Source organism: Silene latifolia, chromosome 11, assembly GCF_048544455.1.
Source record: "Silene latifolia isolate original U9 population chromosome 11, ASM4854445v1, whole genome shotgun sequence".
Classification (NCBI taxonomy): Eukaryota; Viridiplantae; Streptophyta; class Magnoliopsida; order Caryophyllales; family Caryophyllaceae; genus Silene; species Silene latifolia.
The window spans coordinates 158,099,298-158,150,561 of record NC_133536.1 but is presented as its reverse complement, the minus strand read 5'-3'; the positions used below and the strand labels follow the sequence as shown (position 1 = coordinate 158,150,561).

The following is a 51,264-nucleotide window of genomic DNA, read 5'->3' as shown; positions in this document are numbered from 1 at the left end:
CTTCACAGGCTTATACGTACTCAACTTAGCCTTCTTAAAACGAGGCATAGAAGCCTGCCCCAGACAGGCAGGCCAAGCCCTCTCCTCTTCAGGCAACGCCATAAACGCTGCTATCCGGTCAGCCGACCCCTCAGCATCAGGATCATTCATCCAATCATTTACTAAAAGAAAGCACGAGCAAAGTAAGTAAAATCTCCAAAACATATTATTACCAAACCAAAAATAATGCAGGAAAGAAAGTTACCTCCTTCAACAGCTGGGTAATTGAGATAGTCCAGGTCAGGGGCAATTGAATCAGCCTTGATAAACATATAGGTTTGAGCCCATCCTTTATCATACCCTGAATCAAAGTTGGTAATCAGGTGAGCCATCTTTGACCTGACTCGAAAATTGAACCTCCCAGTAGAATGACTCTTCAGGTGATAGACATTCTTGAAATCATCCAGGGTAATAACCAATTTATGCTTAGAACATAAATGCTCAATAGAATGGACAATTTTCCAGACCATTGGCATGAGTTGAAACGGAGAAACCCTGATAGCCCTAATCACCTCAGTCATGAAAGGAGAAAGGGGAAGCCGACCGCCACCCCGAACGCCCACTCAAAAAATAGAACCAACCCGGGCTACTCCAATTAGCCCCGACAGACCGTTCTCGGGAATCCAAACCTCGGCCCATGAGGAATAAGGCCCCTGCCCTTTATATAATGCTCAAAAGTAGGTTTCAGTTGATTGGCTTCTTGAAAAGAAGCCGCCAAAGCCTTATTAGGAGAATATTCAACCCCCTTATAAGACATGGACATAACCTCTGGAGGAGCAACAATCTCCATCACATCATCCTCAGGGATGATATCAGGGACCATCTCAACCTCAGCAGAAACCATTTCAACTTCAACAGGAACTTCTTCAGCCTCAGCAGGAGCTTTTGAAGCTGTTGTCCTTCTCCTGCCACCAGCCATATCTTATTTTTTCTGGAAGATGAATTTTTCAAAGAGAGAATTTTTTAGAAAGGGAAAGAAGAAATTTGGGGATTGGAATGTGGAAGCAATCACAGCAAAGGAATGATATTTATAACCGCAAATCCTAAACGGCTAGAAAAGCAAGTGGTAGAGACTAATCATGACTCTCCTAGGGTTTTGTGAACTTACCCAATTAATGGCAATTAGCCGTTACTAGAAGCCAAATCAAACACTAATTCTAATTCGATAAGAAGTCCCTACACAAATCACTTGCCTGGCCCAAATTTTTATCTCCTTATTCCTGGCCAGACCCAATAATGGAATAAGCAGATAAGGGGCAATTGTTGGGCCCAAAATTATTCTGCCTGACCTAACGAAGGCCAGGCGACATCCAAAGACAAGTTCCAAGCAAAAGATATATGAAACCAGGCATTTATTCAAACACGGATAGGCACCAAGCAGGAGTTGATGAAAGACAGGCGAAAGATAACCAGCAGCCTGAAAAGGAAAAGCACCAGGCCACCTGCAGCGACAAAAACAGTGCGGTTGATATATGTTCCCTACAAAAAAGGAAGACCAATTCGTAAAGCTATGATATAGGAAGCAGTCAAAGAAACGGCTAATAAAAAGGCAACCACCTCCGGGTAAATAGGGCACATTCCCTATTTACCAGGAAACCCTAAACGGCATAAGAAGGAAGGAGAGATCAGCTATAAATAGAAAAGAAGAGAAGATCAGAAGGATCATCAGATATACCCTTACTTTTACTTATATTTTTATATTCTTAAGCAATCTATTCGCCTGTCACGCCTGATATAACAATACTCTGTCAGGCTATCTAAAACCATAGTAACGATCACTCATGGCTTGGTGCCCGTGGTTTTTTCCCTTATTCCCAGGGTTTTTCCACGTATAAAAATCTTTGTGTCATTATTTATTAGTTCATTTTGCACTTAACTATACCAATCAGGCGAGTTGTTTGAGTTAGATCACCCTACATATAAATCCCTGGCAGGACAATCTAGATCAGTAAAAACCTGCCAAAACAGCACCCGTTGGCCATTAGGACGATTATTGGCTTCGTATGGTTTTGTCTCTTTAAGGGGGTGGCCCCAACGGTGAACCTTTTTCGCCGGCTCCACCATCTTCGGCTGTCTACCCAAGGTGTCATGGGGTGGTACAGCGTGCAGACCGAGCCGGGTTACGTGACCGGCTCTAAGCTGACATCCTGCAAAGACTGGAAGGGGCGGTGGGTATATGTCGAGGTTCCGGAGGACTATCCACTGCCCCGGTCCTTCCAGCGCCGCGTCAATTTGCGCTGTGAGAGTCAGGGGGAGCATGAAAGATATGTCTCCCATAATAAGATTAAGATGGACGCCAAGAAGGTTTATCTTAATGACGACGAAGTGAGGGCAATGAGCATGTTCGAGGCTGAGAAGGATGGCACGCCGAAGGGATGGATGCCTCCGACGCAGATCGTCCTTCAAGATGAGCCGCTTTGTCACGTCGGCCTCATACCGGCCCTCAGCCAGGGTGAGTGGGGTCGGTATGAGGCCCCCCTTTGCTTTTATGCTTCGATATTTGAGCCTCGGTTTACTTCTTTCGCTTAACTCCTGCTTTGTTTCTTGCAGATCGATTTGGCCGGGATCTCTCTGTCTCCATCCTAAGCAAGTTGGGACTTGACCAGGACAGGAGAGTTGTTGAACTGCACCCTAAGGCCGTGTTGCGTGATCGCAAGCAGGCCCCGCACGAACTCATGGAGCAGACGTTGAAATCAATGGACGTGGGGGCGACTCAAGCAGAGATTGGCGGTAACGTGCCGCGCCGGAGACCAAAAGCAACATCTTCGGCGGCTACGACGTCAACTCCAACTCGATCTCCAATCCCCATAGTCCAAAAAGATAAGGAGGTCGTCAATGTTGACGAGGACCTCACCGTTCTGGAGGGTCCTCCTTCACATAAGAGGAAAGAAGCAACGCCTGCTGCTGCTGTTACCAAGGTAGGGAAAGAGAAGGGGTCAACCGACCCTCTATCCAAGAAGGCTAGGACTGGTACAAATCTAACCCATGGCTCGGATTTAGCAGGTTCCTTATGCATTCCTGATGACAGGCTTTCTGATATGTCGATGAATGTTGACATGGACGCTTTGCCTGGGTTTTTTCTAGATCAGCCGTCGCCAGCCGTTTCTTTCACCGAACGGCAATTGGAGAAGCAACCTGTGCAGATGGGCGACAAAAATGTCGCCGTCGACACCTCGTCCAATAAGGCTTCCTTCGTTCAGCTCAGGGCGGACGACATGAGGTTGGCTAAAAGTCTGGTGAAGTGGGCTGACGTTGCCGGCACTCATCTTATCGAGCAAGAAAAGCTGGTGGCTCAAACTGCCCCTACGCTCAAACGGCTTAGGCTTGAGCTTGCCGCTTCTAGGGAGGAGGCCGAGAAGGCGAAGCAGGACTTCCTTGCCGAGCGAAAGCTTAAGGAGGACGCTGAGAAGGTGGTCCTGGCCGAGAGAGCTAAGGTTGAGTCCGCGTTGGCTGATGCCGCTAAGTTGCGGGAGGAGAGAAACAAACTTGAGGGCGATTATAAGGCCATGGTTGAGCAGAGGGAAAGATGGAAGACCCTGCATTTGGCCGAGGCGAAGGAACATAAGGGCACAAAGGCTATCCTTGCTCAGAGGGAGAAGGATATTGAGCTGCTGAAAACCGTCATCATCCCTGAAATGTGTGCCGTGCAGGGACCAAGTCAAGATGCTACAAGGGATGCGATTAAGGAGCTCCTTCCGAAGGCACTTTTCCGTGGCAAGATTTTGACAAAACGGATGAGAAGGCGGCGCTAAAGAGGCCAAGGCCGCGGCCGAGGCGAAGGCGGCGAAGGCCGCTCAGAAGCGCGCCAAGGCGGCCCATGATGCTAAGGTGAAGGAGGCTAGAGAGGAGGCTGAGAAGGCAAAGGCACGTGAAGCTGCCAAGTCGTCCTCTGGGCCGTCCACCGACGGTGATGCTGCTGCTGCCGGTGGCGAGTGGCAACAAGCATAGGCAGACGGGCGGTCGTCACCAGACTCACCTGGCCCTTCGGACAGCTTCAGCTGTTCGGGGGCCAACTTTTGAGCCTTCCACCCTGCCATCCTTTTGGCGCTTTATGTCTTAATGTTGTAATTTTTGTTGTTCTTTCTTTTTTGTTAAACTTTAGTAGATTGAGCTTAGGCTATCCCTATGGGGACGGCCGTCGAATTTATCTTGTCTCACTTGTAAACATTTTCAATGAAGTTTTTTTATTTGCCTTCGGCTTGGCCGAGGCTTTAATCTCATCCTCCATTCAGTTGTCTTCTTACGTTTTTAAACATATTGAGCGCTTTTTTCGTTTTACCTTCGGCTTGGCCGAGGCAATTAGATTGCGTATCTCAATCAGATTTAAAAACGTTTTTAGCATATTGGTCGTGCCCTCCGCCGCACCCGAACAGCCGAGGTAGCAAGATTCACGTTTCCCAATTTGCTCAACAACATGTTGGCATGTCGGTCGCTTCCTCCTCCGCTCTCGGGCCTGGCCGAGGCGGTCGATTTGCGCTTCCCAACTCTTTGTTGTAAACATGTTAGCATATCGGTCGTTTTCCCCGTCACTCCCGGCTTTGGCCGAGGCAATCGAGGTTACGGCTCGACTGCATTCGTATCTATAGACATATTGATCGCTTCTCCGCCACTCCGGATTGGCCGAGGCGATCGATTTACGTTTCTCAATCGTACTTATACGTTCTTAAGCATGTTGGTCGCTTTCGCGAGTATCAACTGCATTTGTAGTGACTGCCCGGCTTTGGCCGTGGCGTCTACTTTGGTACGACTACGGAGGGGACAAGCATTTCGATGGAAAACTTGGATCACTCTTCATAAGATATAATCACGCGTTGGGGTGCCCACAACAGTCTCGGACACCTCCGCCGCTATACGAAATATTTCCTAAGGTTGTCTGTGTTCCAATGGCTCATTAGAGGCACACCCTCCATGTCTCGTCGGCCCGGTATGTCCCGGCCCCATTTCTTCAACCACCCTGTAGAGTCCCTCCCAGTTGGCCGTCATCTTACCATGGATGTTTCCTTTGTTGGTCGCGGCCGACTTTCTCAGGACTAGATCTCCTACTCTCAAGTCCCTTTTATAGACCCTACAGTTGTAGGCTCTTCTCATTCGGTTTTGATATACTGCCAAGTTGAGCCGTGCCGTATCTCGACTTTCTTCGACCAGGTCTAGGGAGGCTCTCAGGCCTTCTTCATTTTCGATCGGGTTAAAGGTTTATGTTCGAATGTCGGACCACCGCCGCTTCAATTGGCGGGACGGCCTCGGACCCATAGACTAGGTGGAATGGACTGTACCCTGTTGCTTCTTTCTCCGTGGTTCGAAGGGACCACAGGACGCCGGGTAGTTCATCAGCCCATCTTCCCTTTAGATCTTCAACCTTCTTCTTCAACCCGTTCAATATTGTTTTATTAGCCGCCTCCGCTTTGCCCGTTGCTCCGAGGGTGGCGGACGGAGGAGTATGCAAATTTGATACCGAGCTCTTCCAACCAATTCATCACCATGTCGCTCCAAAACTCTCGGCCGTGGTCAAATACAATGACTTGGGGTAACCCAAAACGAGTTATGATGTTCTCCCAAATCACCTTTCTTACGGCCGCCGTGGTTTTGGCAGTACCGCGACGACCTCGACCCATTTGGTGAAGTAGTCAACGGCGACAATCAGGTACTTCCTTCCTCCGGAGGCCGTCGGAAATGGTCCTAATAAATCCATCCCCCACTGTGCAAATGGTAGGGGATTAAGTACCGATTTGCGAGGTCTCGGGAAGGTGCATGTATTACACGGAGCATGCATCCGACAATTCTTGCACTTCTTGGTTTTTGCCCTGGAATCTTTCAGCATGGTAGGCCAGAAGTAGCCGGCTCGGAGAGCTTTGTGGGCTAGCGTTCTCGCCCCCATGTGATGTCCGCAGATGTCTTCGTAAATCTCTGTCAGTATAAGCTCTGCGTCGGCTGGGCCGACACATTTCAACAGTGGTCTTATTACGGACCTTCTGTACAATTCTCCTTCGAACACTAAGTACCTTGCAGCGATCCTTCTTATCTTCTCGAGACAGATGCGGTCCTCCGGCAACTCTTTTGTCGGCTTGTATTTCATTATCGGAGTCATCCACGTCGTCTCGGCTTCGATGTCGCCCACCATGCCGACGGTCTCGGTGATGCTTTTAGCATTTCGATATCCACCAAAGCACGGTTCGACCGACATTTTTGATGCTTGAGCGGCAAGTTTTGAGAGAGCGTCGGCTCGATTGTTCTCGACACTGGGATGCACTTTGTATTTGGAAAGATTTCAATTTTGAGGTGTCGCTTTTACCCTCTCCGGTACCTTACCATCCCATCGTCTCGAGTCTCATACTCTCCTCGGATTTGATTAGTCACTAAGAGCGAGTCTGTTTTCAACACAATATGCTCCGCCCCGGCAGCTCTAGCTAACTCGACTCCAGTTATCACCGCCTCATATTCGGATTCGTTATTTGAGGCCGAGAAGGTAAATTTCAAGGCGTACTCAAACTCGTTTCCGTTAGGGCTGATGATAAGGATGCCGGCTCCTGAGCTGTTCGCCGTAGAGGACCCGTCGGTATACACTTCCCACACGCCGGGATGTGATTCTTCTTGATACGTGCACTCGGCCAGGAAGTCTGCAAGCGCTTGCCCCTTTATCGAAGGCCTCGGCTTGTACTGAATGCCAAAGCCGGAGAGCTCCACTGCCCATTTGATAAGTCTGCCGGATTTTTTGAATTTTTCTAATGCTTTCTCCAATGGCTGGTCGGTTAAGACCGTCACGGGATGTGCGTCGAAGTAAGGTTTCAGCTTCCTTGCGGCAACGACGACGGCGAGGGCTGCCTTTTCGATTAGTGGGTAATTTCTTTCGGCGGCCAGCAGTGTATGGTCGATAAAGTAAATTGGGTATTCTTTGCTTATTTTCTTCCTCGACGATTACGGACCGACCGTGGCCGAGGTAACTACTAAGTATAGATATAGCGTCTCCCCCGGCGTCGGCTGGACATGGTCGGCAGGTGTCAGAAGGTGGGCTTTCAGTTGCCTGAAAGCCGTGCTCTGTTCCTCCCCCCAGCTAAAGTTTTTATTCCCCTTCAGCACTTTAAAGAACGGAGTGCTCTTGTCGGCCGACCGAGAGATGAAGTGGGCGAGAGCCGCCATCCTTCCGGTCAGCGTCATAACCTCTTTTCGATTTCTCGGCTCCGGTAGGTCTAGTATTGCTTTGACTTTCTCCGGATTGGCATCAATTCCCCTGGCGCTGACAAGCACGCCGAGGAACTTGCCGGCCCGGACACCGAAGTTACATTTCTTTGGGTTAAGCTTCATTTTATATTTCCTCAGTGAACAAAATGTCTCGCCTAAATCGGCTAAGTGCTCGCTGTCAGACTTGCTTTTTACAATAGCATCGTCGACGTGAGCCTCGATGTTTCGCCCTTTTTGATTTTGGAACACTTTGTCCACCAACCTAGTGTAAGTTTCGCCAGCGTTCTTCAAACCGAACGGCATCATTTTATACATGAATGTGCCGTGACTGGTGATGAATGCGCATTTAGGCATATCTTCCTCGGCCATAAATACCTGATGATACCATGAGAAGGCGTCTAGCAGGCTTAGCATAGTGTAGCCTGTCGTGGCGTCAATTAAACCATCTATTCAAGGCAAGGGATAGAAATCTTTAGGGCACGCTTTATTAAGATTGGTAAAATCAACACACATCCTCCACGCCCCTGACGATTTCCTCACCATTACCACATTTGCTAGCCACTCAGGGTAAGTACAAGGCATGATAAAGCCCGCCGCTAATAATTTGTCTATTTCAGCTTTGATGGGCTCATCCTTCTCGGCCGAGGAGTTCCTCATCTTTCGCTTGACTTGGCCGAGCGGTGGAGAGTACGTTCACTTGTGAACGATCACCTCCCGGCTCATGCCGGCATCTCGGAAAGCCGAGTATGCGAAGACATCTTTGTTCTTCCTCGCAGGTCTAGGAGATCGGCTCTGAATTTTGGCTCCAGTGTCGACACCGACGATTACGGTGCGCCCGGTCAATTTCCACTTCCTCGGTCTCGGCTCCTTCGACCATGCCGACATTAGTATTCATCGGTTCGCCCTCCCGCCGCAAGGATGGGCTCTTCCTTTCTCCGATTTCTTCGCCACTTTGAGGGATTGCATGTTGCACCCCGGCGCGCAGACACTTGGATATTGACTATTTCATCTTTTCGTCCTTTGAGACGAGCTTTTATGCTTCCCCCGGTCCGAGACGTACATCAATGTCGGGCCCGGATGGACATCACTGCATCGGCCTCGCTCAAAGTGACCCGGCCTATGAGAACATTGTAGGCAGAGGAACTATCGATAACCACGAACTCAGATAAAACATTTTTAGCCGCATCCGCTTGGCCGAACATCACCGGCGATCTGATTGACCCTGGGGTACAGGTGCGCCGGAGCAGAAGTCAGTATAGCGGGTTAATGCGGGGGCTCGGTCTCCAATCTTCAGACCGAGATTAAGAAAGCACTCCCGGAACATGATGTTCGTGTAGGCGCTGTGTCAATCGGCACCTTTTGACCAAGTGGTTGGCTATATCCGGGTGGACTACAAGCGGGTCATTTGTGCGGGGCGACGACTCCTCGTAGTCCTTCTTTCCAATGGTTATATCGGGGATGGTGGAAATGGGGATCATTGTTTTAGGCACAAAGTTGATGGCTTGGTATAACTCATTTAGGTGCCGTTTGTGCCCATTAGCTGACCCACCGTTCTCGTTTCCCCCGATGACAACCTGGATTACTCCCATCCGTTGGAAAACTGATTTTCTATTTGCCCCGTCGGCGCTTGTTCCTGGGCCTCCAGCTACATACTTGCTGAGGCCCCCCTTTCGGATTAGCTCTTCGATGGCGTTCCTTAGATGTCGACAGTTGTCAGTTTTATGGCCGGTGTGGCCGTGGTACTCGCAAAACTGGCTTGTGTCACCGTCCCCTCGCCTTGGGGGGCCTTGCCCCACTTCGTCCATCATTCTTGCTTAGGGTAAAGACCTCGGTGGAGAGGCGACCGGGGGGTGAGACTACGCACCGCTTCTCGGTAGTATGGTCCCGAACTCCCCGGCGCCCGCCGAGTGTCAATTTCCTATTAGATCTCTCAAAGCCGTGACCTATTCCCGTCACGGCGATCTTCATCTAAGTTGTCCCGGCGGCTCTTCCTCTCTCGGGTGCCCACTTCACCGTGGCCTACCCAGGTTTTGTGATAGTCTTCCACCTTTACGGCTCGGTCGGCCATCTTTCTGGCGGAGTCTAAGTTTAGGTCTTCGCACTTGATCAGCTCGTTTTTGAACTCGCCTTTCGGGAGGCCTTTCATCGCCGCGAAGGCCGCCGGTTCGGTGTTCGGCTCACGGATCCGCCGAACCTTAGCGTCGAATCTTTTCACGTAGCTTCGGAGGGACTCGTCCTCCCCCGGTCGGATAGTTAGGAGATCTGATGTTTCCACGGCCCTTCTCTTGTTGCAAGCATCTTTGGGCTATGAAATTGTCTCTCGGTCGGCATAACAAGATACCGAGCCATTAGGTAGCCCCTTGTACCAACTCTGAGCCATCCCATGGAGGGTCGTTGGGAAGACTCGGCACCACACCTCATCAGGCTGCTCCCATACCGACATGTACGACTCGAAAGCCTCGACATGGTCGGTCGGGTCGCTATCCCCTTTGTATGATAAGGGGCGGCGGCTTCACTTTGTCGGCACGGGGATCTCGAGGACATAGGTACCGAGGGGTGTCGACCACGTGTCGAATGACACGCGGCGATCGGCTCCTCGCAACCTTAGTCCGGCTTATCTCCCTCTGGCGGGAAGGGCTTCTTGTCCGACTTTGGTGAGTCGGACTTCTTTCATTCCTTCGGGGTTGGCCTCGTTGTTGCCGCGGCGACGCTGTCCTCCCGCGAGTGGGGAAGGACTCGGGTCCGCCACCGGCACCACGGGCTCGCCGGGCGTTCTAGCACGCCCAGCTCCTTGTATCGCTCCGGACAAGTTGTTCGGAGTCACTCTATGGGCCCCGGTCACTGTGGATGCGCTGCCGTCCCCGTCGTCGTGATGGGGGTAATCGGCGTACTACCCATCGAGTCCAGGAATAGCTTTAATTTGGCCGCATCGACCGCATATCCCATGACAGTGACTTGGCCGGTAGGCGCGGTGTTTTCGGCTCTTTCGGCATCCCGGCGCCGTGTCGTGACTCGGCCGGTGGGGGCGCCCGATCTCGAATTACGGAACGTGTCATCCCGGAAGAATCTTTGTTCCTTCACTCACGATTTCTTGTTGCTTTGACATCTTCTTAGCTCATTTGAATGGTTTTTTTTTTTTTTCTTTTTTTTTTTTTGGTAATGTAGGTGACTAGCTTTTAGTACGTATCCCCACAGACGGCGCCAATTGTTCTGGGTGTAATTCCGGAGCAGGATTGTGACCACTTGAGCTTGTAGAACGATGTCGTTGCTCGTCTGTTCCTTTCACTCTTTCCTGTAAAGATGAACAAACTGAGGGCTCGGCTTGGGACCGAGCGTACTCACTCCGACGCTCAAGTCAGTAAACTTAGAGAGATAAGTTGTATGTTTAACTTGGCAAAGTATATTGTAGAGAGATAAGGGAGTTTTATACCAGATTTTCCAGTTTATTTCTCAATGAGAGTTGTGGAGTATTTATAGACTTTCGCCTTTTGTCACGTAGTGGCCAAGTGGCGTAGCAGGTGGAAAGACTGTCTTACCCTCGGCCGAGGGACCCATGACAGGCCGGCAGGCCTGGTTGACTCCATGCCGAGGGGACTGGATGTGAGTATACGGATATGCCTCTCGGCCGGCTAGTTGCCGAGCCGAGACCCAAGTGACAGGCCGACAGGCTTTGTCGGTTAGGCCGTTTTTCTTTTGACTTGTTTTCTTTTAGCTTTGACCTTGGTCAATATGTTGACTTGGTCAGCGGGTGCAGAATATGCCTCATCATTATGTTTTTAGGAAATACAATAACTCTTCCAAATATATTTTTCTTAGGATTTAATGGTCTAAGTTTTATAACTTTCTCAAAATGTTTTTTTACGTAAACATAAAACATTATAGGACACTCAATTTAATCATCTCTACTAATCAAAAATATTTCAATAAATATAATGAAAATTATACTCAACTTGAAGCATTTTTCGCAATAAACGTAATTATTTACATTTTAGAATTTTTATCAAAATAATTTTTTAATAAATTTTGAATCAAATCATCGTCATTATTTAATGTAATTTTATAATAAAACTTATTAAACTATAATTAATATTTTTCTGAGATTTATACAGCATTTATTATGTTTATATTTAATGTTCATCTGTAATTAATATTTGTATTTAAGGCTGGATTGACACGTGACGCATCCACAGCGCTTCAACTCAGTTATATATATATATATATATATAAGATAAGTTTTTCACTAACTTTTATTACTCCCTCCAATCCCCTATTTTCTTCCCTTTGTTTTGAGGGCAAAAATTAAGAAAGATAGCAATTTTACCTATTTGCCCTTATATTACCCCACTCTCTCACCCATCACCAAACATCATGTCATCGGACATCACCCCTAAATGTCTGAAATACAACCCCAACAACCACCAATAAACCCTTAATTCACCACCACCCATCCCCAACCACCACTTAAACAGCCCAAATACTAACGCTAACAACACCAACGTAGCCGCATACGCCACAAATCCAGCCCATCGCCCCAGAATACGACAAAAGAAGACATCGTCTTTCTATAACGGCTTCGTCATCTAGGACAATGAAGAGCATACAGTCTCCTTGCCTCTTTGTTAGATGTTTGTTGCCTAGAGGTGACGTTCGAAGGTGTTGGGGGGGGAATATAGTGGTTGTGTGTCTTGGTGGGGGAGTAGCTGGTGGAATCGATGGCAAAAATTTACGATGTGAGTGTTATACTGTTATATAGGAGTATTATTAGGGGAAGGGGAAGGGATATCGATGGTGGTAATGAGTGGGGAATTTGAGATTGGGGTCCGTTTTCCAGTGGAGGGAGGGGTATCCGTGGTTGTGATAGTGTTGGTGGTGGGGTGTAAGTGTGTAACAAAGGTTGCAGCGGGGTAGCGGTGGCAGATGTGAGGTGTAGTTGTTGATGGATGTGAGTTATGTAAATGATAGTGGGTTGAGAACTTGAGATTGGGACGGGGGTATAACAGTCCATTTAGAGATAATTTGTGTTCAAATAAGGAAATAGAGAAGAAAACCTGAATAACCGAATAAGAAAATAGGGAAGATTATAGTGAATTGGAGGGAGTATTATTTTATTGTTTAGATCCATCTCGGACTCACCTCGGAATTTATACATTATCTTTCAAACTCGCCTCAGACTCTACTTTTTCACTACATTTTTTTGTGCGGTTTTAAATAAAAAAGAAAATATTAATACTTTAACACATGTTAACCATTTATTGGTTGTCTTAAGTTGAGTCTTGGATTTTTCAACACTCAACTTAAGACTTTGTTAAGACTTGAGTAGATTATTGTTAGTCTTAAGTGAGCCTTGTTTTAAAACTTACCAAAGTCTTATCTCAAAACTACCAATAATCTTACCCTAATATTTTGCTACTTTGTCTACAAAAGAGACGAGTTCTAAGTAGTTATTGACACCATTTTACGATTTGAAGTAAAGATTATGATGTAAAATTATATGAACAAACGTGATTGAACAGAACGACGGACTGTTCGTACACAGGATAAGATAAGATCGTGTATGTTTGTAGATGTAGTTAGTAATTTTGCAGCCGAATTGTGTTTGTACTGTAGATTTCGTGTAAAGTAACAGGGATAGTATGGTGAATCTCGCTCTCCGCCTCGCAAGGTACGAACTCGAAACACTCACAATCAACCTCGCAAGGAAGATTAAAAGACTAAACTCGCAAGCCTAATCAAACAAAGTTCACAATGGAAACTTCTATTAAAATTCTGAATCTCACCTGTTTAGCTAGATCATACACGCCCCTTATTTATACTCCTCTTTAGCTTGACTAATAAGCCATCTTTCCTAATCCTACTCGATGTCACAAATCTGACTCGAGATCTAATTTCTTAGCTTGCATATTAAGCCATCTACTTCTTTCCTAAACTAACTAGAAAAGTTATTAAACTAATAATAATTAAAATACAATTAGATTTAAAGTACTCTAATTAAACTAGGATTAGGAAACAAGTTTTCCTAACTTGACTAGAATTAGGATATTAGCTAACATTTCCTAATCTTATTCGAAATTAAATAAAATAAGCTAAAACTAACTCCACACGGTTTAGGAAACTGTGTCTCCACAGCTCGGACTCGGAATCCGTGTTACTAGCTTGCAAAGTAATGCAACTCCATTGCTTGCTCACCAAGTAACCCGTGTATCTTGCTCTTTCAGGGTATGCTCATGCATCAGATTATATAAAATCAAAAGTAATAAAAATGTGTATAAATAATATAACGTAATTGCTTACTAACAATTTGAAATGAACATTCATTATTTCATTATCAAACTATGTGTTTTTTTTTGGTAGAATGTGAGCTTTTGTATTATAATAAACATGGTTACACCATAATCATTCTACATGAATCCATCTCAATCTAGGCTAAGTACAAAATGAACATCTAATATTAATTTTACATAGCCAACTACAATCACTTGGCATAGTACAATTACTTAATTTTTCTACGAGTCTTCCATGCACTTGATGTTGAATCCTTTGAGTCAGTTTCTCAGGCCTGCAGATAGCAAATTCCAGGCAAGCAAAATTCCTTTCCATCCAGATAGCATACCAAGCAGCCATCTTGACTACCCTGAAACTCTCTTTTGCAGCTTAGAATAGGAAGTAGAATGGCCAGTAAGCTTCAGCTGCAACCAAAGTTCTAATCCTGCAATAATTTTTGAGGAATAAACACAATCCCAAAAAAGATGATCATGTGTCTCCTCCCCCGTCTCACAAAGAACACAACTAGCAGTAGTACTCAGGCCCAACTTACACAGTTTTGATCTTGTATTCATAGTATTTCTATGAATAAGCCAGCCAATAAAAGCCTGCTTGGGAATAACCCAAGAATCCCAAACATCGTGATACCATAGGACAGGTGGGTGTGGAGCCTGTAGCCAATGGTATCCAGCACTAATAGAGTTCTCACCAGTAGAATCAGACCAGCAATTACCCTGATAACCTCTAGCTAAACGATCCTTAACCCTGCAGATGTTCCTCCAATTCCAGTTTGAATCAGGAGGAGGATGATAAGTTTCCCAATCAGCACCCTTCATATAGATATGATCAATCCATATAACCCATAACCTATCAGCCTTAGTATAGATCCAGTTCACTAGCTTACCCACACTAGCTATATTCCACACCCAGACCACCTTCTTTTTTACTGCAACAAACATTCTGCAATGCCACCAAAGGTACCCTGTTGTAGTCTGAACCCTCACACCATAAGAAGTTCCTGTAAATACTCTCAATTCTTTTTATAACACCCTTAGGAATTAAGAAAATGGAAGCCCAATAGTTGTGTAAGGTAGTTTATAAGGACTAGTCTACCAACATAGATTAGTTTCCTAGCCCCTATACCTCTAAATTTTGAAACAATCTTTTCCAGTAGAACATTACAGTTAGCTCTGGTTAATCTGCCAGGTTGAATAAGGATGCCAAGGTATTTAAAAGGTAGTTTACCTTCTTGAAAACCAGAGACCTGAGCTATATCTTGTTTCAGAGAATCAGGCACCTCATTGAATACCACCTCTGACTTAGAAGCATTGACTTTGAGTCCAGAGGAACCAAAAAAGGTAGCCAGCACCCCAAGGATAAGCATGATGGACTGCACATCCACTTTGCTGAACATTAGAAGGTCATCATCAGTAAAGAGTAAATGAGTCAATCTCAAACTCTTACACATAGGGTGATATCTGAAATACCACTTCTTAGTAGCAAAATCCATAGTTCTAGATAAGTATTCCATGCAGATGCAGAAGACGAGGGGAGAGATAGGATCTCCTTGCCTAAGCCCTCTCCTACTATGAAAATAACCAAACTGAGCACCATTAAGATTAAGTGTATAGGTAAGAGTAGTTATACAAAGCATTATCATCCTTCTAAACTTATCAGGGAAATGAAGGGCCTCTAACATCTGGTTTACAAAAACCCACTCAATTGAATCATAAGCTTTTTAGAGATCAAGCTTAAAGAGACAACGAAGGGAAGCTTTCCCTCTGTGATACTGCCTAATAAGATCTTGGCATATCAAAATATTTTCCAGAATACTTATCCCTTTAACAAAAGCGCCTTGATTCTTGCATATCAAATCAGGAAGAGCAAGAGCCAATCTAGAGCAAAGTAACTTAGAAATAACTTTGTAAAGCACATTACAGCAAGAGATAGGTCTGTAATGCTTCACACTAGCAGGCCTATCAATTTTAGGGATCAATGTGATAACAGTGGCATTAATCTGTGTTAACAACTTGCCAGTGTCAAAAAAATTAATCACAGCCTCACAAATATCAGTACCCACAATGTCCCATGCATCCCTGTAAAATTGACTGGAGTAACCATCAGGCCCAGGGGATTTACTAGAAGGAATACTGAATAGAAATTTCTTGACCTCCTCAGCTGTGACAGGACTACTCAGAAGGAGCCAATGTGCTTCAGTACAGCAATTCCCTTGCCTGACCACATTTATAATAACAACATCAGTTTTTTTGTGAGAGCCCAGGAGTTCCTGGTAGTAAGCCAAAAAAACATTCTGTATTGCATCCCCTTCAGTACACAATCTACTATCTTTATCTTCTATTTGGAAGACCTTGTTCATCATCACCCTTTTTTTTGATAGAATGATGAAAATAAGAAGTATTTAGATCTCCCTCCAGAGACCATTGCACCTTTGCCTTTTGAATCAGAAAACTGTCTCTGGCAGTAATAAGATCCTTAAAATCATGAGCCAAATCCAGTTCCTGCTGCAGGAGATCAGCATCACTAAGATTTTCAATAAGTGCTTTCTGAATAGTCTCCAGGGCAAGACTAGCTATGTTAGTATTGTTCTCAATATCAGAGAAGCATTCCTTATTGAGAGCTTTAAGAATAGGTTTCAAAGCTTTAAGTTTTTTGATAATCCCAAACATCTTAGTACCCTCATAGTGTGTGGACCAAGTAGCAGACACAAGAGTCTTAAAAGTTGGGGCAGTCCCCCACATGTTAAAATACTTGAAGCTTTTCCTTCCAATAATCTCAGTATTCCTATCCATAATTGTACAAGGACAGTGATCAAAGAGGCCCTCAGGATGGAAATGAGCAACACTATCCCCAAATTGTTCAAACTATTCCTGATTACCCATAGCACGGTCAAGTCTACTATATACCCTATCCATAGGAGCCTGCTTATTTGACCATGTAAAGAGAGCACCAATAGCAGCAATATCCTCCGTACAACAAATAAACACACAGTCCTGAAAATGTTCCATCTCAGCATCAGAGGTGCTCCCACCCAATCTCTCAACTGGACTGAGTACAGTATTAAAATCACCTAGCCAAAGCCAGGGTGCATTACACTCCTCAGAAAACTTCTTCAAAAAATCTCAAAGTTCAAGTTTGTCATTTAGACCATTATAGGCATAAATAAAAGTGAGATAAAACCTCTTATTATCAATTTGGGAATGAACCGGCATATGAATGTGTTGTGCACTATAGGATAAAAAATGAATATCAAAGAGACTAGGCTTCCATAACACCCATATCCTACCACCCTTATGCCAACTGCAGTTAGTGGAGACACTCCATCCATCACAAATAGAGGTATATTTCTTCAAGAGATTCCCAGGTTTCAGTTTTGTTTCAAGCAAACGAAATAAACCCACCCTATTATTGTGCATAAACCATTTCACCACTTTCTGCTTATTCAGGTCATTAAGACCCCTAATATTCCAAAACCCCAAACTATACATTAATATCAGGGTTAGGGGGGTCCTTTCCACTCTCTACCACTCCCCCCCTAAGCAGCAGAGGTACTCTTCAAAGCATCCATGAAAGTATAAGGACTGAATTTCCCAGATAATCTTATTCCAACAATCCCATCCTGCCTATTCATACGCATTATCTGCTTAGCTGGCGTGGAATTGATTGCAGGAGTAGCTCTAACAGTAGCCAAAGGAGGGAAATTTGCAGGTAAAAGAGAGGGAGGGGTTACAATATCTTCTGGTTCTTTTTGTGTCCTTTGCAGAGGTCTCCATACTTTCTGCGGTTGTGGAGGAGCCTTAACAGAGGGAACCTTAGTCTTCCTCTTAACAGGCTTCCTGCATTGAGCAGAATTATGCCCAATTCCATTACAACTTGAGCAGGAGATGGGTCTCCATTCATGTTCAACCTTGACAGTCACCAAGTTACCAAACTCATCTAAAAATTTGACCCTCTCAGCCAACTCCTGATCCATAGGCAGTTCAACCATTACCCTGGCATAGCTCAGTCGAACTTTATCATGAGTTTCAACATCCATTTTAACAAAATTTCCAACAAGACCAGCAATTTTAGGTAAGTAGTTGCCCCAAAATTTTAAAGGAATACCATATAACTTGATCCAAACAGGGACAATTGCAAACTTCTCCTTAACTAAGTCCATATCCGGTTCCCATGGCTTAACAATTACAGGTTTATTATCAAACATATAATAACCAGAACGAAGTAATGCTTCTTTACCTGATTTCTTAGTTTATCTTACAATGAAAACACCATTGTCAAGAAAAGAACCCCTATCTATACCAAACTGATCCCAGACATTATAAACATAATTCTCAACAATATTCCAAGGTGGGTTTACACCCAAAATGTAACATATGACAGAGTGGCTCCAGAATTCTACCTCAGGTTTGACATCCTCTGCTGTAAACTGAATCAGTTCAGATGCGTCCTCCTCTTCTAATATCGGCTCCATAATTGGGACGTCCTTTCCACCATGCCTAACATACCAGCTATCAGTCTGAACTGTCTCTCCTTCAGTCAAATTCAGGACAGGAACACCCTGAATATCATTTATAGCTCTTATTCTACCAGTATCTGATGATGAAGGCCGAGGAAAGGTACCACCTTTAGGACCGCCATTAGTTGAACAATGCACTATCGAAGCTTTAGCTGAATTTAAGGAAGATTTAGTGATTGAATTTAATGGAGTAAAACGATTTTGTGAATTTTTGAGCGCCGTCATGGTTGTTGCAGATAGTAGAATCTCTAGGTCATGAAATTTGGAGCTTTTCTCTCTCTAACTTTCCCTCTCATTGTTTTTTTTTACTTGGTTGTTTATTTCATTATCAAACTATATGTTAAATGAAGGAGTTATTTTGAACCACGATTGATCATAAATTTTTTACCAAAAATACTTAATGAATGACGAAAAAAAGTGTTCTCCTAATAATCTGGGGAGAGACCATTTCACACAGGTTTTTGTTAATTTACTTATCTACAAATCTGGTAACTAATACTCTGTATATTTTATTTACCCATGTAGCTTTGCAATTTAATATTCTTTGTCCTAAAGTATTAGCTAACATTTTTGGTTAAGAAAATTAACCACTCAATTGGATTTAACAAGAAAAGCATGTCCTAATTAACCTATTACTCCTCTTCGCCGTAGCTTAAAGCAATCATTTTCACTTCTTCATGACCACGTCATTCCATCTCTTCCTCTACGATCATCTTCTCTACTTCCTTCCTCCAGCAGCCTCGTACATTTTTATCCTCCTTACTCCACCCAGAAAACCTTCTCTCTTCCATGAACTCATACTGTAATACCTCATCTACCAAATTGCCTTACCAAGGTTTAACTTAGCACATGGGAGCGTTACCATCTCAGTTTCCCGAGGTAAAGTATAACAAATAGACCATAAAAAAACGTTTATTGAAAAGAAATAAAGTTTAAGCAATACAAAATCAAAACTCACAATCAAAAACTGAAATACATCTCCAAAACAAAGTGATTAACTAAATTCTAAACATGATAGCAGAAGCTAGTTAAATGAATCGTCGGTGTCCCATCCATGCCCGCAACTAAACTCAACATATCACACCTGCTCAATCCACTGCTCCATATTTGCCGGAAATATCAAATGATTCACCAAAGTTTTGAAAACATTACAAGGTCAATCAACTATACAATCAATCAAAAGTTCACAATAAATAACTAATCCAAAACAAACCAATCCTGTAACAATCACAATCCCCAGCTCCAAGAACTAGTGTCCGGACCGCAGCCTGAACACGACTACACCTCGCAGTGAGTAATCCTGCCAGGTTACCCATCACAACAGGTAACCCACTCCGCCAATGGTAGACTGAAGTCATGCCACCTAAAGCCCCGCTTATCATAATGAGCAAACCCATATCATTAATGTGGACATCCCTCTTATGACGGGAGCCACAAGGGGCGAACATGGGGGTGAAGACCATCTCCCGACAATGACTTCACAATAAATACTAGCAATACCAACAATACCACAATATCACAATGATACTATATCAATGATAATCATAGAAACACTACACCAACTCGCAATTAACCATATAGAAGAACTGAGTAGGGAAAGCCTATCTGACTAGCAATCCACGAATCAACAATCAATACTCTAGTAAGACTCCTCTACGAAATCATCACCTAAACAACGATAATCAATAAATACCAAAACAAGATCTAACACCAATTACCCGTTTCCCCCAGTTAATCCGAATTAGGGTTTGCAATCAAACTCTAATCAACAATAATAAACTGATTAACGGCACTAGAGACATACTAATGCGATTGACACGGAATTTAAGACCCTGAATGCTTCAACAATCGATCACGCCTTGCTTGGAGATGATTAGAATGATTAGAGAGGTAAATAGGAAATGTTTTGGTCTATAAAAATGATTTAGAAACTGAATGACACGAAACTTATATTCCTCTAATCATTTTAATCAAACCGCGCGATTAACTCACGTCAGACCGGGCACTCGGCCGAGTACCAACGACACTAGACCGAGTACACCCCACTTGACCGAGTGTTCATTAAACTCGGTCGAGTGCTACCAAGTCAGAAGCTTGGTTTAAAACACCCAACGACGTACTCGGTCGAGTACAACCTTGTACTCGACCGAGTATCCTATACTCATAAATGAGTAGTACTATAATCCTCCCTCCTTAAAAACGAACATCGTCCTTGAAGTTCACACTCATACCTGCATAAGATAAGGACAACCCAAACCACTATTCAACACAACTCGAAATGTCCCCCATTAAGACCCAAACAACAACCCGAAACACTACCAAAACGGATCTCAAAATGTCCCAATAACACATGCGATCATATCCTACCCCCTTAAAAGAATAAGGTTACGTCCCCGTAACCAAACATACCTAATCGAAGAGGTGTGGATTACACTCCTTCATTACTTCTTTTGGTTCCCATGTAGCTTCTTTGACATTATGGTTAGACCATAACAACTTGAGCAATGTAGTCTCATCATTCCTTGTCTTTTGCATCTTATGATCCTCTCCTTTGGCATTTACACATAAGTAAGAGCTTCATCCAGCTCAATATTCTCAACCTCTAGCATATGAGATGGGTCACTCACAAACTTCCGGAGTTGTGACACATGAAATACATTACGAATGCGATCCAAGGCTGGTGGGAAAGCTAGCTTATAAGCTACTTCACCCACTCTATCCAAAATCTCATAAGGGCCTATAAAATTTTGGCTCAACTTACCTTGCTTGCCAAATCGCATTACACCACACATAGGTGACACTTTCAACATAACCTTGTCACCTACCTGAAACTCAATATCCCGACGATGTAAATCTGCATAGCTCTTTTGTCGGTCCTGCGCTGCTTTCATATTCAGTCGAATTAAGTGAACTTGTTCAATCATGTCTGATACCATCTGCAGTCCTAAAACAACAGCTTCAGAGCTATCATCCCAATACACCACACTCCTATACTTCCTCCCATACAAGGCCTCAAAAGGTGTCATCCCAAGCTGTTATTATATGAAAATTCGATGAAATCAAGTCGATCTTCCCAACTCCCACCAAACTCCATTACACAAGCTCGCAACATATCCTCTAGGGTCTTGATGGTCCTCTCAGTTTGACCATATGCCGTAGGGTTAAATGATGTCCACATCTTCAAAGTAGTTCTCATCAGTTCCAGCAACTCTTGCCAAAACCGTGAGTTAAACCTCGCATCTCTATCTGACACAATATCCCTTGGTACCCCATGTAGTAGTACCACATTCTTCCTGTATCGATTAGCTAGCTGAATCTTACTCCAAGTATCTTTCATTGGAATAAAATGAGATGACTTCGTCAAACGATCGACAATCACCCAAATAGATACCGTCGTCAGGTACCAAAAATAAATACCTTGTTACACTAACAGAAGCTAGCATTAAGTAGGGTCGTTCTCCATAGGGAGGCGGTCACTATCTACTTGTCTATTCGGTCTGTCTACATCACAGTTGGGAGTTTTGAATTGAATAAACTAAACTAAACAAGATTAAGGGGAGAGAATTAATGATAAGAGAAATTAATAAGAAAGAGAGAAAACTAGGATGTCGGGTTATCAACGAACGTCAGTTAATTACAGCTAAGGTCACAGATTAGTCGATGTGTCGGTCTAAGGGGCAACGAATATCTCCTTCCGGTCTCAATTCGCCCTAAAATACTATTAGCTTAGCTTTTGCCCTCACTAAAGCATTCTATTGTTCACTGCGGGTCTCACCCCTTCCAACCTTCCAGTCTAGGTCAAGGCTTACCAAGGTTAAAAAGGCTAATTGCATTGATTCAATCAGCAAGAAACAATTAAAGCAGCGATTAACAACATAGACATAACAACAACGATAAATCTATGAACTAATTAGCAATTAACATCGGTTCATCGAATCCCCTAATCCTAGTAGAGGAAATTAGCTAGACATAATAAAGGGAAGAACAGAAATAAAGAGAGAAATAAACATAAATATAAATAAAGGAGAAAAGGGAAAGAGAGAAAGTTACAGTAGATCCGGGAAAAGAGAGAACGGAAAGTTTACAGAGAAAGAGTAAAGTAAAAGTATCAAGGAACGCAGTCCAAGAACTGTTTCGGCCCCCTAAATGTGTTTGTCGTCCTCCTATTTATAGAGGAGACGATTCTTATTAAACCTAATAGCGAAATAAAACAAAAAGCCCAATCCCAATAGCAATTCCACTCGATCGAGTGATTTGAAACCACTCGATTGAGCAAAACTGAGCTCAAACCACTCGATCGACCAGTAATAGTACTCGATCATGTAAACCTCTCAAAGCAACTATTAAATCGACGACATATTATACTCGATCGAGGTCTTCAACCATCCAAAGGCATTCGATCGACCAGAAATGCATTCGATCGAATGACTTTGACTTTAGAAGCTCATAACTTCGTTAGTTTCAGCTTTGACTTGTCTTTTTAGCTCCCGAAATGGCTTCACGCATCCCGAGACCGCTACATTTCCGCTCCAAAATCACTCTTCCTCTAAATGCATGCAAAACGGATGGTAAAAGGCTTGATTTCACTACTTACTGGTCCATTCCTGCAAATAGAACAAAACAAACCAAAGTAGCATATTCGGGGCGTTTCGTAGCATAAAACTACGATAATAGCATAGAAATACGTGCATAAAGAGGCCTAAAAGGACTATATAAAATGCACGTATCAAATCTCCCCAAACCGAACCTTTACTCGTCCTCGAGTAAACTAAATGCAACTAATGGAACGAAAAAGATAACTCAGAGCTAGCTACAAATGCTCACTTAAACCAATTTAATGCAAGCAAACTAACACTTATAGCAAAACAGTCAAATGCAAACGAGTTATAGGATGTTTATAAAATAGCTGAACCATCGACCTTGCAATACCTTTAATAATGGACTCTCACGGGTCACTCTTCTCTCATGAAGCAAAGGATGAACATATATATGTAAGAGAGAAAGAAAAATAGTCGCTCACCTAAACTACGACCCACATAAACATGCATGCAACTAATATGATAGACAATTCTAGCTACCGTACATACATTCCAACCAAACGAGGTCCGTCACAGCCGAGGGCTTACAAAAATATGGTAAAGTGAGGCAATGGCTAAGAAAAGGCAAAACATTTATGGGAATGTGGAGGTATAGGCGGCTAAGCTAGTACCTAAACGATACCATATAACAACATCCGTTTCCAACTCAATTATAGAATTAAGCACAATGCCCTTCATTTGGCACAAAACTCACCTAACCAGACTGAACATACTCCTCAATAAATGTAAATAAAGCATAGGAGCGAAACCGTCAACCAATCTTCTTTTTTTTCGGTTTCCTTTTCTTTTTCGAATTTGATCTTTTTTTTTTCATTTTTCATTTCTTTTTTTCCTTCTTTTTCACATCTTTTTTCATCATCCTCCTTTTCTTCATAAATTACCAACTCCGAATCAATATAAAACAAGCCAAACTTGGCAAAATGAAACATGTACCGCAAAAATATACACTAAACTAGCTTGACAAGGCAGTCTAAATTTGGAATGTAGCTAAGGATCAACAAGCAAATTTGGCTAAATGTAGAGTTAAATGGGTAAAAATGAAAGAAAGGGGAATGTAAGCACCTCCCTGCATGTGACACCAACCACTAACCCGAATGTATGTAGGCAAAAAGCAATTGAATTTCATATACGTGCAAATTGATGATACATGTTATGCAAGGAGTAACTACTCACAATCCTACATGAAACCGGTCATAAACGACACCAGTTATTAAGCTCTAATCCTTAGAAATTATAAGTAGCTTGCCAAAATTTTCAGGTCAAGTCTATTCGTTCAGCTAGATTTAACATTAACTCGTAGATATGCAAAATGACAAAGCTAAAAAGATATTAAATTTTGAAAGGCTTAAGCAAAAAGACAATCACAGTGCAATTTCATCATTGAAATCTACCGTTCCGACTCAACCTATATGCTAAAGTAAACGTGAAAATTTTGAATTTTTTTTGAAAATTTTCTATTTTTATGAGATTTTTGAATTTTATAAAAAAAAATAACCAACAATGCATACAGAAATTAAACATGACAACATAAATGCAGTAAAAACATAAATGCAGACACAGATATGGATGCATAACCTCCCCAAACCAAACCGTACAATGCCCTCATTGTACCAAAACATGGAAAGGAAACGCAAACTAAAAGAGAAAGAGAGTGAAATGTGGAAAGCTCACAAGATTGTGCGAATAAGGGACCTCCCCAAACCAGCCAGCAATATGGGAGGTCGCAAACAGCTGCCAAAACATCATCACAGGAAGCTAATCCAAGCAATGGGCATCTTAAATAGCTCGATCGATGAAGATAGGGTACTTGAACGAGGGATCATCTTTGGCAGGTACTCGATCGAGAAGAATGGATACTCGATCGAGTGAAATTAGCAGCAAAAATGTTCGATCGAGTACAAAAAGTACTCGATCGAGCCATCAATATATTCCTGCAAAGACGCAACATAGACAGCCCGCGAAACTAACAAAACAAGCGTAGCTGAAATAGTCTATGGTATGAAAACCAATTATTACACACACAAAAATAAAATGCAATGTTTGAAAAATAACAAAAAATAAAATCTCCGAGTTGCCTCCCGGGTAGCGCTATTTTCAGTCAGGTCCCAGCTCGACCTTCTTTTCTCTTCGAGCCTCTCTAATTAGCCTGGTGAAAACAGCTTAAAGCGCGCTGCAACCGATCAAACAGCTGCGTATGTGCTACACAAAACTGTAAGTAGCACCATAGTATAACAGTAGCATAGGAAAATAAAATGTATAAACGTTTGAGTCTAACAAATTTCCTATGACAGCTCCTAAATTTATCAACAAAATAAAGGAGCTCGGGAGCAATTAATATTAATTTAGGGTACCATTTCAGATTAACAAATTTAAGATGACAAGTACGGCGAAAAATCGTTAAATTACTTGTCCAACTGGAAGGGGGTATAGCATTAAAATGCGAAGTATAAGTCAAATGAGGCAATGTACTACTCAAACAAACAATAATAAAATTATCGTTAACTACCTCGGGTTGGTTGCTCTCAATGAAGGAATCATTGACAAAGAAAGATATTACCTCTTCCGTGCTGGGAGCAATCATTGACTCAACTACCTTCTCGTCACCCTCCTCTGTGGAATCCGTCTCGTAAATCGCAGCCTCAAGCGCATCCAACTCGGCTTTGAAAAGGGGAGATTCACCGTAACCATTATCATCATCAAAATCGTCATCTAGAACGAACCCAGGTGACGTTGCATTGCTCTCTCTGGCCAAATCAGTCGATCGAGTGGAATTATTACTCGATCGAAAGCTTTCCTCATGAATTTCACTCGATCGAGTATATGAAATAGCTCGATCGAGTACTTCCTCTAAGCAGTTGTTCGATCGAGTGATGTATTGTGCTCAATCGAACATTTCTTCAGGCATTTCACTCGATCGACCACTATAATCCATTCGATCGAGTGAATATTATTGTACAGTGCATAAGTCTTCGTCTGAAGCGTCATTATCTGACAGAACTTCGCAATCCGAGTCATCCCAGTCATCAACAGCGCTAGGCAACGCGGGTCCTTTGTGGGAAAGACCACTCTCTGCGTAGGTAACGCAGACTTCCTCTGGTTGCCCAATATTCGACTCAGTAGCTAACTGAGCTATTTCAGACTCGAGCTCATCAATTTGCGCAAAAATTTATCTATCATGTTCTTGCACTTGGAGTGCAAGCGCCTTCACTAAAGACTTCAACTCAGCAATCTCTTCTTTCTGTTTATCAGGAGGAGGAGCTTGTTGTCGCAGTGGCCAGACTAACGGAGGCTTTTGGTAGCCTCATTGAAAAGGTAGATGCGGCGGCACAACTACAGTGGAATGGCTAGCTTGTCTACGGTGCTTAAACGCGTAGACCTCGTCGTTCTTTGCCATGCAAATAGCTGCATTGTGCCCAGCAGCACCACATCTCCCACAGTAAACCACCTGCTGCGCCATATAATGGAAGATAGGTGGAAGGTCAAAGGTACTCAAGCCTTCCCTTTGACGATCTTTTATCTAGAATTGTCTAGGTAGGACCTGTAGGGCCTATCAAAACAGCACTAAAGAAAAAGATTAGAACGGCCTCAAGGGATAAACCCCTTGAGGCTAAAAACAGACAAAATAAAACAAGCAAATAAAGTAGTTGCCTCCCCGGCAACGGCGCCAAAATTTGATACCGTGGTCAGGTACCAAAAATAAATACCTAGTTACACTAACAGAAGCTAGCAGTAAGTAGGGTCAATCTCCACAGGGAGGCGGTCACTATCTACTTGTCCATTCGGTCTGTCTACGTCACAGTTGGGGGTTTTGAATTGAATAAACTAAACTAAACAAGATTAAGGGGAGAGAATTAATGATAAGAGAAATTAATAAGAAAGAGAGAAAACTAGGATGCCGGGTTATCAACGAACGTCAGTTAATTACAGCTAAGGTCACAGATTAGTCGATGTGTTGGTCTAAGGGGCAACGGATATCTCCTTCCGGTCTCAGTTCGCTCTAAAATACTATTAGCTTAGCTTCCGCCCTCACTAAAGCATTCTATTGTTCACTGCGGGTCTCACCCCTTCCAACCTTCCGGTCTAGGTCAAGGCTTACCAAGGTTAAAAAGGCTAATTGCATCGATTCAATCAGCAAGATACAATTAAAGCAGCGATTAACAACATAGACATAACAACAACGACAAATCTATGAACTAATTAGCAATTAACATCGGTTCATCGAATCCCCTAATCCTAGCAGAGGAAATTAGCTAGACATAATAAAGGGAAGAACAGAAATAAAGAGAGAAATAAACATAAATATAAATAAAGGAGAAAAGGGAAAGAGAGAAAGTTACAGTAGATCCGGGAAAAGAGAGAAAGGAATGTTTACAGAGAAAGAGTATAGTAAAAGTATCAAGGAACGCAGTCCAAGAACTGTTTCGGCCCCCTAAATGTGTTTGTCGTCCTCCTATTTATAGAGGAGACGATTCTTATTAAACCTAATAGCAAAATAAAACAAAAAGCCCGAGCCCAATAGCAATTCCACTCGATCGAGTGATTTGAAACCAATCGATCGAGCAAAACTGAGCTCAAACCACTTGATCGATCAGTAATAGTAATCGATCGAGTAAACCTCTAAAAGCAACTATTCGATCGACCACATATTATACTCGATCGAGGTCTTCAACCATCCAAAAATATTCGATCGACCAGAAATGCATTTGATCGAATGACTTTGACTTCAGCAGCTCATAACTTCGATAGTTTCAGCTTTGACTTGTCTTTTTGCCTCCCGAAATGGCTTCACGCATCCCGAGACAGCTACATTTCCGCTCCAAAATCACTCTTTCTCTAAATGCATGCAAAACGGACGGTAAAAGGCTTGATTTCACTACTTACTGGCCCATTCCTGCAAATAGAACAAAACAAACCAAAGTAGCATATTCGGGGCATTTCGTAGCATAAAACTACGATAATAGCATAGAAATACGTGCATAAAGAGGCCTAAAAGCACTATATAAAATGCACGTATCACAAATCATGTTATTACCCTGCTGAGTTGATGTGTCTATTTTATATAAGATTTTACCCCTCATTTTAGCTCAATTTTGATTGAATATCACACTTTTATTAGTGTTTTTATGAGCTAATCTTGTGTTCTAGGTGTGTTGCTTGTATTTGTTGCATTTTATAGGAAATTGAGCATTCGGTAGCTTATTCCTGTCATTTTAGCAAACACCGAAGTTCATTAAGCTAAAGTGGAAGCAAGCATAATGACAAGTAGAATATTGGAGCCCAAAACAAAGGAATGAAAGTCAAGCCCAAAAGGAGGTCCAAAGACCAAGTCAATTGGGAAGCTTAGGAGGCCAAATGAAGCATTTACCCGGGTGAATTAAGGGACATTTATCACAAACATTGGATCCCTTTGAGCATTTAATCAAGAATTGAAGAAGAAAACCGGAAATCACACGGCCCCGATCGGGGTTTGCTTGCGCCAGGATTTTTACGTTATGCCCCTATTTTACTATAAATAGGGGCCTTAATCCGTCATTATAGTATATCTTTCCTTACATCTTTTTGCACTCCTTTACATACTTAGCACACAAATTCTCTTAGTTTTCATATTAGTTTACATTTTGTTAAGCTTTCCTTTGTCAAACAATTTACATTAAGCCTGTGGTTCTTTATAATATAATCTTTCCGTTCAAAGTTATTCGGGTTTGTTATTCGAGTTATTCTTATTCAAGCTCAAAGTTCTCTTGTTACAGTAATTTCGTTTCTTGTTTATTTTGTTAGTTCGTTCTTCATTATCGTTATTTCATAGTTCTTATCATAGTTTTTAGCATTGCAACATTAGTTGGTTAATACATCTTATTAGCAAGTTATCTTCCCCATAGTTTAATTCTAGTATTTCATTTTACATTTCTCATCATAAATAATTTCATTTTCATATGTTATCATTACTTAGTTTATTCATAATTTCTACAATTTCAAACACGAGTGAGTAATTCCATTTTTCTAGGGAATAAGGAAGCCATGTATGATTAATATTTGTAAATGTTAAATTAGGTTGATGTAATATTGTCTAAATTATCTCTATCACATGTTTGCATCGTCATGATTAATCTTTGTTTAGTGGCCATATTCATTGATTAAGTTTTTTAATTCTTTCTATAAGTCGAGAGACACGGAATCGAATTAGACTAAGCATCAACAAGGGTTCTCTAGGACCCGGTCTATGGTTGATAATAAGGCCGAGAGGTGGTTGTCTTTAAGCCTAAACAATTGACAATGTTATTTATTCCGAGTTTGACATGAACATCTATATACAATCGCATGCGTGACTCGACTCCCCTAGACTCCTTTATCATATATATTTACATCATTTAATTTACAAGTTATCAAACCAACAAAATAAATCAATCGTAATCGACCTTGATAGAAGTCTAATCATAGCTTCATAACGTAATTCCCGTCTCCTTGTGTCTGACCGCTCGTACTACATTCATTTGTGTCTAGGGAAATTTATCTTTGATTAGGTGTGCGACAAAGCCTATTAAATTGGTTATTGATGTACTAGGGTTTGTCCCAAGATTTTGATTTTGATATTGAAATCCACCCTAGAAAGTTATAAAAAATCAATTGATGCTAATGGTATACTAATTAGCAATTCTTTTCATATTTTAATTAAAAAATCCGTCTTAAAACCGTCTTCTTGAATTTGAGAAAATTTCTAAAAAATTGTTTTGATATTCATGAAATCGGAAAATCTTTGTTGAAACCATACTTTTGCAGCATGCCGAGAGACCAGAAAGCTACCAACAAGAGGACCCGTGCCGCCATTTTGGCCGAGCAAGGCCAATCAAGCCAAGGAACAACCATTCCTCAAGTTGACGAGTATCCCTCAATCATATTCACTGACTTCGATTAGCGTAAGGCTTTTGTTGCTTTGGTGTCACACACTTTGAAACTTACTTGGTGTGTGGATGTGCGAATTTTGGAGGAGTTGGAGATTGATGTGGATGTCTGACACATGTTTGAAGTGTTGGGGATGGAGGGTTTGAACCAACTTTATAAAAAGTCCCATGCTTTCCTGGCCTTAGAATTTATGAGTTCTTATAAGTAAAATGCTGCTGAGAAAACTGTTAGTTTTTGCCTTTTGAACACCAACTTCGAGTTGACCTTAGATGAGGTGGCTGACCATTTGAGATGGGAAAAGGGTGGGTAGTGTTACTTAGAGGATGTGGAAACGGAGAGTGGGGATGCCCGTTTCTTTCCTTTGTTCAGAGGCCGACCCGTACCTAGTGTGAGTGCTATGCTCATCAATGATGTGCAACATATGTCCCTTTGTATCTTTCTGAGGATGATGACCTGTCTCTTGTACGTGAGGAGTGATATGAGTAAGTTGAACTCATATGAAGTGATGTTATTAGTATCCTACCTAAACCCGACCCGAGGGAAGCATTTCTACTTCAATACCCCTGCTCTAGTATATGCTAGTCTAGCTCATATGGCCCAGTCTAAACACCGTCACCTTAGTTGTGGTGCCATAGTGACCCGCTTGGCTCAGAGGCTAGCCAACTTTGAACCTGCTGCCGATCTTTAGGCCTTGTTTGAGGAAGTCCCTACCATTAACAAGGACTACTTGCTTCACACCAAGTGGCTGAGGGTGTTGGATGATGGGACACTAGCGTGGAGGATGAGGGGAACTAGATGGATGAGGTTACCGGATGCACGCGACAAACCTTCCGGAGACTGATCACTTAAGGGAGTTTGACCCGGAGAGTGGGGATCCCGAGCTTCCATCTCAGACTTACCTCATTCCTGATCACATTCTTAAGGACATGCCCGAGCTAGTGTTGACTCCCCGCCGTAAGAGGGTGACTCAGCCTCCACGAAAGGACAAGGGCGTTAGGGGGACTAGAGAGGTTAAAACCGAGGCACCCTTTGTGCCTGAGTACCAGTATCAGTACCAGTACCCGGCCTACCTGTCGTGAACCCTAGGATACAGGTAAGGGAGGTCACAGAGAGGTTGTCGAGCGCCTTGGTTTTGAGGAATATGCATGAGATGGCGCACCTCCAAAACGCGGGGACTACTTGTGCCGAGCTGGTGTGGTGGAGAGGAGTTGGGGGTGATAGCGGAGTCTTCCATAGCCATGGAGTAGATAGGGTCACGTGAAGTTCTCCGACTAGCTATTAGTATGGTTGCCTAGCAGGTCCTTGGGGTGCTAACTATGGGAGCCACCTTGACTAAGAGGGTAGATGGATATGTGGTGGAGCCTTCGCGGAAGAAGGTGATGGAGCAGGGACGTCTGGTGTAGGTGATGAGGAGCTGATGGATGAAGACGTAGGTGCGGAGCCTCGAGTTGCTGCTTCATCATGTTTATGTTATTTTATTGAACTTAATGAGGATTTATTTGGTTGTTTTCAAACTTGTTACATATTTGATCGGATCTTAATCAGCCATAAGGCCAAAATTTAATTGGTGCTGCATAATTAAGACTTGTATGTGTGTTTGAGATTGTGTGATTTTGATATTAAGGTGTTAAGTAATGCAGGTACATGAGGAATTTGGACACGTAAATTGCCTTAGGTTGCATTCTTCTTGTAGAGTATTCGACCAAGTACTGCAATTCACTCGACCGAGTACCCTCCACTCGGCCAAGCATCGTTGGTACTCGACCGAGTGCTTGGAGGACAGTAGCAAATTTGTCTCTGCCAGTCGTGACACTCGACCGAGTATCGACGTTACTCGACCGAGTAGTGACCATTCGCCCGAGTACCCTTGACACTTGACCGAGTGTATTGCTATGCGACTCATACTCGGGTTACCTTGTTTATGGTGGACTCATTTGGGACTCTTGTGTCCTGATTCGGTGATTGAGATACTTTGTGTTATGTGAGCAGTCATGAGGTGTGGATGAGACAGTGATGGCGCGATGGGTTATCTGGACTCGAGTTATGCGGCTGGGAAGGGTGGTCAAGGGTCGCACTTGACGAGGTATGGGTGTGGTAATGATGGTGGCATATGTACTACTTTAGGTGTTCTGATTTATTATTGTGGACCAAGCCACACGCGTCGCGCGCAACTGCGCTTTGTGAGTTTGACGCGGCGACACTTCTCCCACAGAACTTTGGTGAACAAAGCACGTCATGGGCCGTTACTGATTTGAAAGGCATTGAAACCCGTGAAAGGTTTGAACAAGCCTACATTTGTGGAGTCGCCACCAATGTTTATGGAAAATTGGAACCGTTTGAATACTTCATGGCATGTCAGGATACAAAGTAGTGACATGAACACTAAGAAATTCGTTACCCTTAGCATTCTATGTCTAGAATGACTCTCGCGATACCAATGAACACGGATGCTCACAGATATGTGAGTAAGGGGTGAGGGTACGTATTAAGAAGCTCTTTATTTGAACATCTAATCCCGCCCGCCTCGATAGCGGCCTCTACTAATGATCAGGGAAGCCGTTTATACTTGATATGTTGTTGATTATATGCATGCAATGTAACATCCAAAAGATTAATCCTAACATGTGAATATAGACTAAGTCGGTTGACATGCAATTTAGCATCCAATTAGAGTCGAAGTAGAAGGTTAGATTCATTACATGTGAAAGCCAAGTAAAATAAATCATATAATAAGGATAAATTACATAAGAATTGATAAATTACAAATTATAATAAATTACAACTGATGTTTATTGGATTTACGTCATAGTTATGCCAAAACGGGATTTAGAAAAGAAAAGAAAAGATTAAAGGAAGATGAAAGGATTGAAAGTATTGAAATATGTCGAAATATAGGTGATAATAGGAATAATAGTCGATTAGAAACCTAATTAGAAGCCTTACGTCAAAGCAAGACGAGTTCAGAGGCAGAAACCAACTCAGAATGGGCGCAGCATATGCCGCGTCCTCTGGAAGAGGTGCATCAGATGATGTGTTCTCTAGAAGAGGCGCATCTGCTCGTGCGTCTGTTCTAGGGGCGGCCTCTGACTGTGAAAGTCAGACTCATTGTTCGTTGTTGTTCATCGGTTAATTTATGTTGATTATTAGTATATGACTCCAATAGAAGTGATTTAGACAGATTATATGCATCTAAGATCGCCATAAAGCGAAAAAGAACGAATTAAACAAGGTATTACAGCAGTTTACACATGAACTACGGTTTATATGATGTCGGATTTACAAAGATCGAAGCTAAAACAGGAATTGGGAAGCAAGGATTGAAAACTATTTGGAAACAATATACAAAATACGGATTAAAAAGACTTAATATGGAAGAAATCAAGCCTCTTAACGTCCGGGTTTGATTTAATGACGAAAACCCGCAAATATCGAATTATAAGGGATTTAAGTCGAAAAGAGATTATAAAAAGAATTAAGAAACTGGAAAAGATGAAAGTTCGAAGGAAATAAGAAATAAAACGAGAAAAGACCTTCGAACGAAGCAACGAAAAAATATGAGGAGGAAGAAGAAGAAGAAGAAGAAGAAGAAGAAGAAGAGCAACAACGGCTAAGCAGCCTCTGGAATAGGCGCAGCAAGTGCTGCGATTGTTCCAGAAGGCGCAACAACTATTGTGTTTCTTCTCGACAGTGTCTCTCTGGTGTTTCGTTAGAAAGGGTTTTTAAAAAACAATTTTTGAAAACGGCTTTGAGCGTATTTGTGATATAAATCCGTACATAAATTAAATATAGAAAATAAATACAAAATTAGATGGGATTTACACCCCCAGACTTACATGTTTAACGAAGTGAGATTTAACTAAGTTGTCGTTTAGTGATTGCTCGACTTGATCTAGGATTTAAAGTGTCCTTGAACAAGGATTTTACTAACGAAAACGATTGATTGATTAGGTGAAGTTGGTCAAGTTGGTCGGTTTATGCAAACGAGACTAGTACCCAGAAGGATTTGGGCTTACGTGGTCGAGTAGATCAAGCACGTAGGCGTCAATAGCATAAGCTCGTGGTCTTAGAATGGAAAGGGAGAAGAGAAGGGCGGACACTCGTGTGAAAAATATGCGTGAGACAGAGGCCTCTATTTATACTATTCACGAGGGGGAATTTTAGGAAAAGAGAAAATTTGGAAATCCGAAAATATTCTAGAAATTGATGAAAGACCAGCCCAGGAAGAGGCGCAACAGGCACTGCGAACTTTCCAAGAGGCGCAGCATCTACCGCGTCCTCTCTTGAGGCCTTTCCTCCTCGGGAAGAAATATTTCGGTGTTTTATTTAGGAATTAGGGAAGATGTATGCTTCCTTATTCCGCAAGGCAAGATATTTTCTGAAATTTAAACACTTAAAAAAATATTAGGAATAAAAAACTCTAGAACATTCCGACTCAGTTTTAAGACAACTTTAAAAAATTAAGAAGGTTTTTGACCCGGACTCCAAATGTACTCTATTTACTCTTAAAACAACCGTATCGGCACGTAGATAACGTCTAAGGGGTTGACACGACTATTTGAGCTATCACTTGTCAACGAACTTACAAAATGTCATAAAATCGCTCCGTATGTTAAACATGCGGCCCGATCATCACTGGGTGTTTTTTGGAAGGTGCGGACATGGGTATCTACAATTATATAGCATTTGCATATGAATATAATTGGATTTATATCACATGTCACACTATACTTTCACTTATATACATCAATTGTGGTTTAAACCGGTGGATGTTCAATTCCAGTTATGTTGACTTAATAGGTGTTGTGTTATTAATTACTCCGCGTTCCACTGTTACTAATTGTTCCTTATTGATAATCGACTTTTCCTTGATATTAAAGAAATCACCTTGTTTAATTATGAGCAAATATGTGACTATTTTGGGGTGGTCGACTTGCATAGAACTTTCACCTTTAAATCATTTTATTTGTTGTATTGCTCAATTCCGTTTTAGAGGTGAACTTCGGGGACGAAGTTCCTTTTATGGGAGGTAGATAACATCGCGGAAATAATTTTCTTATAAGTTGATAATTTTGGTTAATGTACTAATTTTTTTAGTAAATGTGACTATTGTCTTGGTTAATGTGACTAAATGTTTTATTTAGCGCTACTAATTGTTGTAGTTAAGAGGTGATTGTAGGTAATGGTGCGAGGTGTTTGGTGATGTAAGTGTGTTCACATGGTGAATAAGAGGTCTTGTGTGTTGCAAATGGTGTCACTCATCTTTTAGAGTTATTCGTTTTCTTTTCCGTTGGACGTGTGGAGCGAACTTCGAGGACAAATTTCCTTTTTAAGGAGGGAAGACTGCAATACCCGCCCTATTAGGGATCCGTTGACCGATCCTTGACCTCATAGGACCTTTGGTAGGGGATAAAGATGGAGTTAGATTGTATTTACGACTGTGAACTCGACCTAGTAAGGGTCACTCGGCCGAGTGTTATTGGCACTCGACAGAGTGCAGTGTACTTAGCTGAGTATGTTCAGTACTCAACTGAGTGGCCTAGCGTCATCACGTTATAATGTTATGCGGTGGATGCGATTTAAATAATTTCATTTCTTTTCTAAAACCTAAAATCAGAACCCCCCCCCCCCTCTCTCTCTCTCTCTCTCTCTCTCTCTCTCTCTCTCTCTCTCTCTCTCTCTCTCTCTCTCTCTCTCCCTCTCCCTCTCCCTCTCTTTTCCTCTCCCCACCTTATCACTTATGAATCCTCCACCTAGAAGACTATCATGGGAGCGGGATGTACGAGTCTGGGCGTAACCCCATCACCAGTTAATCGAGTCAGGTAAGTCGTCATCACTACCTGCAATTTTGGTTGTGATTATAGTGGGTCGTAATAGGGTTATACCGTTGTCTGTAGGCGTCGGTGACGACGTCCCTTATGCGTATGTGATGATTGGTGTTGTGCGAGAATCCCTAAAGATAGGGTTTCTCTACTCAGTCTTCTATATGGTTGATTACGAGATGATGAAGTGTTTCCAGGATTATTGTTGTTATGGTATTATTGTCGCGTTACTAGTATTATTGGTATTTAGTTGTGAAGCCATTGTCAAGTGTGGACATGGGCCACCCGCGGCGCGCGCGAAAGGGCTTGAATGAGCCTATATTTATGGAGTCGCCACCAATTTTTATGGGAAATTGGAACCGTTCGAATACCTCGTGCCATGTCAAGACACAAAGTAGTGACATGAACAGTAAGAACTGGTTACCCTTAGCATTCTATGTCCAGAATGACTCTCGTGAATGCCAACGAACACAGATGTTCACAGAGATCTGGAGTAAGGGGTGAGGGTACGTATTTGGAAGCTCTTTAATCGAACACCTATTTCTGCCCGCCTCGATAGCGGCCGCTACTAATGATTAGGGAAATCGTTCATAGTTGATATGTTATCAAGTATATGCATGCAATGCAACATACAATGGATATTTGATCTACGTCAAAAGCACGGTCAAAACGAGATTTGAAGAAGGAAATAAAAGAAAATAAAATTAGAATTAAAAAATATGAAAATATGTCATATTAGAGGTGATAATACGATTAATAGTCGATTAAATACGTAATTAGGAACTACATCAAGGCGGGAAGGAGTTCAGGGACAAAAACCAACCCAGAGCAGGCGCAACATCTGTTGCGTCCTCTAGAAGAGGCGCAGCATTCCCTGCGTCTGTTCTCCAGTTGGGCTCTATCTGTGAAGTCATAATCGCGAATTGTTAATGTTCGTCGGTAAATTTAAGGTCGATTATTGATTTTAGACTCAAGTAGAAGTGATTTAACTGATTACATGCACACTAATATTGTCATAAAACGAATCAAAGGTAAGAAAATACAATGATTTACATGGTTGTGACGAACTCGTGTCAGATTTAATAAAGGAACAAGCTTTGAACTTTAAAACGAAATAAACGAAATAAATAAGATTATATACAAAAAGCGAATTCCAGAGAATCGATATGAACGAATCGAACCTCTAAAATCCGGGTTTGAAATAAATGACAAAAACCCGCAAATATCAAATTATAAGGGATTTAAGTCGAATAAAACGTTATAGTTTGAAAAAAAATTAATTAGACATAATTATATATCGATACGAGTAAAGGAAAATAAAGAAAAACAAAAGAAATAGGGAAAATAAGAAAGTTGCAGAAGATCGAGGAGGAAGAAGAAGAGCAGGAGCAGCGGCAGCCTCAGGAAGAGGCGATGCATGTACTGCGACTCTTCGAAGATGCGCAGCTGCTGCTGCGTTTCTTCTCGACGTCAGATCTTTGTTGTTTTGTAAATACGGTTTTAAGAGACGATTTTAAAATACGGTCTTGAACGTGCTTTAGATATAAACTCGTACATTAATAATAAAATAAAATACATTAAATAAAATTGGGATTTTACACCCTCATACTTACATGTCAGCGTCACGAGATTTAAATAAATCTATTTTTAGTGGTAACTCGACTCGATCTATGCAAATATGAAAGTGCCCTTGAAAAAGGAATTTAAAGATTGATTTATTGATTGTGTAGTGGTCAAATTTTTCGGTCATACAAACGTGACTAGTACTCAGAATGATCTGAGCTTACGTGGTCGATTGATCAAGCACGTAGGCGTCGGAAGGCAAGAGCGTGGTCTTAGAGTGCAAAGGGAGAAGAGAAAGGCGGACATTCGCGAGAAAAATATGTGAGGAAAAGGCATCTATATATACTAATCACGAGGGGTAGGGTTTAGGAAAGGGATATGAAAGGAAAGATCCGGAAACAACCGACTTAGGTTGAAACACGGAAACTTGGACAAAAAGAAAGCCTTGAGAAAAGGCACAGCAGTTGTTGCAACCCTTAGAAGAGGCGCAACACTTACTGAGTCCTTTCTCGGGTAGTATTCTTCTGTGCGAGAAAACGCATTTGACAGCCCGTCGTATTTTAGGCATAACTTTCTCTACAAGACTCGGATTTAAATGATTTAGGTGGCATTGGAAACCTAAGAGAAAGATCTAGAACTTTCTGTGAAATAGGCCAGACCCAAAAAAGTCGTTATCACCTCGTAAAATGGGCTTAAATGTCGTGTTGTCATTTTAGCTAAATGAAATGCACATTTTGTAATGTAAACATTAAGTTTAGCCCAAAGAAGTGATATGGGCTAAAAATGAGATATACTCATAGCATTTTATGACATCCTAACCTTAGGTAGACAAGCACATTGCTTTTTGACTCGGGTTTTGATGGTTTTAGGAAATAAAGACGGTTTTTGATCCGAACTCCAAATGTACTCTAATTACTGCCAAAACGACCGTAATGACACCTAGGTTACAACCATGAGGTAGACACAAGTGTACAAGTTGCCTTTTATTAACCGATTTACAAAACGTCATAAAATCGCGACATATGCTAAACATGTGGCCCAATCATCACTGGGTGTTTGGTGGGAGGTGCAGAAACGAGGTGTCTACAGAGCCCTCACTTTGACTGAGGCTTGGACAAGGTGAAAGTCAAAGGATAGCCCTCAGGTCAATCGAAGATTACAACCTGATAACTATGGCGACGCGAGGCGGCTCAAGGGGTCTGAACCAAGGACCTATCGTCGGGAACATTTTAGAGTTTGTCGACTATCGGGGAGGGTCGTTTAAAGTCCATTAGACTACGTAAGGAAGCTCGCCAGCCAAAAGAAGAAACCATATCTGAGACACCCCTGGGTGAAACGAGATTGAAGGCGCTTCGGCAAAACTCTTTGGTCTGAAGATAACTTGGTGTCTGAAGGCATTAGGGGTTACAGGGATTCTGAAGAAACTTCTTAACACTTCTGAAGGCTAACTCTGAAGGCTATCTCCAAAGGGAAGGTTGAAGGAAGGATTATCTGAAGGACTATCCTGAAAGGGTTATCTAAAGGTTATCTGAAGGGTTGTCTGAAAGATATCTGAATATATGAAGGTTATCCAAAGGGTTGTCTGAAAGATATCTGAATATATGAAGGTTATCCAAAGGATTGTTTGAAAAATTAAGGCAAGTTTTTGAAAGATCTGAAGGGTTATCCTAAAAGGGTTATCTAAAAGTACAGAAGTCTTCGGGAATTGTTTTCTCAAACTTCGTGGGGAATAATTGTATGTTGAGTTAATCAATGGCACGCCCTTGGCACCGCCGAGGAGAAAACAAAGGATCGATAACGACGCGTCCTTAGCATCGCTGAGGAAAATAAAGGTGTTCGATCGACAATGACGCGCCCTTGGCACCGCTGAGGAGAAAATCTGCTCGAGTCACCGCAAGCGAAATTTCGACAAAAGAGAGAAGCTCATGAACTATATTTAGTGATCATGAATTCTTGCCGGGGAACACATTGACGATTAGGAACATCTTTGATCGCCATGGAAGAAACCTTGAGCATTATTGCGAATACTGCTAGAGAACGTCTTAACCGTCGCTGGGGAGAATGATGACTTGAGCCTAGCCCCCAGTTGGAGCGAGCTATGCTTCTTATACTCACCTACATGGTTAGTAGACACACAAGAACTCAATCTAACAGGCAAATAGCACTGGCACATGAAGGAAACATACAAGTTTTGAAAGTTCTTTCCTTATAAAATTGTTTAAAACTTGAAATAAAGGTGGAATTTGTAATGTGTTATGCATATTCAATGGGCTTTAAACGCACGACTGGCGTGGACGCAGACCTTATACGGACGCGAAATGTAGACTTAGGTTTCACCGACGCGACATGGGGATGAATCTGACACGACACTTTGCTTAAGTATGTGCAACCCCTAGCCAGGTATGGGCGACAACGCGTATCAATTCTAAAGGTAAAAGATCTGCGAGGATGATGGGGACATATAAATGCAACGCATGAGCCATGGATCAGCTGTCTACTTGGATGTGTTTCGCCACCATCTGCTGTAAAAGAGACCCCTCTTGAGGCACGATAACTTGGAGAATCGATCTAAGATCTTTGTCATTGTCTAGACCGAGCACTAGCTTGACTCAAATGAGACTCGAAGAGTAAAAAGGAGGCATAAAGGAAGGGTGACGCCTCGGAAGAGAAGCCCCCTGGATGAGAAGGTGACTCTGGAATTTGGTAAAAAGGAGACTGGGCGACAAGAAGGAGCCCCCAGTAAAGAGGTATAAATGGAAATTGTGGTTAGAAGGTTGAAATTGAGGTTGAAGGTTGATGGTTGAGGTTGAAAATTAATGGTGGGGATGGTTGATAATTGAGGTTGAAAGTTAATGGTTGGTGTGATTGAGGTTGGAAGTTGATGGTTGGGATGGTTGTGTCCATGAGAACTGCCTACATATTCATGTGAAGTGAAATCAAACCAGATCGTAGTTCTGAGGTTTGGTTAATTTTGTTTGGGTGTTGCGGTTGTATCCTTCTTGTTTAAGAAAGGATTGCCTACGTATCTACCTGAAGAGGTGAAATCAAACCATGCTCGTATTTCAGGTGTGTGCCTAAGCTATGCTGTCAGGGCCTTAAATTGTATGGATCACAAGGGTATATTCCTTTGGTGACTCGAAGAATCGATTTGAGATAACTCCCTCTGATCATAGATCAAAAAGGTATAACTAATTTTTTTAAAAAAAATTCCTTGTCGTGTGAGCACACTCAAAAGTGGACCCTAAGGATGATATGGGTTCGTCCCGTCCTAGGTAGCAAAGTATTTGAAGACTCCGTGTCTGGGTCAAGATGAAACTGGATTGGATATTTGGAATGTGAAGCTTGGAAATAAGAGGCTTTGATGAGCAAATCTCTGGAGCTTTGATTTTGTGGAGTTGAGGCTCGATGGGATTATGGCTTGTAATATGGCTTGGAAATAGAGTCTCTTAGCTCGATGTAGCCTGAGCACATAAAGGTAGGTTAATTGATGCGGGATCAAGTTTCCATGTCTTGGCCCTAAAGGATGGGTATACTTGACGAGCTTGAGAGGATTCTCAAAATTCCTAACTGTCTCCACGTAACGGTCTTGAGAAGGACTTAGGGCGTGTGATGGGCTAAGTGAGGGTGCTAGCTGACCATCTTCATCGATGTTTTGATTCTATATAGACTTGATTTTATATAGACTTCAGCTGTATTTCGTTCTTGATTTAGACTCAGATTCTTGGTCCAGAATATATCTCGGCTTTTGCTCAGATTCTTTATTCAGGTTTTTGAAGATAACTTTGACTTTGGATATTGACTTGTTGGATTGAGCCTTGTTTTTTTGACTCTTTTATCTTGGATATTGATCTTGGTCTTTTCTCTTGATTGAGCCTTTGTCTTTGATCGTGGCTCGTACTGCCATGGATTTGCTTGCTACCATGGATTTGGGTCAGCCTAACACCTTTGGTGTGAAACAGGTTGGTCTTTAGTAAACAGGTTGTTATTGTGGGGAATGGGCTTGCCTTTCGTCATGGATCGTCAACAAGGGAGATGGTCTGGATTCGTCCTAGAATCTCTTGAGATATGCTCGTCCTAAACTGGGTTGTAGCGAGGTTTCTATTGCCAGACATGGAATAGGTAAGAAAATGGACATGGAGTGTCGGGTTCTCTACAACTTGGAATGGAACATCATTTAAGTGCACTCACATCGACTGTCATGCGTTGTTCGTTTTAAAATGTCTTAAATAATTTCTTGTTGCCACAGGAAAAAGGGTAAAGGAAGAGATAGGATAGAATATGTGGATTGAAAAGCGTACTTTTATTGAAATGAATAATGAATGTATTTAACACAGACTCGAGAAGACATGTGACTCGTGGGACAGCCCACAAGTTGTCACTAGGAATGGAAATGGACACGAAGAAAGACACCAGAAAAATTATGAGAAAGAAAGCCTAAAACTCGGACTTGAACTCTGACTCGATCTTAGGTTCAGACTCGTAATCATTGACCCATGCTTGAACATTTTCTTTTCCAGCAACTGGCTTCGGCATCTGGCTTTGAGCATTCACCCATTTGAGCATCTTGTCCTCATCATTGGGAACACTGGAAGGATAACAGTCAAGAAGAGTTTCCTGATAAGTGGTATATCCATGAGGATTGCCTAAGCTACCTTGTGAGTTAAAGGTTGAGAGGGACAATTTCCCGCTTTCGATCATATCCTGAACGACATGTTTTAATTTGAAACATTTCTCTGTATCATGCCCTTTGCCTCTATGGAACTTGTAGTAGGCCTTATCATCCCAGAACTTAGACTTCTTCTCTGGATCAGGCGTAGGTTCTATAGGTTGAAGAAGACCTAGAGAGGATAATTTTTTCAAGGCTAGGGCATAAGGTATGCCTAGACTTGTGAATGACCTGGGAGAGTTATTAGGTTACTTTGACGAAGGCTTTATGAAGTTGTCTTTACTAATTTTGATTCCTGGATGAGAAGAACTAGGAATAGATTGCTCGCTTATTGCCTTCTTCTTAGGATTGTCAGGTTGAGGATTTATCTGGACACTTTTCATCTTGAGAGGTTGAGCCCCAAGCTTCTTCCCCACTTCAGCAAACTGGTTCTCCATGTTGGAAAGCCGAGAGTTTAGATTATCAATGACTCCCTCTATTTTGGAAAATTTCTTGTTGAAGGCAATTGTAAACATGAGCATTCCTGTAATACCCGTCCTATTAGGAACCCGTTGACCAACATTGACCGACCTTTAGGGCAGGTGTTAGCCTTTAGGAATGCGTGCCAGAGATGCCTTGTGGCTTGTTAGGCTTCGGGAATGAGTGGTACTCGATAGAGTAGAAGCTACTCGATTGAGTAGCTTGGGTACTCGATCGAGTAGGGGTCACTCGATCGAGTAAATTGGTTACTCAATCGAGTAGCGTCTTTACATCGGGGATTTATAATCGTGTTTTGATAAAACCTCATATCATTTCCGCCTCCTCCCTTCAGACCTAGATATCGCCTCCCTCCTTTCCCTTCACCATAATTCCTTCCATGGGAGCTTTAGAGGATGCTAGTGTGTGAGGATGAGTTGCTTGAGTCGGGTAGCGGTCTTAACGCCAATATGCTATGCGTAGGTATGTCATCAACATCATCTTTGTCATTGTTGTTCCTTGTAGGATTGTGATGGTAGTAATAGGCTGTTATGCGATTTGTATAGGGGTTGCTTGCTTGGTTGATGTCATGTGTTTGATCGAGGAGTTGCTGCGGTTGGCTAAAGGTAGGTTCGCCTACTCAGTTTCTGTTGGTTGTTTAGTGTGACGGTCATTGTATTGCTTGTAGTGTCGCTGTGATTGACTGTGGTAATCGGTTGGTGTTGTGTTGTTTCGTTGGTTGTTGTTGTGCAGCTGATTGTGATTGACTGTCTGTGGTTCTCGAGGTGCGTCCTCGGCTAATTAGAGTCACTTGCGGGAGTGGCTTCACGCCCTAGTTTCGCCCTCCGTGAAACCCGCCACGGGAGGGGATTGGCACATTAATGGGACAGGGTTATTGCTCGGTATGATGAGCGTGGCTTAGGTGGGAACGGCTGCGGTCCCCCACTAGCAGGGCTGGTCCAGTGGACAGTCGGTGACAATGATTGGCTGGAGTGGTTATGGTTTGTTTGTATGCTTGGTTGTGTGTGTAGTATGTGGATAGTTGTTCTTGTGTCTTGCCTCAGTTGCTGACCTTGTGTGGTTGTTTCTTGTTTGTTTCTGTTGTGTCTGCCGTGATCCTTTATGGTGAGCAGTCAGTCTTAGCAGGTGATGTCTTGGATGGTAGCTGGAGTCTTGGCGGGATGAGTCTTCACGAGTCAGGACAGGAGTAGTCTTCATAGTGTTTGATGAGTTGTATCAGTTGTATCAGTAGTTTGGTTATATCACTTGTAAAATAATTATAAATGTTCTTTTATTGACTTTTGATGATTACTTTTCTCGGGAAACCGAGATGGTAATGCCCTTATATGCTAGGGAAGGTCTTGTTAAGGCTCCTGGGTATATGGGGGTGTTACAAAGTGGTATCAGAGCGACGATTTTGGAATCTGTAACAAATGAGCCTAATGAACGTAGTGAGTCTAATAAAATGAACCTGATGTATGTATATTGGGAGCCCCAGCTGATGTTAAATTTTGGGTGAGTAGGCGCCCTCATTTCAAAATCATGGCCCCATTGTGCTTAAGCCAGTCACTGGGTATAGGAATGTTGAGTCGGTAATTATGTGCCTAATGTGTATAGTGGTCATACTAGAATTGTTCGTGGTAAAGTTTCTGATAAAGTTAACATGTGTGAAATGGTTATGTTAGAATCATATGTGATAAAGTTCTTAATGGAGCTAATATGAGTGTGATGATAATAAGAAATGTGAAAGTTTGGACACGAATAGAAGTGTGTGAAAGTGTAGGAGTGCGGGGTAGTGTATGGAATGTGGTGATGGTCATGGTTGCTTCAACTTGTTGGTAATGGTAGTTTCTATAAGAGTTTATAAGTCTTATAATAGTAATAATAATGATAGTTAACGAGTTGTGGATTTGTGATGATAATTATCAAAATAGTAATGGATGAATGTGATATATGAATGGTTGAAAGCTTCCGCTTGTGAGATGATTAATTTGAGTAGACTAATTTGTTTACGCTGACACATAGTTGCATTGCTAATATACTCGGATGATACATGATAATTTAATGTTAAATGAGTGCCTAGAGCAATAAGATTATAAGTTTCATTAGTGAAGTTATAGACAAAGGATTAAACATGAAATAATGTGTTAATGGTATGCGTAAATGGTTTAATAGTATAGTAAATCGTTTTGTACGAAGGTTGCTATAGAATGGAGTGAAATATATCGTGGTTGGGTAAAACCGTTACGTTACATTTGAATGGTAATAAGGTGCTGTGAATGATTATAGTAACCTGTGACGATTTCCGAATTTGGTTTGGAATCGACACGTATTGTTGTTTTGCAGGAATCTTAGTAAACCTCATAATTCCGACCATGTACCTAACCTTGCTTGACCGAGTATGAGTGCCTACTAGACCGAGTAGACCTCACTCGATCTAGTTAGGAAGCTATAAGGTTGAGGAAGTAGGAATTTCCTATGGAAACTCAACCGAGTAGCACTTACTCGATCGAGTAGAGGCCACTCGATCGAGTACCCTACTTACTCGATCGAGTAAGGCTACAATACCGGAAAATTTCACGGGTTCAAAACCCTTTCTTTTGCTTATTTCCTTATTTCTCCTCCTATTTACGCAAACCCTAAATCTTTTTCCTCTCAAATTTCTTGTTGCTTGCTACTTGTGGAGCCTCAATCTATTGATTTCCTTGCTTTTATTTGTTCTTTTACTTCCTAATCAATCAAGGTATGAAGATTTATCTTATTTTGATGTTTTAAATTTAATTAGAAACATGTAGGATGTTGGATGATGCTGGAAAATCGATTTATATGTGCCAAATCTTGTTTGTAATTGTTGTCATATGCTCTAGTTGCTTCAAGTTGTTGATTGTTGATGCTAGTTGTGCAAAAAATCGAATCAAAAGGGGATTTTATGACACGAAATTTTAGGGTTTGATGAAATTGAATTGATTTTTGATCATCTATAGCATATAAAAGGATAAAAAAAATTGAGTGATGTATGTTGTATATATCATGTATGGAGTTGATTTTTGTGATTTTCACCCCAAAAGTTGTCTTAAAACTCCATCTTAAAAGTACCCCAAACTGAAATTTGCCTCATATAATTGCAAATTTGGGTGGTATATGAATATGTTTTGAAGGTTTGAGTCCTAAAAATAGCTGTGGTTGAGTTAATTCATGTTATGTATGTCAAAATTTCCACAGCTGTAAAGACCGTCTGAGCTATAAGAATTGGGATTTTACTTGTAAATTGGGAATTGTTGGTGATAGTGTGTACTTAGATGATTCTTCCATGATCAAATATGTGTACTTTGTATGTATTGGTGCATATGTGTGGTATATTTAAATTGTATGTTGAAACAGATGCCGAGACTAAACCTAGGAACCAGACAAAGTAAGAGGGGTAGGGCTTCCGAGCCTGAAGTTGGGGAGGGAAGTGGACCGGTAGTACCTGCAGTACCTGAATACCCGTCCATGGTATTCGTGGATTTCAACCAAAGAAAGAATTTTGTGGCCTTACAGTCCCGTAAGATGAGACCGGCCCGTTGTGTGGACACGACCATTTTAGAGGATTTGGGTATTGAGACTGACGTCTGACACATCTTTGAGACCTTGGAATTCTCCGGACTCTATCACCTACGAAAGCATTCGTATGCCTTCCTGACCCTTGAGTTCATGAGCTCGTTTAAATACGAGCCGGTGGAAAAGACTGTGTAGTTCCGCCTCATGAACACCAGTTTTGTCTTGACAATGGACCTGTTTGCCTCCCACCTTGGCTTGGCTAAGCCTCCCAAGGGAGCCCTTCGTGACATACCGTCTGAGTGTGGGGTTTGCCGCCTTATGCCTTGTATCACCGGGAAATCAGCTCCCACTGCTAGTAACATGTTGATCAATGATGCGCAACATATCACCTTAAGGATCTTTCTACGTGATGTGTCGTGCCTCCTTTACGAGAGATCGGATATCAGCAAGTTGAACTCCCATGAGTTGTTGCTTTTGATGGAGTACCTCAACCCCGAGCGGATTGAGAGAGTGATCTTAGTGCTCCCGCTATGGTGTGTGCCAGTCTTGCTTTGATGGCTTCATCTGGCACTAGGTTTCTGAGTTGTGGTGCTATTGCCACACGTTTAGCTGAGAAGCTAGCTTTCTTTGAGGCTTCCTCGGAGTACACCCCTCTAGCCACCCCGGTACCTACCATGGACAGAGATTACTTCCTCAACCTGAAATGGTTGAGAACTTTTGAGGATGGTAGTTTAGCATGGAGGGTGTGGGGAATGAGTTGGATGAAGGTACCAGCTCCTGAGCACCTCCCACCGATAGAGCCTTTAGCCGGGGCAGTGGTAGCTGCCGATTCTGATGAGGAGGCGGATGAGGATGCACGTCCTGCGAGTCAGACGTACTTCATCGACCCGGAGATCCTCTGAGTCATGCCTGAGCTGAGAAAGGGGGAGAATGTGAGAGTGGAGGAGGATCAACCTTGGATAGGGAGAGGGCCACGCCGAGTGCGGGAGAGGGTGGCTGAGACACAGCCACAACCGGCACCACCACCACAGTAACCGTTTCCTAGTTACCCTTTTCTCGATACCCCGGAGACACGTGAGAGGTACCTGGCCGAGAGGGAGTCCTCTACCTTGACGCTCCGGAACATGCATGAGATGGCGTATACTCAGGGTATTGGGACCTCGGGACCGCATCCTGTTTGGTGGAGGGGAGTCGGGGATTACAGCGGGGTTTTCCACTCTTACGGGGTAGATATGTCCACATGGGGAGCACCTCAGTCATACCCCTACGACGGCTTGACCCCTTGGTACGTGAGACCAGATGTTGGAGCCGGTGGTGATGCGGGTCTGGGTGGATCAGGAGCAGGCACCTCGGGTGGTGGTGGTGGAGATGAGGATTAGGTCATGGATGAGCAGCAGGAGTGATACTCCATTTATTTTATCATGTTTGTAGTTGTGTTGGATGTTAGTTTGTTTTGGTTGGTACCTTCTCTTTTTGTACTTTTCGTAGTTGGTTTGTATTGGTGGCCATAAGACCGTACTTGGTTATTCCTAGACTTATGTAACACCCCGCGGTAATTGAAGAGGTCCAGTGATAGGCTTAAATGACTAGTGCTTAAAGGGATTGGAAGTACTACTCATATCAACAAAGTGCACTTTCTTTTATGGTCATCCATGGGAAAGAACTCCAAAGTTAAGCGTGCTTGACTGGGAGTAGTCTTAGGATGGGTGACCTCCTGGGAAGGTTCCCGGGATGCGCATGAGTGAGGACAAAATGCGCTATAAAGGACCCGTGTTGATCTGTGGGCCATGTACACAGCCTGGTGAGCTATAATAAGTAACCGCTCCCGACCCGGTTTGGGCCGAGGTGTTACAATTGGTATCAGAGCAACCCTGCGACCGTGTGGTGATCGGAGGCAGTTGTTATACGCTCCTAGAGGCAGTGGTTATACGCTCCATTGTGATCACACACCTAGCGAGGGATGATTCTGGGTTAGCGGTTATGCTCCCAGGCGCAACGAGGACGTTGCGTTCTTCAAGTGGGGGTGACTGTAACACCCCACGGTAATTGAAAAGGTCCAGTGATAGGTTTAAATGACTAGTGCTTAAAGAGATTGGAAGTACTACTCATATCAACAAAGTGCACTTTCTTTTATGGTCATCCATGCGATAGAACTCCAAAGTTAAGCGTGCTTGACTGGGAGTAGTCTTAGGATGGTTGACCTCCTGGGAAGGTTCCCGGGATGCGCATGAGTGAGGACAAAATGCGCTATAAAGGACCCGTGTTGATCTGTGGGCCATGTACACAGCCTGGTGAGCTATCATAAGTAACCGCTCCCGACCCGGTTTGGGCCGAGGTGTTACAACTTGTGTTACAGGAATTGTGGTCGGGTTGTCATCCCGACTCGTGATTATGCGATCATATATATTATGTTTGGGATAGTTTGGGTAGTTTTGACCTGAAGCCACTCGATCAAGTGCCCCTCACTCGGTCGAGTAGCTGCAGGTGTGTCCGTTTGGAGGTATTCTGATTTCGGGCTACTCGATCGAGTAGCTAAGAATACTCGATCGAGTAGGGCCAGCTCGATCGAGTGCCTAACCCACTCGATCGAGTAGCACTGTTACAGGAACTTTTCCGACTTTAAATTGACTCAAATGCTTTTGTTTTGACTATTTTGATATTTATCATGGTTATTGGTGTAACACCCCCATACTCCAAGTGCCTTACCAGGACCACTCAGGTATGAAGACATTACCATCTCGGTTACCCGAGGCAATGATAATCAAATAAACAATGAAGAAACAACGTTTAAATATAAATACTTAGCGAAGAGTTACAATTCTCAAACCAAACCAAATGAGTAATACATGTCCTCAAACTGACTGTTCTAACTGAAATGTAAATAACTAATAAGCTACAGCGGAAGACTCCTATCATCATGTCGTGGCAATCCCGGATATCCCAAGACTCATCTCAATACCGCTCAATATCCGCTCACCATCCCGAATGGATCACCGCAGTTTACAAAACAACACCGGGGTCAGTACTAATCACACAATTCAATATATATTAACAATAAGATAAACAGAGACTTAACCGCCACACACACACAATCGGCCAAATCCAATCATCTCAATCACCGATCGTCCTTTGGACCAGCCCCGCCAGTGGGGGACCGCAGCCGTACCCACCAAATCCCCGCTCCACATAGTGAGCGACAACCCTGTCCATTAATGTGCACATCCCTTCTGTGGCGGCTTCCACAGAAGGCGAAACTAGGGCGTGAAGCCACTCCCGCAAGTGACCTCACTCAGCCGAGGCCACGCCTGGCGAACCATAGACAACGATCACAACCACAATCACAATACAATTACTATATCAAACAACCAAACACAACACATCAACCAATATCCCATTATGGGACTAATACTGAGTAGGAAATCCTACCTGGTAAGCACACAATCAGACGGTCTCTACTGCTGAGTCAAAAAGCTTCCTCAATGAAACCTCCTCCTATCATACGACATATAAATGCTACCGAATCATATACTATACAAAAACCCCCCTAAATCCCTTAATTAGGGTTTAACCAAAATAAAGGAAATACAACAAAAAGGGTACACAGATCTTACCCTTGACGCAAGGAACTCAACGGTATAACCAACGCTAAGAACTGACCTTCCAAACTGCGGGGATTGCTAATAATGCGATTAGGATGAAGAACTTGCTTGCTTTCTCTCTTAAACAGTAATTTAGGTTTTGCAAAAGTGATTTAGAATAATGACGACAAAGCTTATATACCTTAATCGCATAATTAACAAAACCCGAGAAAACTCCCCGTAAAACCGGACACTCGATCGAGTACCCGAGGTACTCGATCGAGTACCCCCTTACTCGATCGAGTACCCTAGCTACTCGATCGAGTACCCAACAGGTCAGAAACTTTTCTAAAACGCAACTCACCCTTACTCGACAGAGTAAGGCCTACTCGATAGAGTACCCCAAGACTTATAAATACGGAGTATTACAGTCTTCCCTCCTTAAAAGGAACTTCGTCCCCGAATTTCAAACCACTACTAAACAAAGGTACTCCCATAACATTCCCGACTCAACAACCAAAACAAAATTCAACATAAAACGTGTTACTAACCCAACTCATCCCGACACACATACCGACACAACATACAAAAAGGGTATGAAACTCTTAAAAACTGTTCGCGATCATCTCCTACCCCCCTAAAAGAAACAAGGTTACGTCCCCGTAACCATGCATACCTGATCAAAAAGAAAAGGGTAACGCTCTTTCATAGCTTCCTCTGGTTCCCATGTAGCTTCCTCAGTCTCGTGGTTAGACCAAAGGATCTTAAGCAAAACTGTCTCACCACTCCTAGTCTTTCTAACCTTTCGGTCAAGAATCTGCTTAGGCACCTCAAGATATGATAAGGACTCATCTAGCTCTAAGTTCTCGGCCTCTAAGATCTCATACGGCCCGATAAACTTCTGACTTAACTTGCCTTTCTTCCCAAATCTTATAACCCCACGCATAGGAGACACTTTTAAAAGAACTTTGTCCCCCACTTGAAACTCTATGTCCCTGCGATGTAGATCTGCATAACTATTTTGCCTATCCTGAGCTGCCCTCATCCGTTCCCTGATCATCTTAATCTGTTCCACCATCTCATGCACCAACTCTGGTCCTAAAACCACTGCCTCAGCACTATCGTCCCAACAGATTGGACTCCTACATCTCCTCCCATATAAAGCCTCAAACGGTGCCATACCAATACTAGTGTGATAGATGTTATTATAAGAAAATTCTATCAAGTCCAACCTTTGTTCCCAGCTACCACCAAAGTCCATCACACAAGCTCGCAACATATCCTCAAGAGTCTTGATTGTTCTCTCAGTCTGTCTGTCTGTCGCAGGATGAAATGCTGTACTCATCTTCAAAGTTGTTCCCAACGATTCCTGCAACTCCTTCCAAAACATCGATATAAACCCCGCATCTCTGTCAGACACTATGTCCTTAGAGACTCCATGTAACTGAAGCACGTTCTTTCGATAGGCCATAGCCAATTGTGCCTTAGTCCATGTATCTTTCATTGGAACAAAGTGAGCTGACTTGGTCAGTCGATCCACTATTACCCAAATCATGTTGTTACCTTGTTGACTCTTTGGCAAACCCACAATGAAATCCATGGAAATGGATTCCCACTTCCACTCAGGTACCTCTAAAGACTGAATCTTCCCTTGTGGTCGTCGCTGTTCCCCTTTAACTCTCTGGCATGTCAAACAACGGGACACAAACTCAGCTGTCTCTTTCTTCATCCCAGGCCACCAAAACGTTTTCTTCAAATCCTTGTACAGTTTGTCACCACCCGGATGTACTGAGTATGGTGTACAATGCGCCTCTGTCATGATAGTCTTTTTCAACTCCTCATCATTAGGGACACACCACCTACCATCGAACCTCAAACTACCATCTGTATGAATAGAAAATCGGGACACTGTCCCTTTCTCTACTCCAGCTCTCCACTCCACTATCTTAGGATCCAACGTCTGTTTACCTCGAATGTCATCATAAAACTCAAGATGTACTGTCATATCACCCATGGCGTCTCCTTTCTGAATCATATGTATCCCAAACCTTGCTACCTCATCTCTCACCCTCATCAAAGATAGAGCTGTACACAGAGAATGTACACTTTTCCTACTCAAAGCATCAGCAACAAC

The 51,264-nt window shown here is 42.6% G+C and overlaps 2 protein-coding genes across 2 annotated transcripts; both read right to left on the bottom strand.

Annotated features, from left to right (window-relative positions):
* Positions 1-13,841: 13,841 nt before the first annotated feature.
* Positions 13,842-15,175, bottom strand: LOC141614211 (uncharacterized). The gene is made up of 2 exons (XM_074432968.1): positions 14,620-15,175; positions 13,842-14,512 (listed from the first exon to the last, which is right to left on the bottom strand). Exons 1-2 carry the CDS (start codon positions 15,173-15,175, stop codon positions 13,842-13,844), a joined length of 1,227 nt encoding a protein of 408 aa, XP_074289069.1.
* Positions 15,176-16,358: 1,183 nt separating this feature from the next.
* LOC141614210 (uncharacterized) lies at positions 16,359-16,982 on the bottom strand. The gene is made up of 2 exons (XM_074432967.1): positions 16,701-16,982; positions 16,359-16,604 (listed from the first exon to the last, which is right to left on the bottom strand). The coding sequence occupies exons 1-2, from the start codon at positions 16,980-16,982 to the stop codon at positions 16,359-16,361; spliced, it is 528 nt and encodes a 175-aa protein (XP_074289068.1).
* Positions 16,983-51,264: the final 34,282 nt, after the last annotated feature.

Bases quoted from the DNA above. Each gene is read 5' to 3' on its own strand.
- LOC141614211 (XM_074432968.1), bottom strand. From the start codon at position 15,175: ATGTTAGAGGCCCTTCATTTCCCTGATAAGTTTAGAAGGATGATAATG. The intron at 14,513-14,619 runs GTATAGGGGCTA...TGTTATAAAAAG, and splicing joins GATTGTTTCAAAATTTAGAG to AATTGAGAGTATTTACAGGA.
- LOC141614210 (XM_074432967.1), bottom strand. From the start codon at position 16,982: ATGTATAGTTTGGGGTTTTGGAATATTAGGGGTCTTAATGACCTGAAT. The intron at 16,605-16,700 runs GTTCATTCCCAA...GATTTTTTGAAG, and splicing joins CACAACACATTCATATGCCG to AAGTTTTCTGAGGAGTGTAA.